Raw genomic sequence first — 71,565 nt, 5'->3', positions numbered from 1 at the left:
CCACATAAATATATCATTTGGAACAATGAAAACATTCTGTATAAAAATAAGTCGTTATATTTTAATGATTGGATAGAGAAACAGATTGTCTTGGTAACTCAACTCTTTAACAGCAGTGGGCAATTGATGTCTTACTCTGAATTTTTAACCACTTATCAATTTCCAGTCACACCGAAACAATATGCTATACTTTTTGATGCAATCCCTGCTGGAGTTATCACGCTGTATAGAAGTACATATTTGCATTTACAAGCACCTGTTTCTCTCCCCAAGGCACTAAATTCTCAGATAGGAAAAATATGTTTTACACATCACAAAAATTGTAATAAGAATATTCGTGCTTTATTCCAGAAAGAGCTTGTATCTACTCCCCATGTTGTATCATATTGGACCCAATTTGTAGGTAATATTTCATGGAAAAATATATGGACACTTCCCAACAAATTTCTGATAACAAACAAAGTAAAAGAGGTTTCGTACAAAATCATCCATAAATATTATCCAGTTAATTCTTTTATGACTAAATTCAAAAGGGACATTGATGTGAACTGCTCTTTTTGTGGAGATCATCCAGAGACAATACAACATTTTTTTTGGACATGTTCTTATCCCAAGAAATTCTGGAAAGACTTATGTAGTTTTATAATTGGACATCTATACAAGGACTTTACACTGAAATGGGAAAACGTTATTTTTTGTTTCTTCAGAAAGCAAAAGAATGAAGATATCTACTTTATTATTAATTTACTTATCCTTTTATCGAAATTTTATATTCACAAATGTAAATACTCTAAGCAGAAACCCAACTTTGCACATTTTTTTAGTGATACTCTCTCATATATCAAGATCTTGGAAGGTTCTGATAACAAAAAGGCTCTAAAAACTATCAGTATTTGCTCAAAATATAATATATTTGTAACTGAATAATTGTATTGTACAATTCTGTTACCCCCTGGCATACTTTGTATACTCGTATACTTTTCAATAAAAAAAAAAAAAATGTAAAAAAAAATGTAAAAAAAAAAAACAATGTAAAAAAAAAAAAAAAAAAAAAAAAAAAAAAAGATTCTGATTAGTTGCTAAGATCAGCAAATATAATATACTTATTTAATATTACTTGCGTTACGACAAATTACAGGACCGGCCATTGAATTATACACAATCTATTTAATTTGTAAAACATTTAAACTTACCGATTACCACTTTAAGCCATTTTCTTTTCAATTGTGTTGAAATATCATATTGGCAACGAACTCTACACATTTATACATTCCAATAATTTGTTACTGTTAGACTGAATCCCTAATATCTGCTTGTCAGACCAATGCAAGATGGTCGTCTCAGCGCTATGCTATGCCATTCTCTCACGGTGCAGTACTTGTCAGGTCATATAATTAACTTGCTAATGTAGTCGGTGATCACAGGGAGAAGAGGGACAGAAGAGCAAATAACAAAAACAACAGGCTGCCATGGACAGAGCCACCGCCAGCAGGCTTTGTTGACACCAGAGAGAGAGGAGTGGACGCCGCGATAAAGTTGCATAACATTTCCAGCACAGCGCGCGGGGGGGGTGGTGACATTTAAGATTGTCCAGACAGGGGGTCCGACATGAAGACAAAACACATGTTGACATGATCGCACATCCGCTGTCATGTGCATTAAACACCCCACAAAAGTGATTTACATAAGATAAACAGTTTGAAGAAAAGTTTAGAATTCAGGGCAAGTTTCTTTTGACAGTTAATGCTTCAAACTGTCACCGTAGGAGTCCAATTGGAACAGCAAGATGGTAATATGTTTACTTCATTAGATACGTAACTGAAAAAGAAATATGTTTTGATCGTTGCAGAGTTGAGACAAAAGTCCAGGAACACATTACTTTTACTCTGGCATTTGATTTTTAGTTTTTGTTCTAATTGTTGCAGTGAAAGAGTTGGCAATACAAGATGCGTCTTTTGCCACAGAAGGCTTTGGAACCGAGTGACGCAGGCGCAGCACCGCCACATGACATCAGCAGCAAAAGCGTTAAGAGCTCTTAAGAGGGTGGATAAGTATAATGACTCAACAATTAATGAATTAAACAAAACCCATTGTTCATTCATCTAAACTGTTGTATTATTTGTTGGTCGGCTCATAGTTGCAGGTAATTCTATTCACATGGACTCACCAAAATGCACAGGAAAGTCAATACAGCAGTGCAGACTTCATCCAAAGACATCTCCTGAAAAGTATTATGCAGAGAGATTTACCGCCGCAGTAAAAATCTCCACAGGCCGTCAGGTGTGAGAATTGAAAACCTATGTAGCAGACTGGCTCATTTGCATATTAATCAAACTATTCAACAAGACCTTTTGCCCTAAGTGTGGAAATAAAGAGGTCCTTCGAACTTCTTAGTCCCTTAAGATTTTTCTACCATTTATCAATTCGCAAACTTTAAGAGCTCCACAGTCTAATGAAAAGCCGTCTGAGTGGGTTTGAGAACATTTCCAATTCCTATACAGTATGTCAGCCCTATAACATCCAAGGAGCATTTCAGTGCAAGTTTGTATAACACAACTTTACACACTTGGGGCAATTTTGAAAGTTGCATGCTGCTCCCAACTGCTTTTTATATTTTAATTGACATGGCTTTTGTGTTTCTCTTAAACGTTGTTTCTTCCCCTGCAGCTACAGTTCTTTCAACCTAAGACTTTTTAAGTCATGTTAGCTCTGGTTGAGCAGTCTAGCAGCCTTTTCACTTCAATCCTCCGCTCATATACGCAAACAGACTTTTTTTCCCCTCTTTTTTTGAAACTGATTAAACAGGACTGGGCGGTGCTCTCACAGCACTAACTGTCACCACAGCGAGAGGTCAAACAGAAACAGTAACACAGCTTATATAAGTCAAAATAACAGAGGCCGGGGTGAGGGAGGGCAGACGTGCAAAGCTGAGGACACGCAGGGAGAGTTAGCAGATGGACTTTTTGTCAGGTTTTTGACAGTGGATAGAGATGTTTATTGAGCTTTTATATAGAATGTGCAATGTACAATGAAAAAGGAGTAAGTATCTCATTCTCAGTTTCAATTCTGTACTGTAGAATTCACATTGTGTAAGAGGTCAGTGAGTTTGTTTCCTTGTGTGTCCAAAATGCATTTGATTTAAAAAGGGATAGATGCCTATGTAAGACTATATGACTATAGATATACGACTTGCATCTATAGTCGTATAAACACAAGACTATATGAATTGACAGGAGTACCAATAATACATCTCCATACATCTTCCAAAAAAGTGCTTGCAATCACTTGTAGCTAATTTACTCTTCTGGTGCAGAGAAATCTTACATAATGCAGTTTCTCAGCAGCAGTAGGGAGTTACTGACAGCTGAAACTGTCAGTAACTCCCTACCGCTGCTGATAAACTTGTTTAAAGTCAATAGGCGATCCATATGGCAACAGTGTACAGTGTGGATGGAAAAAGTTGTGTACGGACTTAAAAGTGGGTCAAATGAGATCTCATTTGGTTGTAAAATTATAATAATTCAAATTGTAAGAATGACTAAATGAATGATTCAATGAAAGATAGACACATCTTGTGAGGTCAAGAAGAAAAAGGAATCTGATAAGTTGGGGAGCACTGCTTTAGATAATACACTGCCTGAAAAAAACATAAAAGGTTGCCATGATTTAACTAACTGTTCTGATCTGGGGCTGCTGCAGTTGGTCAGGTCTCGGTTCAGCATCTCTATGTGCCCAAAGAATGAGCTCCGCTGACGACCTGAACATCCTGAACGGCCAGGTTATTCCATCAATGGATTTCTTCTTCCCTGATGGCACGGGCGTGCCATCAGATATGAATGCCAGGATTCTTTGGGTTCACATTGTGAAAGAGTGGTTCAGGGAGCATGAGGCATCATTTCCACACATGGATTGTCCACCACAGAGTCTTAACCTCTTTGGGAATCCTTGGGTTGTGCTGAATACGGTTTTACGCAGTAGTTACACTTTCACCATCACAAGATCTTAGTAAAGCGTACTAAAGAAGCAGTCCAACAAAATATAAGTGTGTGACCTTTGTTTATGGTGACCTTTCTATGGAGTTTGGGCAGTGTACTTGCAAGGAAGAAAGCAGGTGTACAGCAAAGAATATCATCCTTCCGTCACAATCATGTACCGTGGGGCAGGGAGGTACAGTATACAATGCTCAGGTCAATCAAGTATTGCTTTAGTAAAACGCAACAGGAGCTGCAGCATTCAGAAGTTCCTAAAGCAATATCAGCAGTTCAGGGTTGTAAACAGGTTATGGGAGCAATTTGAAACTTCAATACAACCAGATCAGACTTGCAGCAAAGGTGTTAAGAAAAAAGATCTGTGCAAAGGCCCGGAGTAATGCAGGGAGACAGGTTTTTTCAGCGGACTGCGGCCACAGTGCGGAGGGTGTAATGTCACGTCACAGGAGGACAGCGGGCTAAAGCCGAGGTGACTGCTGGACGAGGTGAGGAGGGGTGGGAGAGAGCGAGGGAGAGAGACACTTCCTATAAGCAGAAGCTAAAGAGGTCAGAGTTGCCCGTTTCTGGGTCAGGGCGCATTGAACAGGCAAGCGTCGGCAGAGACGTCGTCCCCCAACCCTCCGAACCCCCATGGCGACGCGGCAACGTGGACAGGCTTCAGCCAACTGTGACCACACATTAGGCACATACTGCGCGCCTTACAGACAGCGCTCAGGGCGTCAACACATAAACTTGCCCTTTATTGTAATCCTCAGCATATATATGGACCAGCCAAGACCTACATCCAAAGAAGCCAGCGGTGCGAGGGAGCGCGGAGAGTGCGCGCTGACTGGCACAAACGCTAACCTTAACTCTCATCACTAATGGTCTTAGGAACACCGCTCAGGGCGTAAACATCGGTAGGTAACTCGGACAGGGCATGGTATGGAATATATATGAGAGAGGAGAAAAAGAAAGTCATTGAGTTGTCACCAGAGAGCGCGCTTCATTTTTACCGTTGGCGCAAAACTGCTCAGGAAAATCGGAACATGGCCATTTAGGCTGATGGAAATTTGCCCGCTCTCTGTAAGTGAGCGCATGGTGGCATGACAGTCATGCACCAGAATGGCCGAGATGCATCTTTGGAAATCATTTGTATTGGAGGTGAGGTAAAGTGGTGGTGACAGGTATGTGGTGGCCCAGTATAGCTAACTGGTGACCGAGGCCATTGACCATGAAATTATGTGCAATGTACAATTCATAGTGGTGAGTCCATTGTGGTCCGGGCGTTTTTTTTAAAGGAACTATTTGTCACTAGAACTCGGGTAGAATGCGTAAATAAAACGATATCGAATAAATAATAGAAATCAAAAGTGAAATATAATGGCAAATATACTGTATCTATGTGTAAAAGCCATAAAGAACCAATTCAGACATAACAAATCGGCTCTACTGATTATTTACAATGAGACTGGGCTGGTCAGCATTCCAAATTGGCCGGGAGCACCCTCTGCAGGCACAAGTAGGAATGACACAATATAAAACTGTCTCAACATACTTTTACTTTCAATTACCGGCATGCTAGTGAATCCATAGAGCCATGATGAACACATTTACAGCACTAAACAGGTCCAGATACTGCAAATGGGCTTTAAAAATCTGAAGGACAGTGTTTTGGTTCCTCTCCATGAAGGGGAAAAAAAAAAAGTGAATTACAGATCCTCGTGCTTGAGTAGTTGAAATTACCAAAGTGAACAGGAATACTTAAAACTGTTTGAATGAAGCAACATGCAAACAAAATACTCCAAAGACCCCCAACCTCTAAAAGGCAATTACGGGCTAGTGAGGTCGTCAGTGTCAAACCATGCATACTAAACATAAATATAAATAATACATTTGACAAAACATATTATTCAATTAGATACCGAGGAGATCCTCTAAGCTGCTGATCCCTAAGTGTACTATTTGTCACTGACAGTGGTCGCAAACAGATTGAGAGTGACTTCATTTCATTAGACTTGACAAAGCTTCTGTCCGGCCCCAGGGGACAGTTCGGCTGATTGATGGCTTACATAACACTAGTCAGGTTTTACTATTTGGCCCGCTATAGAGGGGAAAACCTATTCTTTTCATATAAGCCAGTGTAAAGCCGTTCTGAGCATCAGGATCAGAGGACAGCCCAAGTGAATACCTGAGGACTAATCAGGGCTATGAGCTCAGGCCTTAGTTAAGCACGGACTATGCAAAAAAAAAAAAATCAGTTTTCTCATGGCAGTTATTTTCCACTTGTCAGTAATGATATGGTATTGTTTCTTACTGGTCCAGTGAACAAAGTCTATCTATTTCTATTTGTAAGAAATGATATAAACATTTAATTAATTCAGTCGTTTATTTTCATAGCTAAATATAACAAGATATTATTAAAGGGGCTAGATGCAAGTTAGCCATTTTATACTCACTACTGCCACCTCAGGCCAAATGTGTCACTGCGCCTTCTATATTAAGCTCGGCAATTCGGACCCGAAGTAAAACTTTTTGAGTGACAGTGCAGGATTTTAGAGGCAGTTGTGGTGAGCAGGTCTGGGCTCATTCTACACATTAGGACATGGCTGGAACATGTAGGGTGAGGAAAATACTTAATTTTAACATTTTTAAACTCCCTATAGTCCCTATAGTCATCAAGAGTAATTTATAATGGAAGTATTTAGTGCATCTGATAGCTGCATCCATTCTCAAAGACTGTTTTGATCATAACTAGAATTCAATGGCACTTGGGGAAAAAGTAGAATGGTTGAGGTTATAAAAGAGTCGAAATGCGCAGGCAATAAAAATAATAATCTTTTACAAGTAGAGAGCATATTATGTCTGTTTCAATTTAGAGTGGGTTTTTTGTCACTCAAAATTCTTCAAAAGAGGAATAAAATGTGTTGTAGTTGTTGCTCATTGATACCATGGCTATTTCCTCAAAAACCTTTCCTAAAGCATTGAACCGTGAACACCGTGCACATTATATGCAACTACTTGTGAAAACCCCTGCCCACCAACCTTCCTCGCTTGTGAAACCCGACTTCCAATCAGCGATGACGAGTTCCTCCATGAGTAACGCGCTCACTATGTGTCACCCTTTAAACGGCTTTACACATCAGCGCACTTCCCTGGCAACACGGCCTCTCCTCAACATTTGTGAACGCGTCGCATGACTCCAATTCCTCTCATCTGACATCACGGAGTGGTCATTCTGCCACGATGGATGCGATAATCCCACATGACTAATAGTGAGAAGGTATTCCTTGAGTTTGGCTAATTAGCACAGGGGAGTTGGGACTATTTTTTTTTTTAATGATTGAAAAGAACAGATTTGTTGGGAATTTGTTTGGCGGCATGGAAGAATTGATATTGTAAAAATGTGAGGCCGCAATAATGCTTGTTGAAGCCACAGCTCAGCCCCATTACCGCACCATTTATGAAAATCTTGGATGATTAAAATTCCTCTCGACTGACATCACAGTGTGGTCATTCCGCCATCTTGTGTGTTTTAATCCTTGTGGCAGTGAATCATTGCAGTTCATTATAAGCTTTTGACATGAGTTGTTTTCAAGTTTCCAGTTTTTCAAGCACGTTTCAAGAGCATGCGAGTTGCTAATTATCAAATTCTATTTATGATATCAGTGCAACATTTGCAAAACTACTATCAAAATGAATGTAAAAGGAACATGAACATGCTATGACACTGAAGCCTCACAAGATGTTGACTGCCCTCTCTTAAAATGTCTGCTTTAAAAGCAAAGCGATTAAAGCAATATTCCCTGCCACTTTGACTCCTCAACGGGCTCGATTCATTAGCCTTAAACAACAAGGCCAAAAGCGGCCCATGTTGGAGAGGTATCCAACTACTGAACCGAACACTCTGCTTTCACCTCTACAGCCGCGTAAAAGTAAGAGCCAAAACACAAATTGAGGGTAAAAAAATAAATAAAAGGCACGAATAATCACCCAAGGACGAATGATAGACCCCACTGAACTGAAAAGCCGCCATTACGACAAAAGAGAGCACGAGAAAGAGGCAAATATCTTTCCAATTATCGGCCGCCGCGCATGTTCTTAAGAGCTGGCTGAAAGGACAGGTTATTAAGCTTTAATGCATGGCGGCATCGGACTCATTCAAGGCCTTCTCCCTCATTAGACCTAACACGGGGCTCATGCATGCAGGCTAAGCACCTCACCCTGCACTAAACACTTAAACACTGGTAATGACAGTGTGAGTGCCCGGCTAGTCCGCTTACATAGGGAATAACTGCAGATTTAGCCAACAAGGGCATTTTTATTCCCGTTCTGTAGATGGGATTAGGGGAAAGAAAGTACCAGTCCCTTTTCCCAATCAAACCACTCAATAGGAAAAAGAATAGGAGTAAACAAAGCATGCTAAACAACCTGTACCTTAATGTAGGAGAACTTGCAATGCACAGCATGTTTTGTAAGTTTGGTGATGAGTCATCGAAAGAATCAATCTGCAAGTATTTAACATAAGGGTTATCTCTGGCAACAGTGACGGATGAAGCATGTTGAAAACGCTAAAAGCAAGGGGTCTATTTGAAACAGTATGCTGTAACAGACTTGGTAGTAGAATTCAGCGCTGAAATTATCACAAATTGACTGAGGTGAGTGAAGTTTCAAAATACACACATGGTCCTCCGAAATGACTTTTTAAAGGGACGCTTTACATGGGACAAATTTGCATTCACTTCATTCTCAGTGGTGGTAAGCTACATATGTAATTTCAGTTTCCCCTGGGGCAGGCTGTACCTTCAGTACCTGCGGGTGAAAACATGCACATTCCACAAAGAAAGGCCTTGTCCAGGTGGGAATCGAACCTGGGACCTTCTTGCTGATAGGCATGAGTGCTGACTGCTGCACCACCATGCCACACTCCAGAACATTCCAGGTTGCATGTTGTCAGTGATCTGTAGTCAAAATAAAGCAACAACATCTAAGACGCTGAGCAGTAAATTTACGAGGTCTGAGGAGAGCCTGCTCTCTGCAACAAAGCTTGTTTTCTGAGGTATCTCCAAAACAACCCATGAAATATGTGCTTTAATTTCATTCTGTTTACAGAGAAAATACAGTATGGCTACAAAGAATTTCGGAAAGTATTCCAAACAGTATTGATGCAACAGCATTTTCGAAATAATTTTAGTTGTGTATGTAAAATATGATATTCACTTACACAGTGCTATGACGCTAATATTAAAAAATCCTTGGGAAAACTCTAGGTGTATTCCTAGTATGAAGAATTCATTTCAAATAAAACCGGAGCAGAGGTAGTAGAGAAAGCTCATAGAGAATCAGCACTAAGCAACAATTCCTGGTGGAATATGGGCCTGATTTCTTCCACTCCGAGCTTTATCTTTTCTGGCCAAACAAACATGAAATGAAATTTCCGTGGATGATATATTGCAGGGGATGATGCCTGTGTATTTTTGTCTAGTGTGGGCCGATACCACAAACAAACCCCGAATTGATTCCCTTTATTGAAATCCACCACATAATAACTGAGGGAATCCATCAGGCCGTAAAGCTCCCTGGCCCTCCATAAATAAAAGGATCAGGAGACAGGATAGAGGATGGGAGTGGATGGGAAAAAGCAAAGGTCAACAGCACCAGCTCCAAATCCGGCCTGATGTGGCGGGGCATTACCACCGACAGGCACTAGAAGTATGATTATGAAAATCCCCAATCCAATTGACCAAAGATTTGCATTATAAGTGTTTTATAACAAACAGATGTCATTGCTGCGTAATATTAAACCCTCTTGGAAAAGCACTAAAGTTTTGTTTTTCAGCTTTAACCTTTAGTTTTACATTCAAGCTTGGTAGGAATTGCTTTTCCATGCAGCAGAAAATGCTGACTTCCCCCAGTTGATGTAATGTTTTTACAGTGAAACCATCCATCTCAAGTTAACCTTTGTCATACTGTGGTATGTGAGCTGCTACAAGTGGTTTATGTTTATCTTTTTGGATCCTCATTGACCACAACATAGTCAGAAGAGACCATTATATTCATGTCTTTGTCCTCACTTGGGGACAACTATATGGTCATGACTTAGTCATACAAGTGAAACCTGCTGTACCCCAGTAATTGGTGTAGTTGGCCTGGTTTATATTTGGAGGTAGCTCAGTAGTACTTGGTGCAAAAAGATCAAGAAACTACTGGTCTAGCTGGTCTAAAGTCCACTGAGAACAAACGCTACATCTTCATATCTGGACCGTTGCCACTTTGGAAATTGCCTTGCTAATCAACCTGGGAGGGAAAACGGCGCGAGGAGGACCCGGTTTTGCCCACCCGAATACTCTGTCACCGCTGAGACATTTTACTCAGCCAAGCATCGCCATATGAACGCATTAACAGGGACAACAGCACTGTCAAACACCGGCTCCAGTCTGCGGGATCAATGAAGGACTATTGGCTATGGCACTTCTGCTCACTCAGCCACTAACTCCCCTTCTGTCCTACCCTCGCGACCATGTGTGCGCAGTGCGGCCCGTGGCTCCTGATGAGGGCCCATTTTTGCCTAGATGGGATGATTAATGTACCCGCTCGGAGATGCTGAGTGAGATTGATGCCGCCCACTATCCCCTCCACGCCCAATCTTTCATCCTTACAGTAAATATGACACAATGTCCATATGCATGCGGGAAAAAAACACTGATTACAAACAGCTTGCCAGAAACCTCGTCCGTTTTAATGATTACATCCAACGGCAAAAGGCTCTCTCAGTCAAACGGCTGTACACCCCCCCCCCCCCCCCCCTTCCTCGGCGGCGTTAATGAAATTAGCCGATCGCGCTATGTGCATCATCTAATACAGGCGAAGAGGGAGCTCGCGCGAGGGGTCACTCGGCTAAGTAACCCTCGTTAAGCGACTACAATGCAAATGAGATGCAAATCTGGCTAAAACGGAACACTGGTTAATTTGGCCTCCTGACATTGCAAACAGTCACATGGGAGGAAGGGAGGAGGGGGGGGCTGGATGCAAATGACATGCAAATGACAGCTGACGGGCTTTGTCTCCGTCGGCCAAAGGGTTAGGGGGGGAACCATGGGGAGGGGGGGGTCGGGTGGATGGTCGGCTCTCGCAAATATTGATGTAGCCGAGTGGAACTAAAGTAAGTAAACAGCCACTGGAGGGAGAGCAGGGTGGAGTGGTGCGCGAAGAGTTCAAGACAGGTCAGGAGGCTTTGCAACAGCTGAGGCGTTCTAGCAGCACTGAGCTGGTTCACGGTGATGGAATGCGGAGAGGGGAAAGTACTGCGGTTGTTAATAAATGCAACAGATGGAAGCACAGAAGTTTTGTTTGGTTTTAAATAAACTTCTCACCGCGCAGCGTATTTTAGGGTTGATTTGGGCGACAAAGCATCTTGTACCTCTAAACCCCCACCTGAACCGAGCATATGCAATATGGCAACGAAAACAAGGGTGAGGGATGCAAACGCAAGGAAATTGCGACCAAAAAAAGCGACAAAGAGCTTAAAAAAAATGTGACGACAAAAAGACACAAGAAAGGTAAGAAAGGAGCAACGAGAGTGACAAAAACAAATCAGAAAAGCAACAATAATACAACAAAAGAGTGACGAAAGAGCAACACATAAAAGTGGCAAAAATGTGGCAAGCAAAACTACGAAAACACAACAAAGACAGTGCAACAAAAAAGTTAGGATCAATTTTGTAGGCCTTAGCTTTCAAATGAAGGCGTTGCACTGTTGCTCTCCAGTCGAGAAGCTTTCAGATTTGGGCAAAGCCGAATTGGAGAAAATTCGGTTCAGGCAGGGGGTAAATGGTAAATGGACTCGACTTATAAAGCGCGTTTCTACCTTCATCAGGCCCAAAGCGCTTTACAGTAAGGATCCACCCACCCATTCATGCTTTCATTCATACACCAATGTAGGCAACTGGAGGCAAGGTGGGTGAAGTGTCTTGCCCAAGGACACAATGGATAACTAACAGGTTAACTAAAAAAAACAGTAACATGTGGACTCCAAAGATGGACTAAAATGGTAAACTTAATGGTGGACTTAATGTATATAGTGCTTTTCTACCTTCATCCGGCCCAAAGCACTTTACAGTAAGGAACAGTAAGTCACCCATTCACTCTCTCATTCATACACCAGTGTACGCAGACACTGGAGGCAAGTAGGGTCAAGTGTCTTGCCCAAGGACACACCCACAGTGTGCATTTATGGGAGCTGGGATTCAAACCCACAACCTTCCGATCAAGATACGACCCGCCCTTCCTGTCGCAACCAGTTTGTAGCTGTGACAGGACCAATGAGGAACATTCTTGAGCAAGACTAATATCTGCTGACGCTCTGGTGGACAAAACCCTATTGTATAATCAGCAATACTTAACGAATTTAAGTATGACGCTTCGATACTTCTTTAGAGGGCCAACATTATGCTAAATTGATCGCGCAAACATTGCTTTGCTTCACTGATGCATGTTTGCGTGATCCTGCATATTCAGTCTGTCTCGTTCTCCAAATCACACTCAAAACACATGTGAGGGAAAGCCCCTCTGTTCTTACACTCCAGACTAACAACAACTAACTGGCTCTGATCAATCCAGGGTTCAAGTTGCCTCCACTATAAATTCCTTACCAGTAGAAGCTGGGATCAATTGCGTTTAGCTTTTTCTTTAGATGGCTCCAGTCCACTTTGTGCCAGCAGAAGCTCGAGCTCAGGAACTTTGTGTGATGCATGATTAAAAAGGTGCTAAGGTGGGATTCGCGTTCGGCCCATTGGTACAGTATCGCTGCAGTTACCGTTGTGGAACGCTGACCTCTTCTTATGTCACACCGCGTGTCCCTTCTCTACGCCTCTTTTTTTCCCCTGCTCTCTGACTTAAGTACAGAAATCAACTACTTCCACCTCCACTGAAGGATGACCAGAGGGCAAAACCTCAACCCAAGAGTACAAACGGCAGAGTAGACAATTCCTCCTGACCACTGCACCAAAGGCAGGCCACAGCTGTTCAGTCTGAATGTGTGCTGCTTACGACATATATTATCTGGCCCTGTGCCTTGTACAATATGCACTCCAGAGATCACATGGGAGGAAGAAAAAAAAAAGAAAAAGTATGTGGCAGAAGTCATACTCACACTTGACAGAGGGCGCACACACACACGCATAAAACCCCCAAGTCTCCCGTGATGAGGTCAGACCTTTGTATAGACAAGCCCCTAAAGACCTGAAGTGACAGAGGAAAATCACTTTCTCTTACGCGCCTCTAGTCCATTCACTGACCGGCGGAGTATGGATCGCGGCAGACACGGGCAGTTCGATTGATCCTATCCTCTATATCCTCATCTGTGTCGTCCAGAGAGGGAGAGCGAGAGAAGGAGAGGTGAAGAGGCAAGCGTTATCAGGCAAATCCAAGGTCTAAAGAACAAGTCCATATGAGAATGAATGAGGCAATGAATTCCGAACACGAGTGATTAATCAAAATTAGTCATGCAGATGTTTTTGTTGCAGAGGTAAAATGGGCGTCGAGGTTGCCGTATAGTCACGGATAAGATCATTAGATAGGGGTTTTAATATCAAAAAGCGGCTTCGCCTTGTATCGATGTGGATTTTTAATAATAAAAAGGAGGTTCACCTTGTATTGATGTGGATCTGCAAATTGCATTTAACAGTTGGGACAAAAAGTTCATTTGTCCAAAATCAATATGACAATCCTGCGCCATACCATAAGCAAAACAGATAGGCTTCAGCCCGTCAGGCAGGAGAAGTGATGCACAGCGCACAACAGCAAAATGCTCCACTCAGAAAGATAAAAATGACCAATGGCCATCCTTTTTGACCACTCGGAAAACATGCAACTATGCGATTGAAAAGGGCTGTTATGTTTGCATTTGAGACTTATGGTTATAAGTGACTCTATCCATCCACTCTATTGAAACACAGTCAAAGAAACCAATAAAAAATGGTTTGTGTGAAGAGTAGGATGACTCTAATATAATATCATAAAGATGAAGAAAAAGAGGAAAAACAGTGATGCAAAATAACTCCAAGCATTCAACTCTGACAAGAAGCATGTGGTAATCTGTCAAGTTCGACCTAATAGGTTTGTACATATTTTTATTGGATGACATTTTTACTCAGATATTCTTTAATTGTCTGCAACAGCGTGATCCACTGATTAATAGCCGCCGTGATAATAATTAAAAGCTAACATTTAAACAGCAAGCCTTCCAATTTTCTCATTATTAGGAGGAGTGAATGTACCATTCTTTCAATGTATGCACAGCAGCTATTCTCTTTGCAAGCGATTTTTGATCCAATTGTGTAAAGTAGCGCCCATCTTAAGCCACACTGGAGGTGATATATGGTGGGGGCAAAAAGTATGTGACCCTTTTGGAATTTCTTACAGTACATTTCCTGCCTAAATTGGTCATAAAATGTGGTCTGGTCTTTATTAAAACCACAAGAATGAGTAAACAGTGTCTGCTTAAACTAATACCAACCAAACATGTCCTATTTTTATTGGCCATTCACAGGAGAAATTCCAAAGGGTTCACATACTTTTTCCTCCCACTGTATTTTGCTGAACTCCTCTGGTAAATGCCACTAATAAAAACACCCAAACACCCCAAAAAATAAACTAAATAACGTTGCATTCTGTTGTGTTAAAAAAAAAAAAAAAAAACAGTCTAAAATGTGTCTATAAAGCCTCCAAAACAGGCAATTAAAGATGAGCCAACAAAAACCTGCCAGAAGAAATTCAGCTGACAAGTGAAGGCACCGCAGGCTATAAGACGCTAGTGACAGTCGTGTGATTGGCGTCAATCATCTTCCTTTATAACTCCCCCTTTCCAAAATGCGCTGTAATTGACCCGATACTTTCATTATAGAAGGGCTGCGCAAAATATCGCCAAGTGATTGTTTTGTGACACATTTTATGACGCAAAAGCAATCCATTATTGCAAGAAGACAAGCTAAATATATAGCAAGGTCTTTCAGGTTTAGTTCAGTTAGTTTTGGTCATAGTTTTACCAATTACCAATTTTGTAAACGGTGCAGTTACGCCTCCATGCCCAGGTATTTGCCAAGGCTGGTGCGACTTACACTCCGGAGAAACTTATAGTCCGTAAAATAGAGTGAAAGGATGGAAACGAACAGGAAACGGTGAGCAGTGCTGCTGAAAGTTTGTCCGAAGATTAGGAGGTTTTGATCATAGACTCCTCAAAAGCAGAGAATATCAAGCCAGCAGGAATACAGGCGTACGGGCTCGCCCGAGGATGAAAGGATCAGGTGAAAAACGGAACATACGGCTCGTGCCTCCTCATATATCATCAATACGCCATTGCCGTCATGCACAGACCCCGCGGATTTCAGAAGGAAACTTTAAAAGGGTGACAGACTCCTGGAGCCGTATGGGTTTAATGGATGCTGCTGTGAACTGCAGTTCAATGTAGAAGAGCCAAGGGAAAAAAATGTCAGGTAAAGTGTATTTTCTTTGTAACCCCGCACACCATCAAAACAACACAATTATTATTTCATCTATGTAAATGAAACCGATACAAACATTTGAAACAGTTTTTGCATTATACTTTCTTGCGCAAAAGTTTATACCTTCTCTCCAACTTAACAATTTTTGTGCAGTTTTACCCCTCGAAGTTTTGATAAATACGACCCTCGCTAAACAATATCATTTGCATTTTCTTCACCTCAAATAAACTGCACTTGCTTTTTGCCCCACTTCAGTACACACTACAGTGTTTGCTCGTGTGCTCTTGTAAATTAAGCCCATAGTGTTGCTGAACCTAGACTTGACCAATTGCAGCAACCCCAGATCTTAATAGTTAAATCCAGGTGGCGACTTATTTGGGGATCAGGATGTGTATCTTTAGTTAAAGTCAGGAATTAAAGCATCGGTTTTGAATTACTTTTTTTCTGTCATAGTCTTCCCAGTGTGATCTGTGCTTGTATGTTTTTCCTGCAGTTGGCTTGGCCCTTCACTTTTCCAGTGTCATTTGGATGTTCTGAATATGTTTGAGCTACAGACACTGGTGGAGGAGGTGAAGCTCATTTGTTTACATACCTCCCATTTTACATTAAAAGCTAAATATTGAAACTTTATTTGTTTATTTGGTTGGGACAGTACATGGTAACAAACATACATTGATGCATGCATGGACTCGCACTCTCAGATCCTGGTGGGAACCAAACTGGGACCTTCTAGCTGTGAGGCACTAATGTGGCTTTTTTTTTTTGCCATGTTAGTTAAATCCCGGTGGCTCAATGACAATGCTCACTCAATGTCAGACTTCATTAGTTACTGTGGAAACTCTACTTGTGCTTTTGTCGCTGTTCATTCAGGCTTTAACATTGAAATTGCTTATCAAAACAAAATACTGTTGATTCTATTGCAAAATGAATTGTCTGAGTGATACATAGTGTATAGTCATGCCAAAAATGTAGTGTCCCCAGCCAGTTGAAATAGTTCAGTAAAATATCACATTGATATTACTAACCATTTAATTATTATTAAATAGTTAGTAAGAAAACATGGTCCATGAAGTCTTAAGACAGCAACATTGTTATTTTTCCTCATCTCATGCAGCCCTACATTACAGGATAGATTTCCCTCAAACCACTTCTTCCCAACAGCACGTCAGATACATAAATAGCTTTCCTTCTGTTCCAGTCTCCACCACCTTCTTCCTTTCACCTCAACTCCCCTAGTGGTCAGTGGCTTTTTGCGAGGTCACGAGTCGGAAAGTGTGTGCCGAGTGAGGAATTGTGTGTGACCGGAGAGGTGGTGCACTCTAAGCCTGCAGTTCTCCCTCTTTGAATGGGAGCAGTCATGTGGACGTTACCTTAAATGACTAGGCCTGACCTTGTTGACGTGTGTACCAACAGACATGTGCCTTCCACACGCAATCAACTCTCATGACCCATACCTGAGAAAACTGTGTCAGTGGTGACTAATCCAGTGGTGTCCGAGGACAGCCTGGCGTCTATTTCACAGAACACTTCAAACTGCTTTTTCCGCCACTTACAGGAGTTTATCCCGGGACATTTAGGTAACGGCAGTCTGCATTCTATGTATGTTTTCACCCTACAGCGAATGCACCAGAGGCTCCATTTCAAAGCGCGTCTGAAGGTTGCACTTAAATTTTAATCAATAAAGCCTTTTGCAGTTAAGAAAAGAAGTTTGCATTTATGTGTTCTGTGGCCTTGCGCAACAGAAAGTTCAGACAGAGTTCTGTACATAAGAGGGTGACGTCATAAACCTAGTCATGCCCGCTTCTGACCTTAAGTGCACTCCACTAAGATGGGATACACAGTATTTGCAGGCTTTACTATACTCATGAGCTACTTTAATTGGATAAAATGAATGGATATGGAAGGCAATTTTGACCCTGAGACTATGGCATCAAGTATTTGCATTTTTCCATGTAGTTTTGCAAAACAAATAGCGGCCACAAAAGGCCACAAACCAGCATATCCTGCTTTTGCCTGTAAAGGAATGGTTGCATAAGGAACAGGCACGTGTCAGACTTTCTTTCACCAGGATGGCACATATTCTAAGGTGGCATGGGGATTGGCCTATATCTTTAGGGCTTCAAACAGAAGTTGCTTTGAGAATCAAACACTAACATTTCTGCAGTCAGGTGAACTCACACGGGTGTGTTTGTGCTTATTTATGGCCATTTACGTCTGTTATTTGCCATAGTTTGTCTATAAAGCAATACAAATGATGTGAACTGGTATTGATTAGCAATACACTGCCTCAACTCCTCTGAATGGGTTGGCAGCCGGGGTAGTCATCAGATTCACCCCTTCTGAGTTTATTTTAGACTTCGGTCATTTCTTAGATGCACCTATTGACAACAAACCTATTACTGTACTATTTGACAAAGTACCGCAAAGGTCAATAGGGGTCAGGAGGTTGTGCATCAACATGAAAGCTGACTGAAAGCAAAACGGCTGGCCCCATAATGCAGTCCATAGAATGGTGACTAATTCTTACATACTTCCTGTTTTGCCTTTTTGTTTCAAGCATCCCGGGAGATAGTTCAAACAAGCATTTACAGAGTGACTTCATCTTCCCAGCCATGTCTGCTTTCTGACCTGAAAGGAACTCCGCTAACAGCACACAAACTCTGCGAGGAACTGATTACAGCCCTGGCCCGTAAAGTATTTGGAAATCGCTTTTTCCTTCAATAAATACAGTTTTCTGGAGGCAATCTGTCTGCACGGCTCAGTGCAAGCATAAACGGTGTTTAGCCACGTCTCCTGGATACAAGCGACAGGTAAATGTTTGCCGCCGTGTTTCTATAATTTGCACTTGTACTGTCATCTGTTGATCGCTGCGCAAACATCTCAAGGCCTCCCACAGCAGCAGACCAAACACATGCACCTTTCCCGTTCGCTGCGCACCCTGTGATGAATTTCAAACTATGTTACTCTCCTCTCCTCTCTCTCGCTCCATTCATAAACCCCAAAATATGACGAGGGCGCCCGATTGGCTGAAAAGTGGCCGACGCGAAAAGGCGGTGTGCCAGGCAGTAGCCAGTCAGATCGGAGTAGTAGACGCGCCCTCTCCTCTCCACTCTCTCTCTCTCTCCGTCTCTCTCCTCTCCCTCGCTTTAAAAAGTGGCTCGTATTTTTTTTTGTGATCGCTCCCCTGCCTTCTCGGTGCACTACGGCAGTCAAAACAACAAGAAAGGGCGAGCGTACTACCAAGTGTGAATGGTGTAGGGACATCTGGCAATCAAGCTCCACTCTTAAGTGCTCTTCAAGTGGCTCCTAAACATCTCCTGGGCCATCCTTAAGCGGGCTCTCCGTCGGGCCCCATCAAACCTATCGCCGCGAGTCTGTCGGGCCTACACTCTACAGTACACCCCACCTCCGTCACTTGTTTTGCAGGTGACACGGAAAAGCACTCTAAAAATGAAACGACATCGACTGATTGATCGCCCGATTGACGGCGATATTGACTGATGTTTAACTTGGGCCCTCGCGAGACACCGGTAAAAAAACCGACGTCACACGCCCCTCTCATTCAATATGTCCCAATTCGATATTCAGTTGTTGTTTTGTCTTTTTTTTTTTCCTTCTTCCATCAAATCTTTACTTGCTCAAGAGGGGACAAAAACAAAAGCACAGACAAATGAATCAATAGCAGCAGTGATCCAGTGAGTGTCGGTGAACTCACAGAGCGCACTTACTGTTTGTGGGGAAAGCGGGTTGACTGGGTTTAAAAGGCTTCCCGAGGTGCAACACTGCCATCTACGGTCGGGTCAGGGCGCGGCAGGCTGGCAGCGGATTACATCATCATATTTGAAGGCTGTGGTGTGTTTTTTCCTTTTTTTTTTTCCTTTTTTCTTTTTTGAAGACGCTTGCACAAAGGGAAAGAAGAGAAGAGAGTTAGATGAGCGCTTACAAGTTTTACTGCACTCTGCTTTTATGGGCAAATAAATCTTACAATGTGGAAATGTTCATATACAGCTAACATCTGGCGTGTTTCCTCACAAGTTAGCGGATCTCATTTGGATCAAATATAATCTGACAATAAAGGCCATATGGGTGCAGAATTCCATAAGCACTTATTAGCCAATCACTCAAGCGTACATTTACATATGTTGCAAATCTGTCACATAGATAGCCTGTGCACTTGTTACTGCATAGTGTGTATAATGGGTTAGTGGTTACACAGTTTATGAAATAAGTCATCTATCTATAAGAAATGCTGTGTTTTGTTTGAAATGTATAGTGTTCAAAAATAAAAGCATATTAAGGTAATTGCCTGATGACTCACCTATTGACATTTGGGTGATTGGTGTCCAAGGCAGCAGCGGCCAAGGGGTCATTTAGGTCAAAAGGTGACAAATCAACAAAAAGAGGTCTCTAAACCCTGGACATTTTTCTTTTTTCTTTAGGTCAAAACGCAAAGTGGTGATTTCATTTCCTTTTAGGTACCCATTATTTCTAAAAAAAAAATAAAATGAAAAAAAAAAGATTGGACATTTTGTGGATTCACACTGCCTCCTAGTGACCGAGGTTATACTACAAGAAGGCAAACAGCAATAACAGTTTAATATTAAGGAGGTGGGCAGTGCAGAATTCTATGGTGGTAAGGTAACAATGGTGACTGTCAAAATGCTTAACCTCTTATCCCTCACCTGAAACAAGCATGTTTTCTCCAGTTTGGCATTACCCAAATGTATAAGCTGATTGATAAAAAAAAAAAAAAAAAGCGTCAAAAAACGAAAGAAAAATGTGGGGGAAAAAAGGGACATAAATGCAACAAAATGCGATTAAAAAAGCGATGGAAAAAGTGGCAAAATGTGACAAAAACTCCACACAAAAAAATACAACAGAGCAACACAAAAAAACACACACAAAAAAGCAAAAAAGGCAAAACAGTGACGACAACGCAAGGTCTTAGCTTTCAAATGAGACACTGACCAAGCTCTAAAGTCAAGAAACTTTTCAATTTGGGTAAGGCTGGCTGAAGCGGAGAAATTGCACTCGGTTAAGGTGGGGGTTAAGAGGTTAAAAAGGTTCCAAAGACCAGAGACCGTTTTCAAAAATGTTGATGGCTTGTGGATCCAGTCACTATCAAATAATGATCAACACCTTTATGTGTTTTAAGATTTGTTTCAGCATCAGTTTCTCTACTATAGCTTTATCATGGCACCTGTCCTCCATCTGAAATTATGAAATTTCAGCACAACAGAATAGGAATTAGCACTAAAATAGGGCAGCACAACATGATTAAAATTTAAACCAGCAATTTAGTTTGGTCATCAAATTGTGTGGAAAAATATTTCAGAAATGACTGTTGGAACATTATGCCTTCTGCTTTGGGTATGGTCAAATTTAATGGCCTGCATGCAAATAACCCTAAAACTGAAAAATGCACAACACTTCATAGAAGGTATGATACAGAGGTAGTTTAATGAAACAGAGTTTAGTCTAGACAAGGAAACTTAAGCATACCAAAAACTTATCTTTTTCCAAACCTCAGACATTTAATTATCATGTGTTACGTTATCTCTGAAATGTCTTTGTTTCCAATTTTTCATTAAAATAACTTGGGAAGCATTAGTAGCAATAAGCATAAAGCAGAAACCAGCAAAAGAGCGAACGAAAACAGCACTATTGTTCTGCCTTTTCTCATGATTACTTATTCTATGCAATGCCAGAACATAAAAACAAGCCTTCACAATATTGCACTATATGTCCAACTGAACCTTTGTGCACAAACGATTAACAGCGGTCCGACCTTCTATAAACTTCAGAGACTATCCTGTAGCACTATGATAAGTCAGTCATGTGGACGTCTGTGCTCAACTGGTCGGAGTCATGTCCAGGGGGAGCAAAGTGTTCATACAAGGGTTCATCGGGAGTAATATTCACAGTCGTCATTTCTTCTTTTATACTGGTGGGTAAGAAAAGGATGGGGGTAGAAGAGTTCTGGACTTCAAGAACGGAAGTAGGCTCGGGGGACGTGTGGCTGCCGGGAACGTGCGTTAGGCACTGTGTTGGCTCTGATGGGCAGTTGGAGAGGTTACTGCTTTTGGTGTTCAGATTAGCATTGTCTAGAGAAAACACAAGGTAAGGGGAAAATGAAAGCCTATCAAAAATGTTTGTATACAGGCTGCAAATGTATGAGTCATAAACAGTGCACTCTACGGCTGAACAATACGGGACAAAATTCTGATATTTTTTCTTGAATTCTGTAATATTAAAACATTTCACTAAATAACATCAAATCTAAGTACAATTATTTGTTGTTTAAAAAAATATATATATATATAATAAAAAATAAATTGTTACGCATTGTTATCGATTTTGAGCTTGAAGGCTAGTTGTTAGCATAAATGTGACAGTGACCCTTAAAAGTGATCCTGAAAGTTGTGAGACGTTGATCCCAAGATTTGGGGTGAAATGTGTCAGGAATGTAGGGAATGAGTTTTCCCACAACTAACAGTTTAAATGTATCTCTTTCATTGTTGTAAACAAAAAAAAGAAAAAGAAAAAAAACAACAGGTATAGGGCCTTTAAGTTCAGCCTTTTTGTTTTTCTATGCATTTATGTTGTAGGCTGTGATAACAGAAAAACGTGTACATCTCAGAGCTCAATGATTCTGCACTATGTTGTGTCACCTAATATTGCAACAACAACGCAATGAGTTGCTAAACTCACACAGCGAGCTACGCAAAGTAGGTACATTCTAGTTTCAATAAAAGCATGAAGCAGGTTGTCCATGGCACATTCGTACTTAAAGATCAAACTCAGTGCAGAGTCTGCATTTTCACACACAGCTCTTTTGGTTGTTCCATTGTAGTCTGACTCTGATTACTTAACTCTTCCACACTGGAAATAGTTATAACCCCTGCAGTTAAAAGCCTCTCCAAGCTGTAGTCAGAGCATGAACTATACATGCAGCAGCACTCAAGAGTGCTAACAGCAACATCTTATCATAACTGTATATGTTCATAATAATGTTCATGTTGCAACTTTGCCACAGCCTTGAGCTTGGAAAAGACTGCTCAGAGATTAGTTTTTTTCACGTCTTGAGCATAACATTAACCATCAGCCTTTTCTGTAACTCTGAGAAAAATGGTTTGAGCTTGATGGATAAGGTGAAGGAGCAGAACAGCTTGAAATCATGAAATCATTGAGGACATATCGAAGGCTCAACTACTGGAGCTTCAAAAGACAGGGTATAAAAACTATTGCAAAGAAATATTCGATGTCAAAGCCAGATACAACTTTGTCTTCGTCTGTACCGTGTTCCTCTGGACAGAGTTTGTCATTAAATAACTCATGACGAAGATTGGCTCTTTGACAATTTCAACCAGTCCAACATTTGGCAGTCTTCATTCTATTTTTTTTCCAGTAATAACAATATAACCACTCTGATTAACTACTGTTTAAAATGTAGGTCTTGGATAGAAGAAAAAAAGACAACAACTCACCTTTGCAGGATGTCGCTGCAGTAGACAAGCCTCGTAAAGGGAGATTCGAGTAGTCTCCATCAAACTTAGATTTTTGGCTCTTGCTTTGTGTGACGTTCACAGTTTCACTGCAGCCCAAGACTTTCACTGGCCCCTTTTTACTGAGAATATGCATCTGAAAAGCCTTCAAAAAGAAGGACCACCAACAAAATGAGAGATCTGTTTTGCATTCAAAGTTGTGTACATTATTTGTTACATTTTGTACCTCATTAGGATGAGCCACCTCGAGCGTCGTGTCCGGGGGAGCCTTTATCACAAACACGGCCTGGTCCTCGAAAATGGGTATGTTTTGTATGTCCTCATAGGTCAAGTAGGCATATGTAATTCCAAAAGTCAAGGAAAACATCAAATCCATAGCACTGTGACAATACTAACCTTCTTTCCCCTCCCAAAACACAAAAGGATATTTTTTATTCACAAAATTGTCATACATGTCGAAAATTTGCTGTTTAGTGTAGCTGATGACATCATCCAGCTTTTTCTCCTCAGCAACTAAACTTCTTAATCGCTCATCCTTGGGTTCATCTTGGGTGCCTCTGTAAAACAAAAAACAATGTGATTGAATGAATTTGAATAAACAGGAAAATGTAGAAGACATGGCATTAAAAAGGTCCCAATACTTACATCCACTGCACCAAATTTTTGGATTTCTTTTTGATAAGGAGCACTCCCTCTAAGACATTGGTGATGTCATAGATTCGCCTTTTTGAGATCTTTAGTTCTTCAGCCGCCAGATTAAGGTCTAAAAGTCCATCAGGGGAAGATTTCAACATCTCTGTAAACTTTTGAGCCAAAAGCCATAGTGCGCTGTCCATACGTGGCTTACATGCTATGAGCAAAAACATAATAATCATAAAATGAATGTCAGTTGGAACTTCTGCTAAAAAAGTATAACGTAAATATTTATGCTGTATATCATGTGCAAATATTAATGCTTACGTTTCTCAGATTCTGGCAACACAATTTCTGCGCCATCGTCTTCTTCTTTTAAGGGTTTATTTTCACCTTGTTGCGGGCTGTTTGTCTGTAAAAAAAGACAAAACCATATCAATGCCACTTTATTCTAAAGATGATGATAAGGACGACTTGATGACGTTTTGCATTTCAACTTAATCATTGATAAATGATTTGCTCTGCCCGATCCAGTCAGACCTCGGAAACTAATCAGGTAGGGCCTCGTTGGTACTTGAATGGGAGACCGTTTGGGAACCCCAGGATGCCTGTGTTAATGTAGTGAGTGAGTGAGTGAGTGAGTGATTGGTGGTGGTCGGAGGGGCTGTTGGTGCCTCGCTTCTCTTAGTCTATCCCAGGGCAGCTGTGGCTACCATAGTAGCTTACCACCAAGCATGGAGTGAATGAATACTGCAATGTGAAGTGTCTTAGTGTCCAGAAAAGAGCTAAATAAAACATAAAACTAATGTATTATTAATAGAATTATTATGCCATGTGTTTTTTTGGCTGGAGGTGAAAAATCAAAAATGGCTGACTGGGGCATTGGGACAGATTTTGTGGGGAGAGTTGGGTCTCACAGGCGTCCCAAGCCTTTCATCCTTGACACCTGGTTAACATGTTTTGATGAAGGACCCAAATCTGAAGAGTGACTGAAGAAGTGCTGGATGGTCTGTTGTTGTACATCTTCTGTTTTGTTTGCATACCCAAAAAAGAAAGACCTTAGAACTTATTCATCCAGAGACAGTTGTTCTCATGTTAGGCATCCCTTTATCTGTAGGAGGTACTGACAGGTCTGCTCCAGGTCCTGTAGATCTTAGGTTATATAAAGTTCAGAAATTCAAGTTCAGTAATGACAAACACTACTGTCTTTTATTTAATAGATGTTTCTACATGAAGGATACCGATTTTATGTTTCAATATTGTAACTTTCACTAAATAAACTATACAAATTCTTTAAGTCATAGATACATGTTAATGTCTACCCCAGTAAGGGAGAGGGTTGGGTAAAATCATTGCAATATTCCGTTTCAATTGAATATTAAAGCCTCGATCATGATTTGGGGGTACTCGTTGTTCTGGAGAGTGTGCATACTTGGAATCTTGGCTTCTTTTTTTTTCTTTTTAAGCCTTGTCAGTAAAGAGTAAAGAAATGTCTCATGTGACCCAACTCCCACTCCCCTATATTACATGTGGTTTTCCTTGCTCTGTGGCAATTCACATAAAACAAAGAGTTGAGCATCTTCTGTAATGAAACAAGATCAAGGCATTTTCTCTCTACATTGTGATGGCATAATAAACCACATAGATGCATTTGGTGTTTTAGGTTAAGAAAGGAGCCGAAGTTAAAAGATTAATACGCGACGTAGCCAATGTTCGAGGCGTTAAAAGATTCCCAAAAGGATGAAATGTTTGGATCTCCTGTCCTCATCAGAATATGATAAGGCATTTCTTTACAGTGAACGAGAAACTTCGAGAACATTACCTTGTCGGAGTGTTTGCTACACACCGCTGCTGCAGAACTAGATGGTGCCCCAGTTTCTAAAGTCGCTTGCCAAAGCTGGCCGACCGCTGTTGTTGGAAACCTATGAAATTGCACGTCCTTATTATTAACACTATTGTTTCTACATCCAGGGGCAACGCAAACGAGTAACTTAGCAGGCTCCTGTGTATCATTTAGAGGCGCGTTATTCTCCATTGCAGTTAGCATTATCCACGCGTAAACTGTTAGCAATGCTAATGCTACAAACTCATGTGACATCACTAATCACGTGTTACACCACGCCCCCACACCAAGCTTGTAAACATCATTCATTCACATTTTTTATTATACTTTCTTCTTTCAGAGAAAACCACTATTACAAAGAAGACACAAATAAAAGGTTACATTTTCACGATAAATTATAAAATATTTCATTAATCATCAAATTTGATCTTTTTCCCTTGGAATGCAAGTATTTGTCCCTGCTGCTCCTTTCTTTTCTTACTAGCTTCCCAAGATGGATGCAGTTGTTGTGCGGGTGCTTGATGAGAAAACATACTTCTTCCTCTTGCTTCATATTCTTTAACACGTTCCCGTCCTCTTACATTTTTCTGTTCTTTTCCATAGGTTTTATTGCCAGGAAGAGGCTTGTTGTACTTTGAATCTGAATCTTTTTGCATTCCTTTTGACTGTTTTTGGAACTTGGACCGCTTACTTAAGTCTATATTCCTATCACTAGCATCATCTTTATTTCTGTATTGGCCCCCAAATTTCCGGTCACCTTTGCCAGCACCTTTTCCAGTCTTTGCTCTGGCAAGGGAGGTACAAAAAACTGAATTTAGAGAAGTGACTTTGGATTTCAACCTGGACTCAAGCTCTTCAAGTTCTCTCTGAACTTTGTCAGTTTGTACAGGATTGTTTGAGCTCTCTTCAAGAGTCTTCTTAACCTTCTCTTCCACTGCGTTTTTTGTTTTATTTTTCTTGAATTTGCTCACTTTTCCCACAAAGAAGTCATCGTCACTCTCTTCTGACTCTCCTGAAGACTGCTTATGGAAACGCTCTTCTGTACTGTCATCAAAATATTGTTTTTCCTCAGCATCTGATAAATCTAGATCGCTCTCTGCCTCCATGTCTGACTTGAGAGGTACTTCTGACAATTTGGGAGCAATTTTCTTTTCCTCAGGTTTGTTTTGCGGTTTCGATTTCTCAACATGTTTTACTGGACTTATTTTCTTATTTCTATTACCAGTTTTGGGTGTTTCTTGCTCTTGACCTTTCTGCACTACTTTTACTTTAACAATACTTAAAGAGCTATCAAGGGATGCCTCCACAAAGTCTGTTTCACAGTCTTTCATTATGTTTGATCTCGCAGTTTTGTCCTCTGCTTCATTTGACTCTTTTGCTGTATCAGTCTGTGGTCGCTGCTTTTTGGTCTTCTCAACTTTTTTCTTTCCACTAGACTTTTCGTCATTTGAACGGTCTTCTTTGAACGCTTTCACAGCAGCTTTGATGCCGTCAATCTTCTTGCTGAACTGCGGGTGAGTGGCAATGCGTGCAATTGCCCGATCAGAAATCGACGATTCGGGGTCTTTACACACTTGTTCAAAGTTAAGATTTTTCTGCAATGCCGTCTTGGTGACCTAAAAGAAAAGGAAAAAAAAAGGTTGGGCCATGAGAAACAACTTATCACAAAGTTGATATTTTGACATTTTTTCTCATTTGTTGTTGCATTTCTTCTGAAATTGTTTGCAAAAACTTGACATTTTGGTCATCAAGGCTGCCTACCTTGTCTGGCACAAGGGCCTTGATCGCATGAATCTCTTCCAGCAGTCTAGCAACCCTCCGCTGATTCCTCTCAATATCAGCATCTTTCCCTTTCTTTTTCTTCAGGGCACTAATATGCCGTGTCAGCTTTCTAATGATCAGAGCTCGGACCCTCTTGACCTCCTTTCTCATCTTCACCACCTCATTGTTAAGGTTAAGAACATTGTCCTGTTTCTGCTGTACAGTCTGTGAAGATTCACATGGTTCTTCTACAGTGTGTGGAGCTTCTTGAAGTTCACTGATGGCGTCTTGTTCTTTAACCTCGTCAGCTACTGCACTGTCCGTTATAACTTCAGTATTTTCAGCAATTTCATCAACTGCACCTTCCTCTTCTTTTGCCAACTGTGTATTTTCCTCAGGAGGGAGCTCCATAATTATCACCTGGTGAAGACATACAAACTTAATGTCAGCAACGTAATTACAAAATGACTTCATCCATGTTACATATAAATAATAAAATATATCTAAATGTATGCACACGTATATCACTAAAAACAAAGCAAAAGTTCTCTCAGGCTAAAGTAGTTGGCTACAGAGACAGCCCCAGCAAACGTGGTTGAGTAAATATAGTGTGTGTTGAACCTCCATGCGAGCACACAGACTTTACAGATGTGAATCTTGTATAACATTATTATCAACTAACCTCTAGCCGAAACAAATGTTCTTAATCGGAGCAGTCAACGTGGTTTTAGGAGCAAAAATTACAATCGCCTTGTTTTACACGGGGCGGCCATGATGCTTACATCTTCAGCGTGCTCGGCGTGCTGACGTCAGACGCACGCCTGGACGTGTGTCGTGAATGGGGGAGGGCCTCCAGCGGACTGTTTTTATTTATTTCTTTGTTTCATGTGCATAAAACATCAACAATGGTGGATAATTGAACAAGTGTGTATAGCAGAATGAACGAATGACGCTCTCTGTCACAGTAGCCGGACCTATATCACCACTGAATCAGCAAGGGGAGGATGAAGCGGCGCAATGCGGACTGCAGCAAACTCCGACGGCCGATAAAACGGAACCGAATCACCGAGGGTATATATAGCAGGTACAAAAGGGGCTGGAGAGGCGTTATTGTATAACAATGGCGCCTCTCTGAATCTGACAAGCCAGGCTTCGCTCTCTCTGGTACATTCATATTTCTGCCTGCTGTATTTTATGGCTTTGATAGAGCTAAAGCATGTAATAATATTGTTTAAAAGAAAGGCCTAGTGTAAGTGGCAGCTTATGCGCGATTTCCCCCCTTTTGCTAGCCAATTAATTTGACATATGCAGGTTTAGTAAATCATATCATTGCAAATGTAATTGCAAGTATTTTAATTTGCAACAATGCTTTTCTCTCGATACCCGAACGTTGTACGTGCAGCTTGTGGGAGAAATATGTGTTTAAATGACAGCATCAGTGACAGCGGAGCTCGTTTTGTTGTCTGGCATGACACTGACAACGGGGCTCTAAGGTCTCAGTGCTGCTTTGTTTGGAATGGCATTGGTCAAAGATTTACCATCGATGCAGAAAATTAAGTAAACGCGTGGGATTAATGCACTTAGTGAAAAAAAACTAAGGCAATATTACGGATTGAGTGAGTTGATAAACATGCAAAACCAGATGTGCTTCGTGTGTGCATGCATGTCCAGACATGTTCCCTACACCCCTATACCCTCTTTGTGTGCATGCCTCCCGCTCCCTACCTATAGTGCACTTAGTGGTACTTAAAGGTGCTGTGCTGTCAGTGTTTTAATCGTTATTTCATTATGCATGCTCTTTGTGTCTCTATTTGTATTGTATTAATTGTGTCTCAAGTATTAATTGTGTCTCAAGACTCTCCGTGCCGATATATACTAATTTATTTTATGTCTTTTTCAGTACCTTCCTGTATTTGAAGTTCCTGGTAGTCTGGGTGCTTGTTCTGCTGGCCGACTTTGTGCTGGAGTTCAGATTTGAATACCTGTGGCCTTTCTGGCTATTTATCAGAAGTGTCTACGACTCCTTCAGATACCAGGGGCTGGTAAGAAAGAAAAGATGCTGTTTCTAACACTAAATTTAGTACCAACTATTGAGATACAGATCTACACATGAGAAGCTGTGAATAACTTGTCCTCTTTCTTGATTCATGTTTGCAGGCATTCTCTGTCTTCTTTGTATGCGTGGCGTTTACGTCAGACATAATCTGCCTCCTCTTCATCCCCGTCCAATGGTTGTTTTTTGCTGCCAGCACCTACGTATGGGTCCAGTATGTCTGGCACACAGGTTTGTCCATCTACATTAGGTTCACCTTATTAATTTGATACTTCTTTTGATTTAATAATATTGTTTCTTTTCTTTTTTTTTTGTCTTTCAAAGAGAGGGGAGTCTGTTTACCTACTGTGTCCCTTTGGATCTTGTTTGTGTACATTGAGGCTGCTATTCGTTTTAAAGATCTAAAGAACTTTCATGTAGACCTATGTCGGCCTTTTGCAGCTCACTGGTAGGTTCATATTGCTAATATTTTGAAATGCATGTTAATAACTGTGTTTCTTTTTAAAGCATTAGTATGATTGTAAGTGAGATGCGGGTGAAACTGACGCTTTGTTTGGATTTTCGCAGCATTGGCTATCCAGTCGTGACTCTTGGCTTTGGTTTCAAGAGCTATGTAAGCTACAAGATGCGATTGAGGAAACAGAAGGAAGTGCAGAAGGAGAATGAGTTCTATATGCAGCTCCTACAGCAGGCCTTACCGCCAGAGCAGCAGATGCTACAGAGACAGGAGAGAGAGGCAGAGGAAGGTACTGTATATCACTCACGCCTGTTGTATTTATGACCAAGAGGTTCTGATCAGCACGTACATCTGATTTATATGTGAAGTTGTTGTGTCTTACTTCACCCCTACCTTGAATGTGGTATGTGGCTGTCTGACTGTAGATTTACTGCTCCATCCCCCCCAAAAATGCCTGATACTATGTATTAACAAGTGCAAATGGGGTAATGCACTTTGTATAGGTGGTATATAGCATAGAAATACCGTATTTTCCGGACTATAAGTTGCTCCATAGAATCAGAAGTGTCTACAGGTGAAACTTGGAAAATTACAATATCATTAAAAGTGCATTCTTTTCTGTTATTCAACTCAAACTGTGAAACTAATATATGATAGACTCACTACATGCAAAGTGGGACATGTATAGCCTTTATTTGTTATAATTTTGATTATTATGGCTCAGCTTGTAAAAAACCCAAATTAATTTTTTTACATTTTTGAAAATGGACTGTAAGCCATAATCATCAACATTCTAGCAAACAAAGGCTTGACATATGTCACTGTGCATGTCATGAGTTTATATCATATATTGGTTTCACATTTTAAGTTAAATTAACTTTTGAACGATATTCTAATCTTCCGAGTTTCATCTGTAAGTCGCACCAGCCAAAAAATACAACAACAAAAAAACTATGGTACAGAACATAAGTAACTGTACTTCCTGGACTAGTTTTAACACACTATGCTTCATACATATGCCCAAGTGATATTATTTTAAAGTACTCTTACTTGGGTATAACATATGGTTACTCTGTCATGTGGCTATACTAGATATATGCAATAAAGCTCTAACCAATTTGCCTGGTGTTTTTCAGCGGCTATAAGCAAAGGAATTTCAGAAGTAGAGCCCGCCGTCATATCGCAAAACGGAGGGCCTCCTGGAAAGAAAAGCACTTCAGCCCCATTACCCGAACTGGAATATAAAGAAAAAGAAAGGAAGGACAGTGCAAAAGAGAGCAAGAAACAGAACACAGTGGGTATCAATAACAACAGTATTATCCACACATTGGACTCCAAACTACAGGAGGCAGAGTACATTGAAAATTATGTTGGGTCGAAAAGACTGAACAACGACCTAGCTGGAGAAAACACACTTGCCGATAACGCAACCACACACTCTAAAGAGGACATGGGGGGCACGGGCAAGAACTACAAAAATGCCAGTGGAGGCGGCGGGGGTGCAATTTCCAACTCCCCTCCTCGAAATCACACTTCTTCGAACGGGAGCGTGCCACAAGGAGGACCCGTGGCCAATAAAAACGAGAAGAAGCAGAAGGGGGCGGGGAAAAGCCAAAAGGATCCAGTGGAGAATTGTATCCCCAACAACCAACTGGGCAAGCCGGACGCCTTAGTACGGTGAGAGAGATGCGTCAATATCATATAAATTATAGACCGTGAGGTTAGCTTTAATACCGGGTGATATGGCATAAATATTGTTCTTTTCTTTATGCTGACTTCAATGTTCAAAAAAAAGTATCTTGCAAAAAGAAGACATTGCATTTCTGTTTTGTCCTCATTCTTTTAGGCTGGAGCAGGATGTGAAGCGGCTGAAAGCAGATCTGCAGGCCAACAGACAGCTGGAGTCGGAGTTGCGAAGTCAACTGTCCACGCTGAGCAGCCAGGACCGCAGCCTCCGCTCGGAACTGAGCCAGTTACGCCAGGACAATGAGCTCCTGCAGAACAAGTGCGTGCAAAAAAAAAGGGTTTGATACATTATAAGCACACACGTGTTTAGTGGAACATTGACAAACATGTAAAGCCAGTGTTTTTGCATGTAAAGTTCTCATCATGAGCCCACAAGATGCCTAAAATATCACGATTTATGATCAAGTTGATTGAACCTGACAACACATCCGTTTCTCTTCCCACTCACTTCAATACTAGCTCTGGGTCAGGAGGTAAAAGTCTTTTTGAAACATTCAAATAATAAGTGTTGTGCACGACTCTTTGAGGCGACTCAAATAGTCTCCTGAAATTTTCTAAATGAACTTGAAAATATGGCAAAATGCTTTAAAACATAATTAACCTTTTAACCCCCACCTGAATCGAGCACATTTTCTCTAGTCTGACTCAACAAAAAAGTGGCAAAATTGTGACGAAAACACCTAAAGAAGCAACAAAAGGAGCAGTACGAAAATGGTAAAATGAGATGAAAACAAACATGAAAAAAGTGACAACAACATGAGGAAAAAGATGATTTTAGATCAGTTTTGTAGGTCTTTGCTTTCAAATGAGGCACGAGCCTAGAGGCTGTGAGCTCCAGTCAAAAAAACTTCTAGATTTGGGTAAAGCTGAACTAGAGAAAATGCGCTCGGTTAAGGCGAGTGGTAAGAGGTTAAACTTGAAATTTCAGATAAAATATTTTTTCTTCTTTCCAAAAGTCTTTAATAGATAGATAATTTACTTCAAGTCCCAGTGGGTCTCGATGTGGGTAGTCACTTGTCAGTGTGTTACATACACATGCACATAGTAGAAAGGAAACTCTCACCTCAGAGCAAGAAGTCCCTGGGTTTGATTCCTGAGACAGGTGTAGCCTTCCTGTCGGACTTTTTTCCTAAAGGTGAAAAGTTTTTTTTTACAACACAAGACTTTTACATGGAATTATATAATTGGATAACAACACACTTTGAATGTAGGATTTGAAACACTGTCTGTGTTTAAACTCTAAATATCATCCAGTACGGTTTTTGTATTTGGAAAGACAGCAGGCTTTGGATGAGGCTGCACATTAATATTGACTTCTCTCGTGTCAGGCTCCACAGTGCTGTCCAGGCCAAGCAGAAGGACAAGCAGACCATGTCCCAGTTGGAGAAAAGGCTGAAGACAGAGCAAGAGGCCCGCGCCCTGGCAGAGAAACAGCTGGCTGAGGAGAGGAAGAGAAAGAAGATGGAGGAGGCCACTGCAGCGCGGGCTGTGGCTTTGGCTGCTGCTACAAGGTATTTCACAAGAACTTACTTTGGCCTGCCAATAATTAACATTGATTACAATCAAATTATTGTTCAATGTGTAAAACGTTAACAGCATTTTTTCCTAGATTTGCTTTGTCTGGCATTTTTCATGTAGCTACCTGAAATGTGCACTTTCCTGAAACATTTTAGCTCAAATATATACACTGCTATCAAATATTATAGCACCTAGCACGCTATTTCTACTTTGTTTTATAAGTATTCTATTTCTGTATTGTTATAATTGAAAAATGGTTTTAACATTTAAAAGTTCATTCATTATTGAAGATCCTCAAACTAGTGTAAAAAATGTTCTTACACTCAATATTTTATATGTCATTTTTCAAAAACTGATTATACAACAGCTATATTTGAGGTCTTCTCTTGTATTTTGTTTCTACAATCTGTAAACTTTATTTTTAAATTAAACTGTGTTTCTGTGTCTAACAGGGTGGAGTCTAATGATAGTCTCCGTGGACGTATCAGAGATTTGGAGACGGAGTGCAAGAAGCTCAGCATAGACACTAAAGTAAAAGAGGAGCAGATTCGTGATCTGGAGGGCAAATGTCAGGTACGCCAAGTTGCATCCACTTGGTCCATGACAGTGTTTCTCATGTGATAAAAAACTGATTGCGATTGTAGTTTCTAAAAGTTGAGGAGTCCCTATGATAATATGTCAAATGATTTGCAACGGTTAATTCTGTTAACACCTTGTTGTAAGATCTGGATGTTGTTTTGTTATGAAGAGCCTACAAAAGTTGCTTCATGGATTGTGCCCTGTGTCTACTCATTAACTCATCTGTTGCTGCACAGGAGCTGCGGAAGTATAAGGAGAATGAGAAGGACACAGAGGTGTTGATGTCTGCTCTGTCAGCCATGCAAGAGAAGACCCAGCACCTGGAGAACAGCCTGAGTGCAGAAACCAGGATCAAGCTGGATCTCTTCTCTGCACTGGGGGACGCTAAACGGCAGCTCGAGATAGCACAAGGTAAACTATTGCAAGAAAAAGGAATGATGGCTCAACTTTGGTAAAAAAAAAATTGTACAGAAGGAAGTTGCCAGAAAAAACAAACCATCAGTTCAATTCATTTGGATTTTAAATGTACCACATGTGAATAGGTGGGAAATCCGTGGAGGGAAATATTCTGTGCATTAATCATATTTTTGTCAATAAACCATACACTCGTTTAAATGGCATTTATCTGTTGTTCTTCTCATAAACCAGATTAGTGAAAGCCATCTCTGTTTGTTTTATTAAAATTCAGGCATTGATACAACAACAGCATTCACATAAAAATGCATACACGTTTCCCCCTCTCTATTTTTAGGCCAGATCCACCAGAGGGAGCAGGAGATCGCCGAGCTGAAGCAGAAGATCGCCGAGGTGATGGCCGTGATGCCCAGCCTGTCGTACTCGGCAGATGGCAGCAGCCTCAGCCCGGTCACCCCTCACTACTCCTCCAAGTTCATGGACAATACTCCCTCCTCGCTGGACCCCAACGCCTCAGTCTACCAGCCGCTCAAAAAGTGACTCTGAGACACACAGTCAGTCACACAAGCTGGCTGTTAACTTTATTTTGGTACAACGTCTGAATTGGGTACTTTTGTGTTTACAAGTTTCTATATTACATGCATACATAAGTGGCACACATGACATGACCCTTCCTCAGTGTTGGTTTAAGGACTGGAAAGTCATTTTTGAGTTTTGGGACTGTGCCATTACAGTGTTGTGTGGAAGTCAGAGAAGGGACTATCTCTTGTTTAAAGGTTTGCGAAAGAGCCTTTTCTGCCTTTTGTTTGTCTTTTAGATTTACTGTCACTGCACAGTTTGCAATAGAAATACATAATATAAAGCTTGTGAAATCAGTTATTCATATATAGAAAAATAATGTAAAAAAGGATATCATTCTAATCAGGAGAAATCAAAGGTAATCGGTAAAAAGAGGCAAAACACAAACCCTGGCCCTCCTTTAACTGTATCCATGTACCGGTACAATAAAGCAGAGACATGGTAGTGAGTTGTGAACAGAACATCACATAAGAGTACACAGATAACAGATGATTAAATTGTGTAAAGTTAAAACAAGATAACAGGACTTACCTTTTGTTGACAGATGCCAATGACTAGATGGCATCTGTCAATGATAGACGGCTGTATTTTAACGCAAACTGCTCCCATTGCAAACCGTGTGGTGATATCTACAGTTTAATATATATTTTTGTTTCAATTGTGAATGTTTTGATTTCATATCAGTTAGCTGTACAGTAATGCCCCTTGGGAGTTACATGAATGTACTGTACCTGTTCATGTTCGATATCACCATTGACAAAACCAGTGATTGTTTTTTTTTTGTTGCTTTTGTAACACCTTGATTTGGTCGTTTTAATGGGCATTTCCAGAATATCCTCTTAAGGACATATCCAATAATAGTGGTCTGTACGTGCATATCATACATTTGGTATCCCAAGCTTGCTGAAACTGGCAAATCGATTGACATTTTTGTCCTAAAAATCGCTCGATTGGACCTGGCACTGCCAAAACTGCCACGTTACAGTTCATCTCGTCGCTGCAGACATCTCTCCTCTCTCTCCTCTCCTGGACCAAATTAGAAGCTGTTAGGCCGTAGTGACCATTGGATTTGATGATGTCACTCCGCTACGGCTCCTTGCAGATGAATAGTGCCTTCTGATTTCTCTTTTTAAGACAGTGAAGCCACATCCTGGGAATTCAAAAGCGTCAATCCTCTCAATATTTAACCCCGTTTTGTACGACACACTATAAACAGATATCCGAAAACAATTCAGTACAAAGGCAAAAATAATTAAATGTTGACTCATGTATCAGACATATAAGATTGTTTCACAGTGAGAAGGTGTGACTTTATTCTAGCTTCAGACACATCGCTGGATAAGGTTTGTGTGATTTTTACAGAGAGACAGTCTCGGTACGACAAACGCCAACAAAACTGATTGTCTATTTCTCCTTTTCCCAAAAGCTGGGATAGTAGTTTACAATGTACATTACTGACGAATGTTTTCTTTGTTTTCTTTATTTCTTTTTTAGTTCTAAAGTGCCAAGTGTTGATGTTTAACTTTTTTTTTTCTTTTTCCACCTATACCTTTTATCAATGTAGCTAGCATAATGTTTGCAATGGAGTGCTGTTACTTTCGTCATTTTGAACTACTTTGGATGGTGTTGTGTTAAGGTTCTGGGCTGATCATGGTTAGGCAGCAGGTGTTAGGTTGTTTGTGTTCGCACTTTTATTTATTTGTTCTAGACATTTACTTCTTGCGTGGCACCTCTTTGGTATCTTCGGGCATTGGATTCGGTTGATCTCCTCATGTTTTTGTTTTGTTTTTTGTTTTTTCTTAAGGAATCTGTGAATGTTGTGGCGGGAACGGTCACCCCTGAACCGTTCAAACATGTTGTGCTGTCATTTTTTGCCTTCCTGGAAAAGTAGTTTGTGGATCGCTCTGACGTTGTGTATTCAGTATTTGAGTTGTTTCTACCCGTTTTTATTAGAAGGAAAAGAAAGTTTAAAAAAAAGAAAAAAACTGTGCATTGTTTATCATTGTTCCACTTTGTTTATTCTGTTTATTCAAAGTGATGGTGACTGGGTCTCTATTCACTTTCACCACATATTAAAGAAAGTTTTGCTGGTGGCAAGACAAACCTCCCAGTCCGTATCGGTTGTTGTATGACTCACTGCTAGAACAAAGTATAGTATTGCTTTTTGTTTGATTTGTACAGGGGAACAATAACTAGTAACTGTAACTTTGTACTTTATTTTTCTGAAAATGATCAGATTATACTAGTAATAATAACTAAGTGAATCAGAAGCAATACACTCACCTTGCGACTACTTGCGTTAGGCTACTATCAAGCCCACTTCTACTGCTTTTAATGCAAAAAAATACCCCTCCCACTTAAAGCTGCGTTTTGCAACTTTTTATGTGAAAACCAAAAAGTTGATATTTGTGTGTTTGACCTTTTTGTGACTCAGTGGCTGCAAGAGTGGTCAGCATGGCGGCTTTAATTTCCATCACGGTGGTATCCAGCATCAATTGTTTTGTAGGTTTTCTGGTGAGAGGGTCCGTCAGCAGTGAAAACCTTCCAAATAATAGGCCCTGGGGCGTCCTGTAGAGTAAAAGTCTAAAAGAAAGTAAAAGCGCCATGCTGACCACTCATACAGCTGCTGGGTCACTACAAGGTAAAATACGCCTATCAACTTTTTTTCCCCCACAAAAAAGTTGCATGATGCAGCTTTAAATTAATTCTCCATTTGCTTTTATTGCTACTTCTGAGATTGCACGTTTTGGGGTAGATATAATGGCAACGTGTTTGAGGGTACAGCGACTTCATATGAGAAATAAGAAATAATATGAATAAATGTCAAATGATAATCAGACAATGAAGACTCAACTTTCCGAGGTGCCCCAAACGTCGCTTGTAAGTGTGGTCTCTCAGCTGGGGCTCGCTCACGTGCGCACGACCTCGTAAATAGCGGCGTTTCTGAGCGCCCGGGAAGGCACCACCACACCACACAGCAGTCCTGTCCATCAGGAGTGCACAGCAGCAGCAGCGGCAGCCACAGCAGCCACAGCAGCCCACCCCAAAGCTCCACAACAATCCTCCACTTGCACCGACTCACAGCACTTTTCTACACCGACATGGATGCGCTCAGGTCGGCAGGGAGAGCGATCATCCGCAGTCCCAGCATGGCGAAGCAGTCGTGGACGTCGGGCAGACACAGAAGTAAGATTCACTATACGAAAAGTTTTTGTTTTTTTTGGTTTTGTTTTGGTTAACTTGTGGCCAGGCGCCGCTGTTGTTACCGCTGTGCTAGTGAGCTCACGTTGCTAAAGATCGTGGAAAACATTCACGGATGAAATGTTTTCTTAGACTTGTGTTTTTTTTTTAAACATTTTTTAATGCTGATCTTTTGTTTTGACTTTACATTTTAGACCCACCCCCATTCAGGATTTGGGGACTTGGAGGGTTATTTTTCGCTTCTCTCCATGAAATGTGGTTTCCTACTATTCTGAGATTTTTCCGGTGGAAATCTTTGCAGGAAACTTACTCAGAGCTATTTAAAGGATGTTTGATGTTAAAGACTGAAATCGCATGGTGAATGAGTGAGGTTAATGCCAGTTTCAGTTGAAGGCTCAGGGTGCATGAACTTTCTAGGCATCTTCTTGACTTGTCATTTTGCCCTTTGGGGTTTCTGCCCTTTGGGGTTTCTGTCAGGCTTTAAAAGTAAGAAGTATGTTCAAAACCTCTGTAGTTGTCTGTGAAAATAAATAACAAATATTAACATCCTCAGATGGATAAGGTTAGTAGAGCCCCCACTGTTTTCAGAAGGCTGACAACCTTATGTTTTGAAAAAGTTGACAATTTATACTATGCATTTTAAACTTTTTCAAAACATGAAGTTGCGTTTCTAAGTCATTCATAAATGATTTTCAATTGGGTTAGTGACCGCACCAATTGGAGCATTATGTCTTGAATCTTCAGCTCAAATAAATGATAAAAGACTAGAATCAAAGTGGTTGTACATAAAGAAATAGAAAAGCATTATTCAACAGGACCAGGAAAAGTTTCAGTTTCAAGCATTACTGGCATTCATCACCTATGGTACCTCTGACCACCACCAATCACACAGACCGCACATTTGGTTAGAGGTTAGTGAAGTTTCAAGGTTAAGCGCTCATTTTATTTATTTTACTTTTTACAGTTTCCAAGGGTAAGTAGAGATGCCTTCGTGTGACTTCAGTTTAAATTACTTTATTAAAAACATGACTTGGCCACCTCAGGTAACCCAAAAAATGTCCAACAGAAGATTTTATTCCACTTGTTTTGAGCAGGCTGGAGCTCATGCTCTCTAACTGCTCGGGCCACTTCGACGCTCATTGTGGGACTCAAGGGCCACTTTGTAAAGTAAATCACTTGATCCGTCACATAAAGTTCTGGGAGGAATGACGAGGGGCTTAAAGCCCAAAAGCTGTAACCCAGCAGAAGACAATGGAGGAATGCTGCGGGTCACCCAGTGCACAGCCTCGTCCACTCAAGTTCAAGCAGCTCTGGTTTGAATTCCAAAGGGTCATTAGAAATTACAGTCTAGCTTTCCCCACATCTTGTAACTGAGATTAGGTGAAAAATTCCACTAGTGCCAAAAGTATGTCAAAGGGAGTTCGCTGTGTAGTGCATAGGAGTGATTTGACATTTCCTACAAGCCTGTGAAATCAAAGGGCAAACTCGGCTAAATGCTGCTATACTGTAATGGGATATTTACTTGGACGATTAGCCAAGTTAATGTTCCTTGTACTGACCCACTTTAATTTTGACACAGGGTATTGCTGTGAGCGAGCAATGACATGTGACAACACAGGCAGGTGCACATTGAGGCTGCTGTCGCTGGTCAAAAAGAGGCCTAGAAATTGTGTTTTGTTCCAGCAAATGAGACACTACCTACATTTTTACTGTTTAAGGCCAGGAAAAAAAGTTATCCGCGCACAACCTTGCAGTTTTTGAGAACATCCATGCTAAAGATGGACATTTTAGGGGAAAATTGAAACGGTGTCTCTTGTACTTTAAGCACCTTTTAAATCATATTAACTCAAAAAGGCAAAATAGCCGCTTTAAGTACAAAAGGAAATGTTTCTATATCGATGAAGTTGCTATCTCCACAGTAAAAGTGATATATTGTCAACAAAACTGTACCATAGCATTAACATCCTATGCTGTCCAATAACTTCTCATGCTGCTGTTCCAAGTTAAAGCTATATTTTGAAGTCACATTTTTTGAATGACAAATAGAAGTAAACATCTAAATGTAATCTATGATAAAGATCAAACACTCTGCCAAATAACACAGGGCATTATGATCTACCAACCAAACTATGAACTTTACTCTTAACCTTTATGAAAGAAATCATAACATAGATCCATTTCATCAACGACAATAGCAAATGTAATAGTGAATTGTCAAATTATTAACACAAGGAGCAAAAGCAACTAAAACAAAACTGTAATTCTGAAGAAATGTACTGGGGTGACTTATTGCACAATGCCGTTCAGATTGGCCCACAACAGTGACGGGCTCAGGACTAACCGACACCTGGACGCAATTTTGTTGTACAATGACAAATAAAGCACTCACTTGCTTACAACATCACTGATCTTACACTACATTTTCCTCATTAGTACTAGGGCCCAACCGATACAGTATATTATGGCGTTTTCGATCATTTAAATCCAAAACCGATAAAAAGGCAGATATCTCCGGGTTGAGACAGAAATGATAGAGACTGTGCGTTTTTTGCAACAGAAAGAGCTTAGTCAGAGCTTTAAAATGAGCCCCCCCCATAACTTCCTCAGCCTCAGGGGGGCGGAGAAGCATCGCGGTGAAAAATTGGTCAGAAGTTTGTACATTTATTTATATTGTAGACTTTTGCTAATCATTTCAGAACAATAAGAAACCGTTTCTTGTTTTGGAATCAGAATAGGTTTAGGGTCGTTGTTGATATGCTCAATAGATTGTGCGTGTGACATGTGGAGTTGGTATTGTTTGAGAAATATTAGCTGTAAAAATGTGTCAGGTTTTAACCTTAAGAGGGGCTTGACAACAATGCCCTGACATATTGCAAAAGCCACCATTTTGATCTGACGCCTGCTTTATACAACTCAAAAGTATTTTCCTCTAAGTGTACAAATACAGGAGCAACAAATTAAAAAAAAAAAAAAAAAATCAGATTAAAATTTTACAGTAAAAAACAACAACTTTTGAAGCAATTGAAAGAGTTGAATGTGTTGCATTTTGATGAAAGAATTATGCTGCTGTGAACAAACTAGGTCTAGGTCTGAACCAGGTCTAATCCAAGACAAACCAGTTCTAAACGAGATCTTAAACTGAGACTGAATGACTAAATCTCAGACTTTGATGTAAAATAAAGGCCGTTACAACCAGAATTCAAATGCTTTTTAATTTTCTTATTGCCATTGGCATGAACAGATTCACAACTAGGAATTTTACTGCGCCAAACGCACCAGGGCGGCCGTTACATGGCGCCCCTTTATCTACTGAAGTACCTACTAAACATGTATGTACAGCGCCCCCTTCAACACTGACAAATTTCCATTAACTTGAGTGTTTTTGTCTTAAAATGTGAAATGATCCCACACCAACTTGGGTTTTTTTGGGTTTATGGTTTTATAGTTTGCAGTTTTCTTACATATTTGGAACAGGATTTAACTTTCCACCGAGAATCCCCTGGTGATCCGCCTCATCAGCATTGCACTGTATAAAAATATACAATTTCTTCCCTATACTAACCAGAATGGATGGGTCCGCTGAGGGCCATAGCCAGTTGACAGCATCCATTTATCCATCCCAATAGAGACTGCTCTGTTTTCAAACGGCAAACAGCAAGGTCCTTCTCTTTCCCCTTTCTGTCCGGCAGTAGCCTTGTGCTGGTCGCCCCAGACAACCTGCAGTGGAACTGTGCCAGTGTCAAGGACCAGCCAGAGGGAGCCGCCAGGAGGGCTCGTCCATAGCAATGCCCTTTTTCCAAATGGAGATGTTGTACAAGCCAAGAGTGTGGAGTAGGTAGGACTACAGTGCACAATGGCAATAATCGTTCCAGCACCGTCTGACTAAATACCAGCTGCTTGCATTTGGCTGGAAAATGTTGGATGTTCGTTTCCGTGTAAACTGGAAAAAGGCAATAGTGAAGCATTAAAGGAGATCTATCAAAATTGACGTTGTTTCTTCACTTCTCCATACAGTGTGGAGTAACTTTCTCTGCTTTGGAGTGTTTTAGCAGTACAAGAAACAACCGATCTGTACCTCACTGACTCGTTTGCACCATAAATGAAACAGAAATCATCCTCCACATTTATTAAGCTCCTAACGTCAGATCTTTTCTGACGCAGTGATGTGGAGTTGTAAACCACGCGGTTAGATGAAACTGAAAGCCTCTTTTCCGCTGTCATTCCCACTGCTGCCTGTAGAGGGAGCTCCAGGCAAAGTCCTCACCAACTGGAGCCCATGTGTTTCAGTGTTACAGGACTATCTCCTGGCGCCCTGTTGCAGGATTAGGAAGTTCATATACTGTAGATGCAGCATGCTGAAACCCGCAATGGAATAACTTTTTACCCCATGCTTGCCTTGTGTCGCAACGGTCAATCCGACCAGCAGCCCCCCAGTGGAAAACCTTCTGTAAGCTTTAAGAACATTGAAAGTCTCTTGCCGCGTCAATTTGGGTTAGTACGTATTTTTGTTCAAACATGTGGTGGGATTAGCCTTTGCTCTTATTACTCCGTGTGTACTATACAAGAGCATTGTGCTAAATCCTCCTCGCCTGTAATGTTTATTTGACTTTGCATATCTCCTCTCCTAAACCCCCATTATCTCCCCGTGTTGTTTATGCTTCTGTGCATCGGGCAGAAGCCGCCATAAATTTCCCTGAAATGTCGTTCCCTTCCTGATCAGTTCAGTGGAGTTGGAAAAGGGTCAAACTAGTGGCAATAGCTGGGTGTAAATGGTTGTTTGGCTACAGTCATTAGGTAAAATCGCAGTGGCACAGTTTGTAGGTTGCCACGGCGATGCGCTGTTTGGTCTAGGGGTGTAAATCAGGCTGATGTGAGGGCGGATGTGGGCAGAGTTGTGCTTTTTTTTTTAACTGACACTCTTGTGGTAGACATGTCCTCCTTCAATGTATGTCCGATAAGATTGTTTGTCGCCAAATTATTATTATTAAAGTCATATTAAAGATACACTATCCTTTTGTGATAGAGAGAGAATGGAGTGTCTAAAAGCAAAGACTCATATCCACTGTTTGTTGCAAGCAAGTAGCGTTGTATCAAGTTGGTTCCAATAGCCAAAACAATGTTGCAAAAGTGCCCAAAAGCAACTCGCTTACTGTAACTGCTGTGCCAGTAACAATATTTTACATTTCTGGAAAACCTTAAAATATATCTCATATCATTCTTTCAACTTCTGTGTTGACAAGTAATAAATGGTCTCTTTTTGCCATCACTGTGAGATTTGATCTGCTGCCGGAAAATGCTTGTGTATTGCTCGGGGAGGGGGGGAAAAAATATAATATTAAGCAAAACGAATCTCAGAGATGGATTTTTTTTTTTGTGTGTGTGTGTCTGATCCTGTGTCTTTTGGGCTTTGCAGGCCAGATTTCCGGCTGCAGTCTGTCTGTGTCATCCGAGACCCCTCACCTTGAGTGCCCTCCCTTTTGATCCCCAGTAATGGTACTCCCGATGCTGGGCTCTGCGGTATTGTACAGTGGGTCTCACCTGGTATCAGTTAGCGTACAGCTTCGATTAGCACAGCCGCGCTGCCGTTTCCTTTTCACGTGTCACGAGTTACGACCTATGACCTGCGCCCGCCCCTCACGTTTTACACTGCGGCTGGGCCAAGGCCACTTGATACTGAACTTTGATGCATTTAGCTCCTCAAATGAGTTGCCAGTAATTAGAGCGACAAAAGATCTTAGATTCTGTATGGCCTATATCTCAATTTCTGGAAATGTAAGGACCCTCTTGACTACAGATATGTATGTAAAATTCCAAGCTTATAAGAAAGTTTGGCTGTTATTTTGAAATATTGTTAGTTTAGTGCAAATTTAATTCCACTGCTTGACAAAAAAACATCAGGTACAGTGCCTTTAACCTGGTAGTTTTAATGTTGAGTCAAGCATAGTGCAAAGGTCTAAGGTCGCCGTTTGGGGCCTAGCCGATAATATAACTGTGACATGTTTAGATACTATAGATTTTTGATGTTGTTCTACATACTGGCTTAAAAGGTTTATTTTCTCAGATCTCCTGACATGACAAATGGCAGGTCCACATTCGTAGCGTACGCACGTGTGAGCAAACATGTGTCTGCTTGAGTGCGAGGTATGCAGTCTCTCCCAGAGGACTGAACGCTTCCAGGGTCCATTTTCCAAGTATTCCTGCTGCGCCTCCCTCACAAAGACCCCTCCCTTCGCACACTTTTCCTCACTGTAAACACACGCTATAGGTCAGGGTCGGACTTGATAAAACCTCAAGTAGCCTCTGTGCCCTACAGAGCGATAGTTGCAGAGTTCATTCTTTAACACACTCCCTGGAATGCTGCATTTACTTTGACATGAATCACAGGAATTCGGCATCTGGTTCGGTTTAGCAGAGCGGTGTTGAGAGCTGGGAGTGCGTTTTCACAATTGTTGTGTATCCAGACTGTTACTTTAGGGCTCACAGAGGTGGACAGTTACATGTGAGAACGAGAATGCATTAAGTTTAGGGGCAAAGTGGTGGCCGTAGCAGAAGTAGTACTTGTGTCAATTAATGGTGTGTTAAGACTATGTGATTCTTGATGATAATTGTAGAATTAAAGGCTCTTTTTATACACTTTTTGTGTTTTTCCAACTTTGACCATAAATGACACAAACCTATCTCTATGCTATAGCGCAAAAGGACTTGACACTACAACAAGTAAATAAAAAGTGTGCTGGGTTTATCTGTCTTTCTCTTCTCTTTCAAGATTGTTGAATTATTTTTTGTGGAGTGGATGGATGTCCATACACATTTAATTTAAATGATGCTTAACACCTACCTGAACCAAGTGCAGTCCTGCTTTACCCAAATCTAAAACGCCTCAAAACTCATCTGAACAGTTCTCTCTCCTCATGTTGTTGTCATTTTTTTTTTTAACCTTTTTTACCTTATTTTTTTTTTTTTTTTTTTTCATTACTTTTCTGTTACTCCTTTGGGGCTTTTTTGTTGCATTTTCATCACACATTTTTGTCCCACTTCATTTTTTCATCCTTGTTATTTTGACAAAGCTTTTAGATTTGGGTACTGGAGAAAATGTGCTTGGCTCAGGTGGGGGTTAAAAGGTTAAGCATTTTATACATGCAAATATGAACACGCCATTTTCCTTTTTACAATGAAATAAATACAACATGCAAGCGTAATACACTGGTTGAGGTTTTGGTAATCATCACACATATAAAGTGCAATAATATGTGTGTTGACCTACACAGCTGAAACCTCTGTTTTCTTTGCATATTTCACTAAAAAAGTAATTCAGGCCGGTGTTAGTTTGAGGAAAAAACGCTTGCCCCTTAAAGTACATGCTGGCTACTTTCTGCCAAGGTTACTGCAAAGTGAGTTCTGAATTTTTTTTATACAATATTGACTTTACGTCGGCAAACCTTTGACCCAGATAGACCGTCCTGATTTGTTTTTCAGGGAGAGCAGACTCGAAATGGCGCAATTTCAAGTTCAACGGAGGCTGTTTACATTTCCTCTTCTTGGAATGTTAAAAAAGTTCTCACGACCAAAGCAATGTTTTTAGATTTACCGGAATATGTGCTACAAATATTTACTGTTTTCATTTTTTTGGGGGGGGGCCCATAGATGACATAAGCAACAACAAGTCAAGTGTTTATCCTGGCAGCTTCCTGTTATAGTGACCCACTTTGCCGCTGTTTGCAGAGCTGCCAGAGAACTGGACGGACACGCGAGAGACCATCTTGGAGGGTATGACCTTTAACCTTCGACACCTGGGTATGACCCTGGTTGACCAGCCCAAGGGTCAGGAGCTCTCGGCCGCCGCAGTTAAGAGGATCATTGCCACGGTGAGAGCGCTGTGTGACTGACTTAACTGGTATTGTAATGTGTCAGACAGAAACTGGTGACGTCTAGATGTCAAAATCTCGAATGAAAGGGGAGGCCAATGAACACTGTTGGTGGAATGCAGGTATTGACAAAAATGTCCCGACAGAAATATCCAGATGTTGAACCTTGTTTTTTTTTTTCATTTGAAATCTATTAGACAGATTTGAATAATTTCACCACTTTGACACTTTAATTTGGCCACAGTTCAGATGATTTTGAACTTTGTGGGAGTTTTTTTTTGTTGTTTCATATGAACAGGCCCAGTAATTACAAAGAATTCTGACCTGCCTTCCATCTCGTTAGAATTATTCGGAATATTTTGATGAACACAATTGGATTCAGACAAAGCAGAAACACGCAGTAAAAATACAAGAGCGGCCAAACATTTAAATTTTAACCTCTTACCTGTGTGCCTTCACCAAGCACATTTTCCCCCATGTTCAGCTTTACCCAAATCTAAAAGCTTCCGGACTGGAGAGTTGACAGCCTATATGCCTCATTTGAAAGCTAAGACCGCTTTGTTACCACGTCGTGAGTTTTTGTGTACTTGACGTATTTTCTCACGTTTTTTGTAACTGTTGTTTGTTCTATTTTGCCTCGTTTTTGTTGTGTAGCTGTCCTAATGCGTTTTTGTAACTTTTTTGTTGTGTTTTCATCCCTGTTTGTGTCTCGTTTTCATCGCTATTTTGGCGCTTATTTTCAAGAAGCTTTGAAAAGAAACCAAACTGGAGACAATGTGCTCGGTTCAGGAGGGGGTTAAGAGGTTAAAACATTAAAGAATCCCCAGCTTTTGAGGTTGTTATTGTCATTATTTTGTTTACCTTATGTTCTTAAAACACATGATTTTTAGTTTAATTCACAGACTTTTCTACAACATCTTCTGCCCACACACTACAAAACGTGTTGCAGCAGTATTTTTTTTTTTTATGTCCGTTTACCTCAATACGTCTACAGTCATGACACGTTGAACAGGTGTGTGACCACTGACCGTGACCAACACAAAGTTCTGCCCTTTGCCCTGTTTTGCATGTGTATGCTTTTCCCATCACGAAGCTCTGTACAAATAAGCTGCTCAGTGATGTCACTGTGTGTTTCAGCAGTAAAACGCCCCCTCACATGACAAGCGGCACTAGTGTTTATAATGTTTGTCCACCGCTTTTACACTCGCCGCTGACTCATCCTGGTTACATTTAAAACCTGCCCCTCTTTCCTGGGACATTTTGGACGTTGGTGGGTTTTGACTAAATGTGGTGTTTGCCCAGCATTAATCACAATTTCCCTGTTGCTCATCCAGGCAAATGAATCGAAGTTAACAATTAAGCCAAAGGGGAAGTGCACCTGAGCGATTAAGTAAACCAACATAGTAGACGTGAATCGAGGAAACTAATCATTTTGTTGTTGTTTGGACAGGCCAAAGCCAGTGGAAAGAAGCCTCAAAAGATTTCTCTGAAAATCTCCCCGAATGGAATCGCTTTGTACGACAGCGGCACCAACAAGCCTCTGGAGAATGTCTCTATATACAGGTGCGTGGACTAACTCCTCCTGTAGACTTTACTAGGCTCACTTGTTTTGCTGAGGTCACGGCCCCTGTATAAGCACATGCCTCTCTTCCTGCAGCTGGCCTATACTTGGTGCTTTTGTGTGTCTGACCTTTCGAACTTTGACCCGCAGGATATCCTACTGCACTGTGGACAAGCTGCACGATAAAGTGTTTGCCTACATAGCCCAAAACACCCTGAACGGGACGCTGGAGTGTCACGCCTACCTCTGCTCCAAGAGGAAAGTGGTAAGTTCAGCATGCGCTAAGTGTGTATCGTATCCGAGGCAGTTATTTGTGAGCATGAATCCCTCTAGTTTCCTCATTAATCTCTAAGTCCGACAGCTCTGGCCTGATCTAACCTTCTGATCCTTCCTTCCTCTAGGAAACATTAGAAGCCAACTCTTTTTTTTTCCTGTTTGTTGTATTGCTTAGCGTTGACATCCAGAAGGACATTTTTCTTCTCATCTTACCCGCTCATCCCTCCTCCTCCCCCTCTTCCTCCTCTGGGATATGTTGACCATACATTACCTTCTGTATACACTTTGGGTCAAGGAAGGTTTAGGGTACTAGAGGACACATACATTTTGGGGAGCGCGTCACAATTCGTATGTATTGTATATGTATTCTTATGTTCTTATGAAACTAAATATTGATATGGAGCTGAACATCAAACTGCATTAACCTTGCACCAACCCGGAGACTATAGTAAGGAATAACAAGGTCTGAATCAAGATGAGTTATGAAGTGTTGTGGGGCTAGCATATCAGTCCTCATACCACAGTTTGTGAAACAGACTAAGTTTACCTTAATAAATCCCTTCCGTAGTCCCTCTAGGGGTAATACAAGTGTTGATGGGATGATTGGGGGGTCTTTCATCTCCCCCTGGCGTCTCTGGCCAGAAAAACACACTTGTGGCTGTCCTGCCTAGGGGTCGGAGCCACCAATACACACTAGCTAACGGGCTAACGGGTAAAGCTAACTGTGGGCTAGCGCCACTAAAACAGTAATTACAACCAAGTTTGAGGGAAAAAAAATATCTCCATTGTGTAATTGGATGGATATCCCTCTCTCCCTTTGTCCGTGAGAGTATGCTGACAAAAGACAAATAATGAGTAAAAAACCGTAACATGCTACGACACCTGCAGTGGCACTTATGGCCTCTAGGGGCATTAGTTACTGCTTTAAATATGTAAATTGACCACATGTACTAATATGCAGCCCAAGGTGTGCTGATATCAAGTGAAAATTTTGCACATAAATATTGGCAATTTTTTGAAGAAGGTAATGTCATCCATACTACGATTTGTCATGTAATATGATTTAATTAATTTATGTGTCTGGAAAGACACTTGATGAGGAAGAGCAGCTCTTATAGGCATCTAGTACTGTATGTTGCGCGATGCCCCCCGTGGTGGCAGCTGAGGGAAGTACTATAATTAAACTAGATACAAACCACCATTTTTAATCAATAACATACCAGGAATTTTATATGTTCATACGCAGAGCTTCTCAGAACAGGTTTGTGGATGGATCATAGGCTCTTCCGATTGGGTCTATGATCTATTTCGCAACAAAATCCAGGATACACAGATCAGAGCGCTTTCTGTAGTAGTAGTAGTAGAAGAAGAAACAATCAAATTTGAGGATTATACAAGCCTTCATGAATGAAAGCAAAACACGACTCCAGACACATAAACAACTATAGACTTGTGGGTTGTGAGGCTTGATGTAGCATATATGCAGAAAAAAAAACATTTGAGGCATTTGTGTTGCTGAAAAAGGAAAAATGCTGTTAAATGTTCTTTTTAATACACGACATGCATTCATAATCTCACATAATATATTGTGACAAGTTGAAAAAAAACAAGATCAAAAGCAATCCTTGTTCTTCTGTGTTTTTTCTGACTGTTTTTGACTACTTTCCCGCACTTTTCTCTGAACCTAAAAGCGTTTCAAATGAAATGTCAAACTTCAGACAGTTGTCTCGAGCGATGCCCTGACATTCTCTCCTTTAGCGCCGCGTGGATGGTCCTCTGAAGCTGCGTCAGTGGACAGTTGACAAGCGTTTTGAGCCGCTCTTTTGTGCTTTTGTGTCGTGTCCTCCAGGCCCAGGCGGTCGCTCTGACGGTAGCACAAGCCTTCACAGTAGCCTTTGAACTCTGGCAAGTGGCTAAAGAAGGTAAGCCCTCACATTTTGGTCAAGCTGAAAAGATGCAATAGGGAAGAAGTGATTTTATTGCAAATTATCTTTTAAAAGTGAGCAAATGGGGAGTAGATGTGGGTTTAATAAGGCTAATCGCAATTGTAAACTTTAACTAGTGCATTAACCCTTAATCTCAGTGTCTGCTGTATCATGTGTACATTTGCTATAGGTTGAGTAAGTATTCATAATCTATTGATTATTATGTTGTCTTTGTTTTTGTTTTTCTTCATTCTACCCTCAGGCATGGATAGAGACTGCATGGAAGTAAACATGGAAAACTCAACCTTTTTTTATTTTTTATTTTTTTTACTGACATCTTGAAGTGACTTTTCTTGAAAAAGCCCTTTATTCTTATATAGAGACTGTGCCTTTGTCGACCATGGACAATAAACACACAAACCTTGACCTTTATGACAGTTCAAAAACAGCATTGAGAGCAAGTTTTCAGTGGTTATAGGATGTGAATACTTGCTAATAATTGTTTTAATATCACCCGAAACAATTAAAACTGGTAATTCGTAGGAAGCATAGGCATAATGATGAGTACTCGCATTCTGTTCATTTGTTCAATTTTGCCTGTAATTCAAATCATATCACACTTTATTTACAAAATGCTTTTGCACACACGTGTTCAGCACAAAGTGCTTTACATTTAAAAAACATTCTCACAATCCCACCCTCCCAATATCCATATCGGTGTAAACTTCATGCCCCCCTCACCTCTGGAGGGTTTACTTTTAAAACATGGCTAATCCTCCTAATCTGCAGGAAATGTTGACTCGGGTTTTCCTCTGCTGTTGACTTGTTTCCCAGCGTTGAATGATCATCAGGGAAACAAATGTTTCCTTTAGGGACACAAATCTCAAGTCTGTGCCTTACACGATCACTCCCGGCCTTGTTCTTTACTGACCCCTTATGGCTGATGGGAGGAATCTGTGATAAAATGAAAATAAAGGTAGTGCAATAATCAGACCATTCCTTTTTGGCTAATAGATTACACACAAGACGATTATTTGGTTTATTCTTCGCCTAATGAAATGACGCCTTTTTAAATATTTTAATACCAGCCCCCCACGGTGTTGTCTTGGAATGGGTCATACAGATTTTCTCATGTGGAGGCAGATGGTTTTGTTTGTGCTTCTAATTTTAAATCCATACCTTATGTCTGCCCTATGCATCATCTCGCTGTGTGTGTTTTTCTCCGTCTATAGAGAAAGGGAAACGCGCCAAGTCCGGTTCAGCTGGGGAGTCCAGTAATAGTTCCCATTCGGAGAGATCCAACAGCCTGGGCAGCCTGAAGGGAACAGGTGAGTCCACTCATGTTTGTGTGAGAAGAAGCTTTGGGTTTTTGCCAGCCAACAACTCAAACAAATTTTAACAACACATTTAAAGCTACACAGCGTAATGATTCACCTTGTAAATAGAGTAAAATATAAGTATTTCATTATGGATGTTTTCATTGGTGGAAAGAATTCCCCCAAACAATATACCTTATGTGAGCGCATCGGCCTCTGCAGACTTGAATCGTAACTTTCATGGAGTGGGATATCACCATCTTGTCTGCATGGAGACAAGATCCTGTCAGATCTCGAAAGCTAAACGGGAAAGGGCCTGACTGGTACTTTGATAGGAGACCGTTCGGGAACACCAGGAAGCCTGGGTGAATGGAGTGAGTGAGTGAGTGAGTGGTCGGAGGGGCCGATGGCACAGACTGGGTGCCTTGTTTCTTTCAGTCTACCCCAGGAAAGCTCTGGCTACAACAGTAGCTTACCGTCACCGAGTATGGAGTAAATGAATGATGAGAATATGAGAATAATGACTACTGTGTAGTGCTTTGAGAAACTTGGTAATACAGGCTTGTAAAGCTCAATTATTATGTTGCTGCTTTACTTTGACTACAGGTTGCTAAACGTGAGGCTAAATACAGGTCCTCATGCAAATGCTTTATTATGATAAACCACTGCAAAAACTTTATGGTCGGTGTCTTTATCTGTCAGTTGCGGGAAAAGATTTATAAAAATAAGACAATAACTGACATTTTGCATCCCGTGTGAATGTCCATAAATAATTGCCAACTTTGTTTGATAATGAGTCCCATGCAAATACTTTCAAATTAGGTTTACCTAATCAATGAAACTTATAGTTTAGTTAAGCTTATTTTAGCAATTCCAACAAATGTGTTATAAATAGAATTATTCATTTTCAAACATATTACTCGATGCTTAACCCTTTCCTTGTTTTGCTCTCCCAGACGTGGCCACAGACAACCTGCTGGACTTTGACGACAGTGGGAATGTGCTGGAGACCAACGGGAATGTTGAGGTGGAGCAACTGGATAACCACCAGCCCCAGGAGAGCAATAACAACCCGGAGTGGGTACGTGGACATGCGGTCTGGTCTTTGACTGTGGAGAGAGGGGGGGGGGAGAGGGGGGAGAGATGCATTCAGCTCTTCCATTCTTAAATAGTTAGTGGGTCAAGTCATATATCAGATTTATGTTTTCTCCCACATACTGGATAGCACTTTAAGTATAGTAATCATAGAAGTGGTTTGTCAGATCAAAAGGGGAAATGCTAATTCCACAGAGCACGAAAGCCCTTAAGTTAGTATTTTGGGGTTTGTCTTTGACATTGCATTAAAAATACCATATTGTTTGTCAGTGAATGAGTAAACATTGTTCTGTACACTTAAGTAGGTCAGATGGGCACGTTTTCCAAATATAAATCACTGGTCAGAACAAATACACATGATTTACCCAAAAATGCATTTTTATACCTGGTTTTCTTCCCCCCAGGAGATTGAGGATGGTTTGGATGAAGCCTTCTCCAGGTAAGACATTTAGCTAACTTCAAGTGTAAAAGTCTTTGATGATTCGCCTTGATTTTTTTAATTTTCTGGCTCAAGTAAAACTTTGTGCTTTAGTTCTTTTGATTCTGCAAGTGTTTGTTTGTTTGTTTGTTGCTTTATTTGTCATTATACATGAACTGTACAACGAAATTTGTCCTAACTGTAAACATGCAAACTTGAGCGACAGATGGAATCAATACTGCTGAAATCACTAAAATGGCTGCTGTGTGAGCTTTAAACCGCACAAAATATGTGTTTTGTTCCTAGCCGTGCTCTGGATGGCTATGGTTCATGTGCAGGTAAATCTGAGTGCTACTGTGCCTAGCTCTAGATTGGTAGTCCTAATTACTAACCTTAATCCCAGCTCATTCCATCGCCGACAAACCCAATAATACCACTGCGCAGGTCACCAGTGTTCCTCGTGGCTGGATTCAATAGTGCGAAATAGCTTTCTGTATTCTTTATTGGTTTTTGCCCAATACAATTATTGCCAACTGGGATCTGAAAAAGAAAGCTTATTCAGCGTATTGAATTTCAGTCAGAGTGAAAAATGTTATGTCCTACCCCATTTAATCATCACCGAGAATTGCTTTTATCTTCTTCCCTGATAACCATCCCTGTGTCTATTTGTCTTTTGTGAACACTGAGGCAGTGTTGGAAATGGCATTGCTTTTATTTCTCAGTGAGGCCTTTGTCCCAACATTTAAGTAGGGCAGTGTGTCAAGCAACTGGCTAACTTCATCACACACTGCCTTATTCGTTCGCCCATTTCCGGCGGCCGAGACGTCCCGGTAATCCGGCCGACCTCCAGCCTGACTTTGAACACATTTAACACATAAGAGGGGAAGCCGTTTGTGGCTAAACACGACAAAGGTCACTGTGGATCCATGGCTGAGATATGGCCTCAACGGACATGCCAGTGAGGATTGAGAGGGATGAGAAGGAAGTCAGAAGTAGTTCAAGCCCTTCATGCAAAGATGCACTGCAATGGATTTGTACTGCGATTAGTTTTGATCCTTTTGCTTAAAGGTACATTATGGAACTTTTTTTTTATGTGGAAAAAGAAAATACTTATTAGTGAGTGGTTAGCATGGTGCCGTTACTTTCCATCAGTGGCCTCTATGACGCTCCTGGATCAGCTGTTTGCAGGGGTGCCATAATCCTGGAGTGTTGCATAAGCCACCATGTTCGAAAGTCCCTAAAAGCGTCATGCTAAAGGCGCCTGCCACGCTATTATATTTTGGATCACAAAAAGGCTTATAATGATAATAAATTAGTAGCTTCCATTATTCTTTTAAACTCTTGATATTTTATTTGCTTCTGGAACAAAAGCAGGTGTTGAGTCACCATTATTAGATGGTGTAATTAATACTACCAATTGCTTATGTGTTTTTAATCACATTCATTTTGACTTTATAATTTCTACACCTTTCCTGTCAAATGTAATTTGTATAGTGTTGCAAGTTAAATGAGTACATTTTCAATCACGTTTGAATCAGTATCTATATGAATGCCTGAAAATGTTCTAAAACAAATCATTATAATTGTGAACAAAAATGTAAACCTTTTTAGCCCCAATACTCAAACTTGACTGCATTGTTAACAGACATACTTTGATTTCAAATATTTTCTGTGTATGGATAAGTGACTAAATCAGGCCATCTCGTTGATGTCAGCCACGACTTACATCCGTTTCTCCTTGGCATCTCGCACATTGCACGTTGAATAAAATTTGGCACTATCGTCGCTCGTGCTGTTGAAACGTACATGAGCCCATGCTAAAGCTGCCTTGTCTTCCCTTCACAGCCTGGCAGTGTCCCGTAGTAACCCCCAGGTCCTGGACATTGGGGTGATGCCTCAGGACTGGCTTACGGAACCCGACTGGGAGCACAGCACTAACGCCAACCACCACAAGAACTGCTCCAGTCCGTTCGGAGACGACATATTTGCCTTCTGACCGCCCGCTGCACCGATCCCAGAAAAGAGTCCTGCAAGGGGGGGGGGGGGGGGACGATCAGCAATCATCGCTGTGTGTTTGGAAAAGGCCACAGTATAAACCCGTAAGGGAGCGTTACCATGTAGCCTGACCTCCTCCATTCTTGTTGCACTCTTTACCTACGGACATTCAGAATCTGCACAGGCTGCTGCCACGCACACACCAAAGCAATAAAACAAACTTACTGTTACTGTCACACAAGTCTTTAAATATTTTTGTTTACTTCATCTCCTTTCCCCTTTTCATAATCTGTATTTCCTCTGTTCTTTGTATAGTTTTATAATTATTTTTAGTTGCGTAAATATTTTTTTATATAAATAATGACAAGTAGGATGTACTTTAGAGCGTTGTACAGACAGGCCTTAACAATAACGGGACAATCTGTTTTGCAAGATAAAAGCTTGGATGTCAATGTGAACAGATGCTAATAAATGTGTTTATATGACTTATTTGTACTAAGGGCTTTCTGATATAGTCTGTTTATAGGCATTCAGCGCAGTGTGACAGATTTTTAAGAATGAGACCTGTTAAAGGCTACCTAGATCATGTGATGGTCTTTTCCGTGTAAATCTATTGTATACCAGCAATGTACAGAAATAAATAAAATGAATTGAAGCCGCAAGTGGGCATTGCCCTGATTACTGCTCCTCTGTAACTCTATCACATCCACTCACATCCCTATTTGTTACGTAATTTGGCGAGTCAACCATATCCTGAGACAGGGGCGGGGATCCATCTCACATCCACATTATGGCTGCTTCCAAATTCCTCCAATAATTGCTTCTAGCTACTATCCCCTTGTCACGTGATTAGGTCAACTGTTAAAGAGCTTTTGCACAATCCTATATAGTATTGGATTACAAAAAGTACTTCTACTGCTTGGTCACTGACTTTAATTACTCAAACATGAACCACGATAATGATATGAAGCCACACAGAAAACAGACGATAAAAAGCAGTTTCAAATTTACCTTCCACAGCTACAGCCCTCATCACAGAAATGGTCCTCATGTTTCGGAGAATTGTGCTGTTACTTTTAAGAATTCTGCGATTTCCGTTTTTTCTGCAATTGGCTGGAATTCCGCCAATTTTACCCATTGACTTAAAATGGGGAGCCAGCAAATTCCCGGTTTCTGCAGTTTTTTTCCGCATTTCCTGCAATTTGTGCATGTTGCGCTTTTGCAACTTGTCCTTATTCAGGAAAATTCCACCTCCTGCAGTTCTACCAATTCCTTTCTATGGGATTGGGAATTCTGCCCATTCATTTGTATGGGAAATTCTGCCCATTCATTCTAATAGGATTCTGATACAGTTAAGTCTGTCACTTTATGCAATGTAAAGAGTTTCTGCCATTTCAAGAGCTTTATGTAATTTCAACTGTTTTGACAGTTTTTGCAACAAAATAGGGATTATTCATGATAAAAGCACTATAATGCAACTGTATAGGGAATTTTGCATATGACGCGGTATAATACAACTAAATGGGGATTTCGCAATAAAAGCCCTATAATGCAACTAAATAGGGTTTTTTATTTCCACAATGTTTCGCAAATTTTTGTAGTTTCTGCTGCAGTACTATTCCGCAATGGCTGCATGGTCATTGGTCAATTGCATATGGCTTCTTCCATTGCAAAAGTCTCTAGTTAAGATATGAATTTGGACTTCTCTGTTTACATTTTAAAGCTGCTTTTTGCAACATTTGCTCCAGTGTACAAAACAAGGTGCTACCATTGATTTAATAATGGGTGTTTTTAATCCCCCCAGACCCAACTTGTAACTTCGATGTTCTGCAATTCAACTATGGTTGAATTACTACTAAAGTAATAAATAAAAAACTTCAGATGCTGCCCCATTGTCAAATTCTACAACGTTCCTGCTTTATTTTTGCACTGAGAGTGGACAGGAATTGGCCTGAATTGAACCTAGCTTGTAACAGACAGCTTTACAAGGCCCTTTGGGGAAATTGATGTGCGGCAGTGTGTTACAAGACATTGTGCTCGTACTTCTCAGACAATAACGCAGGTCAAGACAATAACAGGGCCAGGAGAATCTGCTGGTGATTGAACTTGCTTGTGAAAATGCATTTAATTTGATGGTTTGCAGAGTCAGAGATAGCCTATATTGTAACTGTGTATATTATATTGATATATTGAATGTTAAAGGCTGTTGTGATCATTATTTTGACCCCAATTTCTCAAATAGACCAATATTTACCAATTTCTTGTGTTACATCACAGCACATCAAGTGAGTACGCTGTCTGTCTGTCTGTCTTGCTTGCACCGACTACCCTCACGTCAGCACGAACCCAAAGCTGTAACCTTTTATATGAAATATATCAATATTTAAAACCACAATGTTGATAAAGTACAATATTGAACTGTTAAGACTCCTACTGTCAGTAAAATATAGCCCTCAATCTTCCCACTGTAAAACACATACGTTTCATTATGTTGAGCAGCAGGGGGCAGCCTTGTGCCGTCCCTCAAACTCCAGGCCTCAATGTAGCGCTGCCTGTCTGTCTCCCACCCCAGACTGAACCCCATCTAATTCTGCGCACATCCCGCCCTGCTCCGAGGGACACTCATTTGTACTCTCCTTTGTCAGAAGATGACGTTACGCAGTGTCCAATAAGTCACCTCACTTCCGGCTGCTCTCCCAAATTTAAGGTGACAGATGAGGTCAATAAATCCCACTTAATAAGCTCTGCCAAGACACTGATGCGTTGACATAAATAAAGATAATCTGTTGCGGCGGATCTATGGTACACAAGCGAGCGGATATAGCTAATGGTAGGGGGGGTCCTGATACCTGGGGTTTATAGAATGTGATCACGCAGTTTAAAAAAAAAAAAATGGCACTGCAACTGCCGGAGATAATGTTTATTGTTAAGTGATGTTTAGGATATAGCTGTTGTCGTTTTACGCACAGCCCTTATTGGTTGCGCGCACACACGTCCATCTGCCCCGGAGAGCTCAAAGTCACCGGCCATGCTCTTTCCTTTTCACTAACAGGCTACAGCTCAGTGAAGAAAGATATTTTCTACAATTCGTCCCGACAAGCTTACTTAACCAACTGCATTATTTAACAGTCTTTCCTCAAAGGTTTTCTGAGTTTGGTAAAGGCATGAGCGCACAGATAGACACACACAAAAGCCGGGCCTCGTCCGATGCACCGAGGCACGGAAGTGTAATCCTACGGAAATAGCATAATGGGGTGAAGGTGTCCGGTAAGCTCTGGCCATAAGGGTCAACTAGGCTATTTTGAAACTGGGGAGTGTTGTGATATGTATTGGAACTATAGGCGGAGTGATACACTTGGCGGTAGTACCAGCCACATTGCCATGAGTTGTATGTTCCCAGATACACGGAAGTAAACACACATACGTTAACCTATCTCCGAGCCTCATTTCTAAGTATTAACTAACACTTCATGGTGGCAGCGGAAAAGAATCGCCTTCGTGATCGCCATACGGGACTGATATGTGCCTGACGTGAGTCTCCAGGAATTTTGTCCGAGGATAATTTTGCGTGACGACTCGGCGGGCAGAGCGGCTAGCGGGAGCAAGCTAGGCGGCTAAGAGAAACAACGAACGTGTACACAAGGAAAACAATGGCATCACACTTACCGGTAATGAATTGGTCCGACCCGGATCTGAGTGAGGCTATCTCTCTATTCAAACAGAAAATGTGTCTTTATATAGAAGACGAAGAAATAGAGGACGAAGCTAAACAAGCTAGGAAAATATGCCGAGGCATCGGAGATGAAGGGCTAAAAAGACTGAATGCTAGCGGGCTCAGCGAGGCTGACAAGAAAAAACCGGAACATCTGTGGAACTTTTTTGAAGGTCAACTAAAGTTAAACGTGAACTTTAGGATACACAGACTTCATTTAATGCAATACAGACAGAAGCATGATGAAAACATTGATGATTTTGTGACTAGAGCCAGGACTTTAGCGCTGAAATGCCAGTTCACCGATGAGGAACTAAACGAACGTCTGATCGAGCTCATCATTGCCAGTACGCCACACGATGCTCTGAGGAATGATCTGTACAGCAAACCACCAGGGTACTCCGTGGCTGATGTGCTGAAAGAAGGAAGGAAATATGAAGCATTATCAGCAGGCAATGAACAGCTAAACCAACTTGGTCTGTCGACTTCAGAAAAAGTTCATGCCATACACAGAGGACGAGCATGTCAGAACTGTGGTACGAGTCACAAACCGCGCCAGTGCCCTGCATACCACGACGAGTGTAATGCTTGTGGCGTGAAAGGCCACTGGGCAAGGTGCTGCAGGAAAAACAGACAACAGAAGCCAGACTCAAATCCAAGGAAAATAAGTAAGTCCTATCTACCACAAAACAAGCAGTACAAACACCAGGCAAACAAGGGAAAGCACAGGCTACAGCATAAAGCCAGAATTGACGTGGTTGATAGTCAAGAGCCAGATGAAGAATGCATGTATCAGCAACAATTCCACTCGATTACTGTCAGTGAAAAATGCATGCACAGCATCAACAGCAATCCGCCTAGAGAAGAAGCCTACACAACACTGAATGTGAGACCACCTGATGTAGCAGGCTATGGACACACACTTCGCCTGAAAATAGACACAGGTGCATCAGGGAACACTCTCCCACTGCGCACATTCAAACAGATGTATGGAAGCGACGCACGTACATATAAAAGGCTGAAGAAAAACAACCTGAAACTGTCTGCCTACAGTGGTCATGAGATACCTTGCTATGGAACTATCAACATCCCATGCCAGTACAAGGAATCCAGATGGATAAGCGCCAAGTTCTACGTCGTGGACGTACCAGGGCCAGCTGTTGTTGGACTGCCCACGAGTGAACTGTTGAACCTTGTCACTCTGCATGTGGACACGGTCAAGCAAAAGAACGACAACACAAAGGAAAAGCAACAAGCAAAACAACTAAAAATAACCACCTGTGAGGATCTGATAAAAGAATACCCAAGTCAGTTTGACAAAATAGGAAACTTCGAGGGTACTGCAAAACTCATCCTGAAGCCTGATGCTGAACCATTCATCGACCCACCACGGAAATGCAGCATCCACATCAAAGACAAGCTCCAAGATGAACTGAGCAAGCTCGTTGAACAAGATGTTCAACGGAAAGTAGAACACCACACTGATTGGTGCTCCAGCCTAGCGTTCAGCACGAAGAAGGACAAATCTCTACGAATATGCCTAGACCCACAAAAACTAAATGCCAGCCTGAAAAGATGCCCACATAAGATACCTACGGTCGAGGAACTGAATCCAAAATTCGCAAATGCCAAGATCTTCAGCAAGCTCGATGCGAAAGCAGGATATTGGTCAATACATCTTGACGAAGAATCACAAATCCTGACAACGTTCCGCACCCCATTCGGTAGATACTGCTGGAAACGTCTGCCATTTGGACTGAGTGTGTCTCAGGATCTCTTCCAGGCCAAGATGGACCAAATTCTGGAAGGACTTGAAGGCGTGGCCAGCATAGCCGATGACATAGTCATATATGGAAAGGACGAAAACGAGCACGACAGAAACCTGACTGCCCTGATGGAACGGGCCGTAGAAGCAGGTATGGTGTTTAACAGTGATAAATGTGTCATCAAGCAGAACAACGTTTCATTTTTTGGCAACTTGTACACAGACAGTGGCATAAAACCAGATCCTGCAAAAATAAGAGACATACAGAAAATGCCAACACCCCAAAACAAAGATGAACTGCACAGATTCATGGGGATGTTGACTTATCTTGCTACGTACATTCCAAAGTTTGCAGAGAAAGCGCACACCATAAGAGGACTACTGAAAAATGACGCCCTGTGGTTATGGGAAGCAGACCACCAGAAATGCTTTGACGATTTGAAGTCTGCCATCACAGAGGATGCATGTCTAAAATACTATGACGCCAACACACCCCTGACGCTTGAAGTGGATGCATCACAGAAAGGCCTGGGTATAGCGTTGGTGCAGAACAACAGACCTATTGCATTCGGATCAAAGACCCTAACTGAGTGCCAATCAAGGTACAGCAACATTGAACGGGAAATGCTTGCAATAGTTTATGGAATGCAGCGATACCATACCTACCTGTACGGCAAGTCATTCACCGTGATAACAGATCACAAACCACTTGTCACCATCTGCTCAAAGCCACTGCACGCAGCGCCACCCCGGCTCCAGCGTATGTTGATCAAGACCCAAGGGTACAACTATGAAGTCAAATACCGGCCTGGAGCAGAAATGGTTCTGGCAGACACTCTCAGTCGGCTACCTAACCCTGAGAACGATGGGGACATTGAGTTGGATGAAAGGATAGATGGAATCGAAACTGAGTTTGAGGATCCAGAGAGGCATACTATTGCCGTGATAAACTTTTCACCTGAAAAACAAGACGCTCTGCGCAGCCAAACTGCTGATGATCCAAAGCTCCATGCGTTGAAAGAATTCATTCATCAGGGATGGCCTGAAAGCATTAAGGACCTACCTAAAGACCTACGTCCATACTGGTCTTTCAGAGATGAACTCGCAACAGAGTCAGGAGTCGTCTTCAAGGGCAGACAAGTACTCATCCCAGACTCCATGACTGCAGACATTCTCACACAACTACATGTGGCACATCAAGGCATAGAAAAAACACGTCGACTGGCAAGAGAATGTGTCTATTGGGTCAAGATGAATGATGACATCGAAAGAGTCTGCAGATCATGCGGTGTATGTGCAGAACACCAAGATGCAAACCCCAAAGAAACTCTCAAACCACACGACATACCAACCAAACCGTGGCAGTCAATAGCCTCGGACCTTTTTGAAATCAATGGCCGCCACTATCTGTTGACTGTAGACAGATACTCAAAGTATCCACTTGTGGACGAAATGACCACTCAAGTAACCAGCCATGCAGTCACACAAAAAATGCAGTGGTACATGTCCTTGTTCGGACGACCGGATGAAATTTTGACAGATAATGGACCACAATACACGGGGCAGGCTTTCCAACAGTTTGTGAAACGGTGGGGAATACGACATGTCACCAGCTCTCCCCACTACCCCAAAAGCAATGGGTTCATCGAAAGACACGTCCGATACATCAAAGCCATTGTCAAGAAAACACAGCAAAACAAAAGTGACCTCCACATAGCCTTGCTTCAAGTAAGAGCGACGCCAATTGACAGCAAGCTGCCTTCACCTGCAGAACTGCTCTTTGGTAGGCCTGTTACCACTTTATTGCCAAGCCGAGCAGACGCAGGTAAAGAGGGACACCGTCAGCACCTGGCCCACAGAGCGGCTGTGATGAAGGAACATCACGACCGCAGCTGCCGCAGAGAACTACCTCCACTCCATCCTGGACAGCATGTGACCGTGTGGAACAAAGAGAGAAGGACATGGCACCCAGCAGTTGTCCAGCAAAAGTGCAATGAGCCAAGGAGCTACGTTGTCCAGACACCAAATGGAAATATGCTCAGGCGTAGCAGGAGCCATCTGCGTGGACCCTACAACACACAGGTGCAGCAGACTGTGAAAAGAAACCATCTCGTAGAACCACCAACACTGGATGAAGACCAGGAGGATCGCAGTGACCAAACAAAGACTGCACCACCCCCTGAACTCGAAAGTAAACCACCAGACCCTAACAGCACCCAGCCAGTCCGCACACGATTCGGAAGGGCTGTGGTCAAACCAACGCACTACAGAGACTATGTCTAACAGCAAGCACAATCCACATGGATAGAAGTAGTTTTTTGTTCACTTGCTAAGACTGAATTAATGTTGACAGTTTTAAATATGTCCCTATCACAATATGAGAGACATATGTTCTGCCTTAAAATAGTAATGTAAAAAAAAAAAAAAAAAAAAAAAAAAAGAAAAATCAAGAAAAAAGAGTTAATAATTATATAGGAACGTGTTGAATAACAGCTAATGCTTAATATCCTAGCATGAATAATTTAACAGTTCTTTGTTCTATTACCAATAAGGGTCTCAGCTAAACAGGGGGGATGTTGTGATATGTATTGGAACTATAGGCGGAGTGATACACTTGGCGGTAGTACCAGCCACATTGCCATGAGTTGTATGTTCCCAGATACACGGAAGTAAACACACATACGTTAACCTATCTCCGAGCCTCATTTCTAAGTATTAACTAACACTTCAGGGAGCATTGAAAAAGCTATTTGGGATTTGGTAGCGCGACCTCACCGGCACTTTTTGTTGGTGCTGAAGTTCAGCCATGCGTCGACACTGCTTTACTCTGTAGTGGTGGAATAATAACCTAACTATTGGCGTCAGCATTCTTAAAGGGGGGGTGTTATGCAAAATTGACTTTTTCAAGCTTTACATCATATGTCATTCCCTCATTAAAAACATGCCTGAAGTGTTGCCTTGGCACATAAACGTTTTTTTGAGTGATCTGTAAAAACTCTGATGGCAGCCATTTTAGGGATAGGTTTGCCTGAGTTCTCCTAGGAACGCCCCCACCTCCTGGAGACGCCTCCGAGCTTTCGTCACCAGCCGAGCAACCAATCACTGCCCCTCAGCAGAACCCCCTCCCCACTGATGCCACAGACAGCGTGTGGAGGGGGCGTGTCGGAAAGGGTCAGAGGTTCTTAAAGAGACAGAGGCCTATTTCAAGACATTCACTACAGCCATTTTGAGAGCAATTTTATACAAGGCAGTTATTCTAATTTACTGCATTTACAGACCAACAGAAGGTTTTCGTCATCATTGTAGTGTGCTATGGACTGGTGCTATGTGATTGAAAAAAGCATAATACCCCCTCTTTCAAAACAAAGCATTATGCGTCATATTAATTGTGTTATGCTCCAAAATGAACCATGCTACCAATGGGTTTATACCACAGACTGTACTGAGGGAGCAAGGCTAGCTGAAGCTCGTTCATGCTAGCAATTTTACGTTTGCATTTTTGGAGCCATCTTCATTATTCAGAATAGGGTGAAAAGAAAAATAATCATAGTAAAAGGACGATATGGGGTATGTTAAAGAGACTATGCAAGTTGGTCATTTTATGCTCACTACTGCCACCTTAGGTCTTAAACGTAACTGCACCTCAGGTCTTAAACATAACTGCAAACGTAACTTCTATATTAAACTCGGACCCGAAGTAACAACTTTTTCAGTGACAGCTCAGGATTTTAGAGGCAGTTGTGAATATCTGGGCTCATTCGAAACATTGCTGGAACAGGTGGGGGAGGAAAATACTTGATTTTAACAATTTTAAACTCAGTATAGCCTTTAAGGGAATAGTCCACCGTTTTTTTTATACTGACATATGCTCTTGCCTGAGCTTAGACGAGTTGATACGTACCTGTCTGGTCTTTGTGCGTGCCCGTTCTGATTTCACCCCATTTGGAGCTATAGGAATACATTGGAAGAGGCCAAATGCTAACAACATCTTTGGTCGTTTTGCGTGACTGAGGGTAGCTCAAAAAATACTGTTTCTATGACTCAAATCAATCAATCAATCAATCAATCAATCAATCAATCAATCAATCAATCAATCAATCAATCAATCAATCAAAACTTTATTTATAATGTGCTTTTCATGGACAAATGTAACTGTAATGTGACTTCAAACTAATGGCCAGCAGATTTCAGGAAAGAGGCTTGAGCTCCATCTGCATTCAGTGCGCTGTAGAACAGGTCTGAACTCTGTTATACAAACTCCAGAACAGGAACTCCAAATCGTTTTTGTTTCTCCACAGAATATAACCATTGTGCTTCAAAGATCAAAGAAACTCTCACATGAAATGAGATTCAGCTCAGCTTTTCGTAGTCAATGCTCAATATGTACGTGCAAAAACAGTAACGGAGCTAATGTGTTTTGCATGACTTCGGTGCTCAAAGACACATTTTCCTCCCGTTGAGCTCAGTCAGGAGTAGAAGTTCAAGGTAACCTCTAAACTTGTTATTTACTTGACATGGTGCAGAAAGGACTCTGCCCTGAAACCTCCCAATCTAGTAAAAGGACACAAACCTAATAAGTGTCCAATAAAGGGCACAGGAGTGAGGATGGGGCCAGTGACCTGCACACAAAGTTCTGCTTGACTTTACCTCAAACCCCCCCAAACCTCGTGGGTAAACACGATGTAGCGGTCAAAGCTGTTCCATGTCAAACTGCAGCGTGACCATATGGCCAAAGCAAGCACTGACTAAGCATCCAACAAACATTTAAGCGAGCGCTGGCTATTCGCAAGATTAATTTGCAGTGGCAAGATCGATGGCCTTCTTAATCCATTTCTAAGTTCGGTGCATAATGCGGCCTGCCATGTGTAATGAATTGAGGCAGTTGGAAGGTAAAATAATGGAGGAATTAGTTTACCATTGTTCTTCAGGTTCTTACAGCAAGGAAAGCAGAAAACATGGATCGATAGTTGAAAGATTAAGATGACTTTGGGAATAAAAAGTTTAAAAGGCAGGGCTATTACTATATATGGTAACTGAATTATTAAACAATGACATTATCTATTAATCAGTCAGGAAGAGGAAGGTCTCAATGTGATTCAGAAGAACATTTTAAACGGGAGTTCTTGCAGCAGACGAGGACCTTATTGAACATGTTTTAGTGTTTTGTTGTTGTTGTTGTTGTTGTAGAAGAGCATAGACAAGTCCTCCAGCCAGGTACTCCTGACTTACAAAGCTATTTCTGGAAAACAGGAGCATCACACGGCGGACTAATAGGGTAACATGCCCAGCTTAACAATGATTTATGAGAATGCATTTGTTATACCAATACAACACATTAGAAAGTAAAGTCATCTTGCTTTGGATTGCATCAGCACATGGAAGGTCTCTGAACTACTTTCCAACTTGAGAGGACACAAACAGCAAAGAAAGATGGACTCACTAACTTGGAAACTGGGTCTGTGTAGCCGCCACAGCACATTTTGTTTGGGCTAATTTAACTATTTTGGGCTTATATTCATCTGTACCACCCAGGAAAATAAAAGTGACATTTCTAGTCGTCGCCTATGCCCCAATCTGCATACACACGCTTTCTTTTGTGGCAATGCAAAATCATTATCAGGCGGCTCTATATTTACCCCATTTATAAAGGGGGCAGACATGACACAGCACCATTAGCGTGTGTGTGTGTGTGTGTGTGTGTGCGCGTGTGTGTGTGTGTGTGTGTGTGTGTGCGTGTGTGTGTCTGTGCTCCTAACACCTGCAGTCGTCCCCTCTCTCTTTCCGGAGCGCTGGTCTAATTTATGATTTTGGTTCCGCAGAATGCCCAGGGTGTGCGTCTGCTGTAGCAAATGGGGCCGTTATATTGATGGTGCCACACCTATAAAGCAGTCTTCGATTTAAAGGCTATCGATGCACGCGCATGTACAAAGCACGTGCACGTGTATGTGTACTCAAGAAACAAAATAAAATCCCAACAACTGAATAATACTATTATTGTGACATAGCAGCCAAATATTATAACACAATCAAATGAAATGATTATTATTAGTGGATAGTTTTGGACAGTTCACCCTTATGTACGTAAATGGCAGAGCTTCAAGATGACTCTCTATGGACCAGAAACATCAATTATTTATTTATTTTTCCACTTACAGCCTTAGAAAACAGATATAGTCTGCAAATGGTATATCAGAATTATTTATTTGGTTAAATTTATGTCTGAAGAAGCACGCGCGACAACCCTAAATCAAAGGCTGAAAAAAGCTTGCCTCAAATACCACTTGTAGTTTGGTTTTAGCGCTATAGGAAAAGTGGGTCATACCTGAGAATCATAGATCTACAGTAAAGCCGCAGCTGAAACAAACTTTCTTTTTCATGTGGGCTTTTACTAGGACAAAACTAAACATGGATTCACATGAAGCAAAATTGGACAGTTTGCCTTAATGTGGCCAAGACTGATAAGACTGGTTTAACTAAACTGAGTCTATGAACGTGGAAGTTTGCAGCTTGATGTGGCAGTCCTTTCATATCCCATGCTCATATACTTCTTCCAAAGTAGGTCAAGACACTCCTACTGCATTGAAAATACTTTATTTCTTTTGAGTGGTAATACATAAGTAGACATTTATATTTCCATAGAAATAGTATATAGAGTGAGAGATTGATAGCAGAGTCATGCTAGCCCTCATGAACAGGTTTCATCCCTTTGAACATCAAAATGATTCAACACAGACTTTATGAGTGCACAGAGAACACTGTAAATCCATGCTGCTTGGTTATTGAGTCCACAGAAGAACACATATATTCCATTAAGTAACTGGCCCATAGCATTATTAGAGGTTATTGGACAAATAATTCATTCAGACAAACACAGTGAGAAATGGATACAGATTTCAAGGCTGGGGATTATGGTGGACGTATCATAATATAGTTGAATATTTGGAGATGCAAATTGCACATATGAAACAATTTGTACAACATAGAAGTAGCAAATGCAGTAACCGATATTTCCACAAAATAATTGAAAGTGCTTATTCAAGTAGTCATTCCAAGATTAATAACGAGAGGGGCAAAATCATAATGTTTTACATAATAGGAATGGGACAACATATTGTGTTGTAAAAACACATCACCAGATGTTTTTTTCATATCAAAAAGTATGTATTTGCAATACCTTAAAAGTGCATTATGCAACTTTTTAGGTGGAATAAAAAAAGTGACCAATTGTTTTCTCCCTAAAAAACCTAAAATAAAATGGATCCTGGAGCATCCTGCAGACCACCGGGACAGAAAGGAAAGGCGTCATGTAACCACCCAACTTTTTTCAGCATAAAAAGTTCCATAATGAAGCTTTAATGACATCTTGTCTTGCTCGTCTGTGCCACAACTAAAATATTTAGGAAAAAGACATTGTGTACATGTGTTTGGTGACACCATCATATCGCGGGGAGGATTGCAAACCCCATTCCCACTTTTACAAATGTTTTATTCAAAGTCAGACTGATTCACAGTTAGTTTAAACTTTGGAGACTTGACTTGTGCATTCTACTTTAATCAATTCAGTATAAAGTATTGCGTTCCTTATAATACTGATTCATCATAGTTAATGTATCACAACATGAATGGTATTGAACCACATGTATCGAAATACGTACTGCATTATGACAAAATTAAAGCATAATAATTGCCCAACTGAACAAGCAATTGTGCACATCAGTTAAAGTACATCACTCTTTTCTGTATCATTTCAGCATGGATTTTAACTGTATACTCCACAAAACACAATTTAAACAATTACATTGTTTAGGTTTATTCAAAATCAAAAGGGATAAGCTGAAATATTGGCACGGGATAAAAAGTTCACTTTTGGTCTAAATGCTATGTGACATTTCAGTGTCTGTCGGTCAGAGTTTATTTAAGAATCTCTAAGAGGGACGGAATTAGCTGGCTACAGATTTCGTCTTCACAGTATGGTGGCATAGCACGCCTGATACGCTGCTGGTGAGATGTGTGCACCACAGGGTGTGTAGAGCCGTGATTCTCAACTTCAGCCTGACAGGGTGTGACCACAAATATTCAACATTCAAGCATAAGGATGATTATCAAAACCCTTTGAAAAAAAAAAAAGTACAGCATCTCCACAACATTGCACCGTCAAAGGGCATTGACACACTTTGGGGTCTGGATGCACCGATTGAGAACCAGTGGTAGAGAAGATCATTTGTTCCATGCTACAGCAAAGCCATACACGTAGATCTGAGTATGATTTAAACATAAAGCACAAATAAAGATCACGTTTTATGTTACATCATCAAACCCACCCAGTAAAGTTTGATTTAATGTTCTTATATAAACTAAGAGGTCAATGTTGAAAGCCATCCAGCATTGCATTTGACACCACCAATAGTGCGGAAGAAAGCAGCAGACTGAACTGGTGCCTGGATGAATGAAAAAAATGAATGGAAAGAATGGGTCTGTAAAGTCTAGCTTAAAAATGAATATATCATTTTCTTTAAAGGACAAAAATAAGTCTTTGTTGTTGTTTTTTTACTGCAAATGGTACCGAGGGGCATTATTCACTGCTCTTTATATGACATTTATGAGCCAGCGTCAAAGAAAACCTTCAGTGGTATTTCTCCAAATGTACCCAGAACTGCTATAACCACATCCTTTGGTTCAAACGTATTGGGACAACCAGTCTGTCACGGAGAGCGTAGTAGGGGAAGATAACTGTTATGTCGTTTTAAAACAGTATTATTTTCCTGACCTATAGCCTCATTCCCGTTTACTTTCTTCCTGTTCATGATAGTAATGTCTCCCGGCTAAAAGCAAGCGGGCTGGTGGAAGAAATACTGAGTGCTGACCGCGTTTTTCCACCTGTGCAAATGCCGCCACGCTCCCCTTCAAACACTTCGTAATGACTTTGTACCCCACATCTGTCAGCAGCCACTACCCACAATGCACCACATTAGTCACTCTGCTTTGGTAATTGCTTTCCTTTTTTGACAGGTACGGAAGATACATCTTAGGGCACACACATAGGGCAGCGAGCAACAAAAATTACAGGAATGCCAATTATTTTGCCGATAGATAAAAGGCAAGTGACAGAATATGATGCAGAGAATAAAGGGACATAACTCACTATGGCAAAGTGGCACCTGTTGATAGGAAATAACAGGGATTAACAATAGGTGTGTAGTTAGATACCTAGGAAGGGAACTACTGTTTAAAGCAGTACTAAGTAACATGTTTACTTTAATAAATCCTTTCTGTAGTCCCTCTTGGTGTAATACAAGTGTTAATGGGATGATTGGGGGGTCTTTCATCTCTCCCTGGTGTCCCTGGCCAGAAAACCACAATTGCAACTTCGCTGCCTCCAGGTCGGAGGCCCCAGTACACACCAATGGAATCACAAAGAAGAACAGAATAACGGGGAAAGCTAACTGCGGGCTAGCGCCACTTAAACAGTATTTACAGCCAAGTTTGAGTGAAAAGAATGATCTCCATTGTGTAATTGGATGTACAATATCCCTCTCTCCCTTTGTCTTTTCAGTCAGCGTAGTATTTACTCTCACTGACAATTAATGAGTAAAAAACGTAGCATGCTATGACACCTGCAGTGGCGCTTATGGCCTGTAGGGTCATGAATTACTTAGTACTGCTTTTAAGTGTTATTTTTCTTTTCCTGTGTTGACTGTCTAGTTGATTTGTAATACATAACTGAATAATAAAAAGTGTCAGCTCTCTCCTCTACAACGAATAATAGTCATCTATCTAACAAACACAAAAGTCCATCCATATTATACTGTATGATGAAAAACGTATGAAAAAAATTGTCTCCATCAGAAATGCTTTCCAACCCAGTGGCTTTTCAAATGTGTGCTTAACGACAGTGCGAAAATTGCATCATTATTGATCCAATGTCTCATTCTCTCCCATTGATTTTGTGCTGCTACGTCTGGTCTATTTGGTTTAGCAGTGCATTGCAAGGTGTTCCATCTGCCGCGGACGAATGAACAGTGGAGTCTGGTGTGGATCCAGAATATGGACATAATGAGGTCCACAGTGTAGGGAATCCAGGGGCACATTGTTATATGAGAGAAAAAAGGAAAAAAAGATTGTACTGAAAGTAATGAGAGAATGAGAGACGGAGAATGCATGGAGAATAAGCCGGACTGAGTTGGACAGATAAGGATTCGGAAATGGGTGTGAAAGTGGAGGTTTGTAAAGCTTGATGAGAAAATTATGCATGTCACTTTTCAATATAGAAGCAGTGGCACCATAGAGTTTACCACTTAAAGCTGCATCAGACGTAATAGGCAAAAGAAAAGTTGCTCTTGGACTCTACTACTTTATAAGGTAGGGTAAGCAGCAATTTGTTTTTTACGTTAGAGTTTCCAATTTTGTCCCATCTACTAAAAATCTAAAATCTTTTTATTTGCTTCATGACAAATTCACAAACAGATTTTGAAAAGCCAAAGAGAGAATGGTTTAAACTTTAAACATTAATTGCCAGGAGAGGGTTTAAAGAGGACTCCCCCACTTGGAGTAAAGTAAACAAGGTATGCAGTTCAACAACAACAAAAAAGGTAAAGTGGACATATTCATAATTAAGGCTGAAAAACATTCTTTTGGTACATTGATATTTGACATTTTCTAATATGAAATAAAGAAAACAGTGTGTTAAAAATGATTTAGATACAGTGGGGATTCTTAGTATCAGATAATGACATGGGAAAATAATGACTATCACTTCTGGGCTCCTGTATGTGTGCAGTGTGTGAGTCTTCTCATTCGCGCCGATATTGCTGCCATTGTGCTGAGTATCCAGAGGCAGCAACCCAATCTATTTGCAGAGATTTGAATATCTTTTTTTCAATCATAATTGATAAGCCTCCAAAAGAAGAAAACAAGCCTTCATCTCCTCTTATGCTGCAACAAAACTGCTGATAAAAAAGCTGAGTGAAGAGGGATAAATATGTGGGCGAGTGTGCTGTTTGGGGGAAATCACTCTGGAGGAATCAGTGTTCATTTGGCATTGTATAAAATAAAATAAATAAATTGACATGACTCTTTCTGATGTGAAAACTATGACTATGAGAAAAGGCTGACATGTAATAAACAAGATAATAGTATCTTTGGAAATGAGCAGAGAATTGTGTGAATATGGAGGAAGTGTGGTTATGCCCATGGATAAACTGACTATGTTGATTCTATTGTCCCTGTGAGGTAATTTGTTCAAATAGTGCCATATGCCAACATTACCAAAGGGATTCTATGAAACATTGTTGCTATTTCTTACTAAATGCAAATGGCTAACCTTCTGTAATTGGCACAAAGACCTCTTTGACTTCCTAATCATGTTTAGTTATATCAAATAGCAAATAACCTTTGCCTTGTCCACTGATCCGAAAACACACCCAGATTAGCATTCTGAGCCTAGTGCTGAATTTAGAAGTCATATTGTAAATGATTAAATATACCAAATGTAGCTGCGTTTTGCAAAAAGCTCGGGGTTGGACCTGGTCTGTGTGGTTTCTGCATGATTTAACAGTTTACTTCAATTTCCGAAAGAAAGTACTCTTTGATGATATTTCATATAAAAAAAATCATTAAAAAGAAATTAAATGAAAGTAAAAAGAAATGCTGATGAGGTATCTACACAGCTGGATGATTTACTTGACAAATTACTGGTATGAAAGAAGACTGGAAACTGGAGCTTGTGTCTCGACTCCGTCAGGAAACTCCTTATCCTTATTCCCAGCACATCCCACTGCAGCCCACACGCGACATATGGTGCTGCTGAATATGCAAATTTGAACGTTTCTATAGAAAATTGGGCTTGGCACTGGTCACAGACAAGCCATGCATTGAAAAGT

The 71,565-nt window shown here is 41.0% G+C and overlaps 4 protein-coding genes across 5 annotated transcripts; 2 read left to right on the top strand and 2 right to left on the bottom strand.

The window, feature by feature from the left end:
* Positions 1–21,006: 21,006 nt before the first annotated feature.
* Positions 21,007–23,389, bottom strand: e2f3 (E2F transcription factor 3). The gene is made up of 3 exons (XM_079571532.1): positions 23,201–23,389; positions 22,957–23,119; positions 21,007–21,573 (listed from the first exon to the last, which is right to left on the bottom strand). The coding sequence occupies exons 1-3, from the start codon at positions 23,348–23,350 to the stop codon at positions 21,290–21,292; spliced, it is 597 nt and encodes a 198-aa protein (XP_079427658.1). The 5' UTR covers positions 23,351–23,389; the 3' UTR covers positions 21,007–21,289.
* A 2,434-nt stretch (positions 23,390–25,823) lies between these two features.
* srfbp1 (serum response factor binding protein 1) lies at positions 25,824–28,024 on the bottom strand. Its single transcript, XM_079571261.1, has 3 exons — positions 27,894–28,024; positions 27,212–27,631; positions 25,824–27,066 (listed from the first exon to the last, which is right to left on the bottom strand). The coding sequence occupies exons 2-3, from the start codon at positions 27,620–27,622 to the stop codon at positions 25,861–25,863; spliced, it is 1,617 nt and encodes a 538-aa protein (XP_079427387.1). The 5' UTR covers positions 27,623–27,631; positions 27,894–28,024; the 3' UTR covers positions 25,824–25,860.
* A 46-nt stretch (positions 28,025–28,070) lies between these two features.
* On the top strand, positions 28,071–35,760 carry maco1a (macoilin 1a). The gene is made up of 11 exons (XM_079571250.1): positions 28,071–28,295; positions 29,112–29,253; positions 29,369–29,495; positions 29,589–29,712; positions 29,832–30,010; positions 30,858–31,398; positions 31,568–31,726; positions 32,796–32,978; positions 33,438–33,558; positions 33,801–33,975; positions 34,316–35,760. Exons 1-11 carry the CDS (start codon positions 28,216–28,218, stop codon positions 34,516–34,518), a joined length of 2,034 nt encoding a protein of 677 aa, XP_079427376.1. The 5' UTR covers positions 28,071–28,215; the 3' UTR covers positions 34,519–35,760.
* Positions 35,761–37,560: 1,800 nt separating this feature from the next.
* Positions 37,561–54,859, top strand: ldlrap1a (low density lipoprotein receptor adaptor protein 1a). Of its 2 annotated transcripts, XM_079571154.1 has the most exons (10): positions 37,562–37,743; positions 45,481–45,623; positions 47,074–47,186; positions 47,335–47,449; positions 49,310–49,382; positions 50,618–50,713; positions 51,658–51,782; positions 52,201–52,235; positions 52,521–52,552; positions 54,060–54,243. In XM_079571154.1, the coding sequence occupies exons 1-10, from the start codon at positions 37,659–37,661 to the stop codon at positions 54,104–54,106; spliced, it is 864 nt and encodes a 287-aa protein (XP_079427280.1). In that variant the 5' UTR covers positions 37,562–37,658; the 3' UTR covers positions 54,107–54,243. The 2 variants fall into 2 exon arrangements, with proteins under 2 accessions (XP_079427279.1, XP_079427280.1); XM_079571153.1 differs by lacking the exon at positions 52,521–52,552 and having other exon boundaries at positions 37,561–37,743; positions 54,060–54,859.
* The last annotated feature ends 16,706 nt before the right edge of the window (positions 54,860–71,565 follow it).

Source organism: Gobius niger, assembly GCF_951799975.1.
Source record: "Gobius niger genome assembly, chromosome: 14".
Classification (NCBI taxonomy): domain Eukaryota; kingdom Metazoa; phylum Chordata; class Actinopteri; order Gobiiformes; family Gobiidae; genus Gobius; species Gobius niger.
Note: the sequence above shows the minus strand (reverse complement) of the source record. Positions and strands in the feature narration are given on the sequence as shown.

What these genes read in the sequence shown, in the direction of transcription:
- ldlrap1a (XM_079571153.1), top strand. Translation starts at nt 37,659, where the DNA reads ATGGATGCGCTCAGGTCGGCAGGGAGAGCGATCATCCGCAGTCCCAGC. An exon ending in GAGAATGTCTCTATATACAG is followed by an intron (nt 47,187 to 47,334) that starts GTGCGTGGACTA and finishes TTTGACCCGCAG; the next exon opens with GATATCCTACTGCACTGTGG. An exon ending in CTGGCAAGTGGCTAAAGAAG is followed by an intron (nt 49,383 to 50,617) that starts GTAAGCCCTCAC and finishes CTCCGTCTATAG; the next exon opens with AGAAAGGGAAACGCGCCAAG.
- srfbp1 (XM_079571261.1), bottom strand. Translation starts at nt 27,622, where the DNA reads ATGGAGCTCCCTCCTGAGGAAAATACACAGTTGGCAAAAGAAGAGGAA. An exon ending in AGGCCCTTGTGCCAGACAAG is followed by an intron (nt 27,067 to 27,211) that starts GTAGGCAGCCTT and finishes CTTTTCTTTTAG; the next exon opens with GTCACCAAGACGGCATTGCA.
- maco1a (XM_079571250.1), top strand. Translation starts at nt 28,216, where the DNA reads ATGAAGCGGCGCAATGCGGACTGCAGCAAACTCCGACGGCCGATAAAA. An exon ending in CCTTCAGATACCAGGGGCTG is followed by an intron (nt 29,254 to 29,368) that starts GTAAGAAAGAAA and finishes TCATGTTTGCAG; the next exon opens with GCATTCTCTGTCTTCTTTGT. An exon ending in CGGCCTTTTGCAGCTCACTG is followed by an intron (nt 29,713 to 29,831) that starts GTAGGTTCATAT and finishes GGATTTTCGCAG; the next exon opens with CATTGGCTATCCAGTCGTGA.
- e2f3 (XM_079571532.1), bottom strand. Translation starts at nt 23,350, where the DNA reads ATGGATTTGATGTTTTCCTTGACTTTTGGAATTACATATGCCTACTTG. An exon ending in AGGTGGCTCATCCTAATGAG is followed by an intron (nt 23,120 to 23,200) that starts GTACAAAATGTA and finishes TTCTTTTTGAAG; the next exon opens with GCTTTTCAGATGCATATTCT. An exon ending in TGCAGCGACATCCTGCAAAG is followed by an intron (nt 21,574 to 22,956) that starts GTGAGTTGTTGT and finishes TGTTTTCTCTAG; the next exon opens with ACAATGCTAATCTGAACACC.